Source organism: Castanea sativa, chromosome 7 (assembly GCF_040712315.1).
Source record: "Castanea sativa cultivar Marrone di Chiusa Pesio chromosome 7, ASM4071231v1".
NCBI classification, from domain to species: Eukaryota; Viridiplantae; Streptophyta; class Magnoliopsida; order Fagales; family Fagaceae; genus Castanea; species Castanea sativa.
In genome coordinates this window covers 26,024,747-26,090,434 of record NC_134019.1, presented here as the reverse complement: position 1 = coordinate 26,090,434, position 65,688 = coordinate 26,024,747, and the positions used below count along the sequence as shown (strand labels likewise).

Below are 65,688 nucleotides of genomic sequence, written 5' to 3'. Positions count from 1 at the left end.
AATTTATGGCTATTTATTTAATATGATAATTTATTAGGAGAATATATTTGGTATCAAATGATACCATGTTAGCGGTATCAAAATCAAATAGTGTGAGACATGTCAGTAAAAAATAACTAATCTACTAATAATTGAAAAACATGTATTAGTAGGTAGTTATTTTTACACATATGTCTCTCGTTTATTAGATTTTGATACAGATAACGTGGTATCATTTGATACAAAATACTTTTTCATTTCTTAAAACCTATTTACTAAAGATAGTATCTACTCACAACAAAATTCAATTAATTAAGAATGATAACAAATGTCGTCATCTTCTAACAATAAACAACTATGTTTTGGTAAAACATTGTCACAATATTTAAATTTTTGCAATAAATGATGACATATGCTACAATTGAAACTCTTTATCAAATTAAATACTTACAACCATTTGTAAAGAATATTTTGTTATTCATATTTCCTTCTTTATCATTTTATTTTATGAGCCTAACTACAATGCTTAGCTTAATTTTTAATGAGCACATTTTTAAGAAAGAAAACAAAAAAAAAAAAAACAAAATAACAAAAGACATATGTCATTGAAGTTTCTATTAGATAAAAGTATAAATCTAGAAGATTTAAACCACTAATATATTAGTGTTCTCTAGGTAAGAAATAGAATACAATATAATACTATTTTTACTTTTTAAATATGACTAACACATAAAACTCAAAATACACAAAGAAAATTTTTGGGACATTAAAATTTAGTGAGGTATTTTAGATATTGCGCAATAAAATATTATAGGAATTATAAGGTTTTATTAAGGTTTAACTAAGAGAGTAACAACAGAGACTATATACTTGTCTACAAAATATAAAAGTGGAAATTATTCAAGTTTATTGTTGGGGGATGGAACTACCCCAAACATAAATGGGAAAAGTACTTTTTTCCATAATTCTTTTTTGTTGGTAAAACTATGTGTTTTTTACTTTAAAAAATGTGTTAAAAAAAAGTCAGCTCAAAAAATCTGTATGCAAAACTATGAATTTTGACTTCACAAATTGGCTAAAAAAAAGAGTCAGGAACATAATAAATGTCACAATATTTTCTCAATACCTTTATTTTAGCTATGGTGGGCCCTGATATGATATTTTATAATTTTATTTTAGAGTAATACTGCATCCACAATATTTTTACAACAAATCCTAGATGGTAAATTTTTATTGTGTTTTAATTGGAACAAGCACTTTAAACTATGCATTAAAAAAATTAAACAAAAAACCAACGGGAGAAATTTGTGTGTGAAACAATGAATTTATGCTCACCAAATTTGACTAAACCAAAAAAGAAGTTTAGGAACACAACAAAATGTCACAATATTTTTACAGTACCTTTATTTTCAGTCGGGGTAAGTTTTGATTTGATATATTATTATTTATTTTATAGAAATGTTGTCTCTATTATATTTTCATAACAAATTCTAAATGGCAAGTTGTTACTGATATTAAAATGAACCCACGACTGATCACTTTTTATCCATCAATAATAGCCTACCTATGATTTGTTGTGAAATTAATGTTAAAATGTTGTGGACTTAACATTTTTTATTTGATCTATAAGAAACTGAGATCTCAACAATTGTGAAAATATTGTGATAGCAATAAGTGTTGTAACATTTTCTCAAAACATTTATTTTTAGTTGTGGTTGGTTATGGTCTCATATTTTATTATTTTATTTTAACTTATAAGAAATTGACACGTCAATAATTGTGAAAATATTATGAAATTTTTTGTGTCAGTATAACAATATATATGCCACCTTACATAAATATTTAAAAGAAACAAAAAACACAAATCGATTATTAAAAAAAAAAAACTTTAGGCATTGTAGAAATTAATGTTAAAATGTTGTGGACTTAGCATTTTTTTATTTGATCTATAAGAAACTAAGATCTCAACAATTGTGAAAATATTGTGATAACAATAAGTGTTGTAACATTTTTTTAAAATATTTATTTTCAGTTGTGGTTGGTCACAGTCTCATATTTTGTTATTTTATTTTAACTTGTAAGAAATTGACACGTCAATAATTGTGAAAATATTATGAAATTTGTTTTGTCAGTATAACAATATATATGCTAGCAATATTTAAAAGAAAAGAAAAACCGATTACAGAAAAAAAAAAAAAATTAGACATTGTAGATATAGTGCCACTAATGGACCGGATTTTACTCGGCCCGATAAAGAATAGGGTCGGGTATAGATTTAAAAAAAAAAACCCGAAGCGGGTCCGGGTCGAGTCCGGGTTTTATCAAAAAACCCAGAACCCGACCTGTAAAAAACCCGGTTATGTTATATTAATTAAAACCCCCTATATATATCATCTCATTTGCAAACCCTAACTCACTACAGCCCAGCCACAGCCGCCTCTCAAGTCTCATCTCATATTCTCATTCCCTTCCCTCATGCCTCACTGCCTCAACCCTCAATCAGTTCCCCTCATCACGCCTAAGTCCTCACTGCCTCATCAGTCATCACACAGCCAGCCACGCCTCACTGCCTCAATCAATTCCCCTCATCATGCCTCACTGCCTCATCAGTCCCCCTCATCACGCCTTACTGCCTCCTCAGTCATCATGCAACTAGCCACGCCTCACTCGGTCACTCCTCAGCCACGCTAGCACGCCTCATCAGTCATCACGCCCTCACGCCTCAGCACACAGCCAAGCCTCAGCCACGCTCCCTCACACCTCTGTGCCTCAGCAAGCAGCCACGCCCTCACGCCTCAGCCATCTTGAACTTGAAATTTATTTCTTGGACTTGTGATATTTTGTAGCTTTTATATTTTATTTTGTAGCTATGATTTTGTTGATTAATGATTATCTTAGTTTAGTGATTTATTGATTTAAAATTTTAGTTATGATTTATTGATGTATAGATGTATTATTAATAGGTGATTTATGATTAACCTATGATTTGGATTGATTTGGCTGCCATATAATGTGGTTTAAATGCCAAATTTTGGCATTTGGGCCACGTTATATGTCTGGAATAGGCTGGAGTCTAGGCAAAAAAATTTAATGGGTTTTAAAATTTTTTTTTTTTTGGTTCGCCCAAATTTGGGCCCAAGAAGATAAATGGAGCCCGCGGGGCCCGTGGGGCCCGGCGGGGCGGGTTTGGGCCCCGGGAAAAAAACCCGATTAATAATCGGGCCGGGTCCAGGTTTTAGGTCTTGGCCCGTGGGTCGGGTCCGAGTATGCAAAAACCTAGCCCGAACCCGACCCGTTGCCATTCCTAAGTGCCAGTTGTATAAACCGAAAGCACTGTAACTACAGTGCATTAGCGCATTTGCGCTTTTTATGTATAGAAAATTTTGTTGTCTATAGAATATGTCATATACATGTGTCGCTAAAGTTGTGGACAACAAGTCACAACACGTCTGGGCGAGCTCATAAGTAAAGGCCCAAATCTAATACTCCTACTACTCCTACATAATGGGCCTTCGTTCATTTCCTGTAACTAATGGTTTACACACAAATCTGTCAGCCCAACGCCCAACAAGCCCCCTTAAAATAATATAATAAACATAAGAAAAGAAAAGAAAAGATAGCCGCCCATCGTTATAAAGGGAAGAAAACAAGGAGCTTTCATGTTTCTTGGTTGCTAGCGCTCCCGCTCCCGCTCCCGCAGATCGAGTTGGTATTCAAATTTGCAAGGTTTGAAATCAACTCAGTGACTATCTTTTGATTAGACCGAATTGTATTGGTAGATAGATATAGTTTTCTTCAAATTTGTTTAGAAGGAGTCCCATTGATGATGATGAGAGATCGAGGGACCTTAATTTGGACTATGATTGTCATGGAATTGTGAGACTCATGATTTTGTGTGCTCTTAGTCTTAGATTAATTTTGGCCAAAGTAGTTCTTGTGCTTTTTTGATGGAGGATGTGATGCTGATAAATTTGTGAGATTTGCGTCGAGCTAGCTAAGCCTCTTGTCTCTTGGAACGTGCCGAGTTGGGTTTTGTTTTAAAACGAAGGTTCTTGTCCAGGTTGAATTTAAAACCTTTAGGACAATGAGTCTTCGATTTGTCCTTGTAGGTATAAGCTTTATAATATAATCGAGATTGATAATTGTATAAGGAAAAATGAGTTGTGGCATATTACAGAAACATAGGATTAGGGGGTAGTTACTTAAGGGTAAGAAATACTGATAAGAATTAAGCGGCCAATGCATTTAAATAGTTGACAAACTTGAGAATTTGTAAAGAGACTAGACTCCACAGTTGAGATGCAATATAATTATGGCTTACTTGTCCATATCTCTTATCTTTTGATGTATGTGTTTTCCAACAAACACATCACCTAAGGCCAAGGGGCGCGGTTTTCTCTCCTCTCCCAACAAAACCTCATCTCTTTGGACTTGACAATAACAAGTTAACCAGCTAACTAGACAACGCAATTTGGGCTCCTAGTGGTTGGGGATTCACAAAATTAAATACATTGCAGCAAACTCCCTCTTTTTATGTCTTCATATCTATGGCCTAGATTAGAGCTTTGTAGCCCAAAATCTTAACAGACCCATGATTTTGGGTCTCCTTTGGGTTTGGGCCTATTTTGGTCCGTGGAACGCCGACTATATTGCTCTTATATAAATCTTCTCTATCATAAGATTCTTATGGTGATATGAATAATCAAATAATATTGATGATGACACTAAATTATTTGGTATAGGATGAATCTATTGATCTTTTTGAAAAGAAAGCAGAAGACTAGAAGGATTTTCAATCAACTAAAATGAATCTAATCGAATTCAAAATTTCAAATACAGTAAATTTTAGTACCACTTGGCTGAAAGCTCTACTTTTAGCTGGTTAGTTACTTAACTTCAATTTAATTTGATTACATTTACTTAGGGCCATTGGAATAAATGTTTATGATATACTATGATCTTCAAAGGAGATCTTCATAAAATTCTTACTTCAAGGATACTTTGATCATGAAAGTTTAAAAATTCTAATCATTTATGGTTAAATGAATGGCTAAGACATTTTTCCTCTTATTATTCAATGATTTGCCGTCTTTATATAACCAAACAATAAATGTTTTTACATACTCAATAATGTATACTCCATATGCATTACGTCCACAATTTCACTTGTGACATCCAAAATTTTTAACGATGTTCACATTTAAAACATGAAAATGGTGGTGTGTACATATGATATTGATATAGAATTTAAAATAATCATTACCCATAATCAACACGTTGCTATGAAAAAATAACTTTTTATTTTTCTTTGATAGGTAAAAGTAAAACTTTCTATGATAATATAAAAGCAAGATGCAAATAGAATTATGTGCGTCGTGAAATATTGATGTTAGCATTTAATTCAATAACTCTTAAGAATCTTGCAAGTTGCAACATGATATTTCTTTTTTAGGTTTTAATTCTTTTACATACACAATTTTACGTTCACTTTTATGTATTAAAATGTAAATATTCTTACGTCAATTGTAAATATGTTTGTAAAATAATGAATGTAAATGAGTGTGAAAGAATATTTTTTTTTTCCAACTTTTCTTTTTTCTATAAGTCGTCTATTTGATAAGTTATGAAAGGTGAGGGAAACAAATATAGGGTTAGCACTTACCAGTGAATTCATGTGAAAAATATTTACCATTTTATGCGTCAACAAGTTATGAATATAAATGGGGTTCCTTGGAATTGTAAACTAGTCAATTGTACTTCTTTTTTGTTTTTGTTTTTGTTTTTTGTTTTTGTTTTGTTTTTTTTTTTTTTTTGTCCGCTGAATAAGCCAATTGTCCTTTACTCTTTCTATTTTGTTCTCATGATTTTATGTTTTCTGGGGTCCTCCACGTTAGGAAGCAACATCCAAGTCCAACAGATGTCGGTATCGTGCATGGATATACGGGAAAACAAAAACTGCAAAATAAAGCACGAGGAAATGACACCATTTGGTTGGCTTTTTAAAAATACAAACACGTTGTTTTTCTTTTTTTTTTTCCTCATTGTTAAATCCATCCAATACCAAATTGTATTTGTGAGTGTTATACATTATCTAGCTAATTATAAATTACGTGACTGAATTTGCATTCCAAGCGCAGAAGAAGAATCCAGTGATGTACACGATGAGATGTCCTTTTCTCGAGAAAAAGTATTTCCAAGAAAATGCAATCCTTAAACACATATGAAAAAAGATTGTACAGGGACTAAGGGCATCTCCAATAGGTTCGGTATCTCTTTTTTTTGGGGGGAAAAAACACTACTGTTCATGCTCCAGCCGGTTCTCTATTAACAAAATTTTTCCAATTTTTTTTAAGTTACTACAGTACTTCTCTTAATTTAGAGAACACTGTAGAGTTTCTATTCTCTTATTTTATCTTTAAAAATTGAACAGTGGTATTAATTTACTATTTTTTCTTTCTCATCCAAACGTTTTTCCTTCTTCTCTATTGTACTCTTGGTTTCTCTTCAAAAAGCTCTCTCTCTTCAAGAAGTCCTCTCTCACAAAATCAACCCTTGCTGTTGCTCTCTATCACAAAAAACTCGCATCGTGTCTTTCAATCGAAGTTCGCTCAACCATCTATGACGAAGAATGAAATTCTGAAAACATTGGCTCAACCTTGAATATCGGTACCTAAAATTTTGATTTAATAGGGTTTTTGTCATGTTTGAATTTATTAGTTTATCGTACGAGTTGATGATTTGGTGGTTTTGAATGATTTTCTATTGTTCTTCACCACTATTTGGGTTTAGATTTTGGGTTTTTGGTTCTTTTCTCTCTATCTGTCTTTCACTCTGTTCTTGATCTTTTCTCTATTTTTTCTATTTAATTAATCTTATTAGAGTCAATAAACTAATCTAATTCCCTTTTACACACCCAAACCAAGAAAAACAAAAAAAAAACCCAAACAAACAAAACAACAAAAAAGAAAATAGAACCGTTTTCCTCATTTGATTCCCACCAATCTCTGTTTTTTTTTTTTTTTTTTTTTTTTTTGGTGTGGAAATATTGAGAATCTGAATTCTAGGTTTTTTTTTGTAGCTGGAATTGTGATGGGTTTAAAGCTCTAATAAAAAAATTTTGATCCAGTGATTTTTTTTTTCCTAAGTTGGGGCCAACCTTGCTGATTGTGGTTGTGTTCTCTGCTGCGTTGACTTTAAAGAATTCTTGGTAACGGCAATGATGTTTGATCGCTGAATTCATATTGGGTTTTGCATGTTTGTCATTTTTGCTTGGTTGGTTTTTGATATCTATGTGGTTGGAATGGTTTTTGGAAAATGTTTTTCTGGGAATTTTTGTTTTTGTTCTTTTTAAAGAGCATTTTCATAATTTCCATATGATTCTCGAAATTTTTGCTTCTGAATGTGATTTTTATTGATAATGCGTGAATATGTCTGTTTCTATAGCTAAAAATTAAAAGATTTATTGACAAATGTATGAGTTCCTGTTGCATTGAATTTTGTGGACCATGAATTAAAAAGTAGTGAAAATCTTAGAGTTCTTGTTGCAATTGACTTGGGTAGCTGTGTGTGTGCAAATAATTCTATGAATGAAAATGTAAGTGACTAATCTAAGAGTTCATATTGCATTGAGTCGTGTAATTCTAGAATGTGGTAATTTCTGTTGCTTGGTTCCATGAGATTTTGTGAAAATTGTTTCTGAATGTACAATTTTAATTGTGAAATCTCTTGTGCTGTTAATAATTTGGGCTGAGAATGAAAAATTTATGGACAGCTTTGAGGTTGAGTTTTTTAGAATGTGGCGATCATTGTAGTTTTGTTCCTTATGGTTTTTGTGTAATTGAGATAAATTATTGTTAATTACTTGAAACTGTGATAGAACTGGGAGTTTGATGCCAATAAACTATGAACTGAATGAAATGGATTCCTTAATAATTATATAGTTCTTGTTGTTCTTAATTACGATTGTCTTGTTGGTATGAAAATAAAAGGCAGGGGATGTGTCAATGTAGCTTGTTTAATGAATTATTTGATTGAAATGGTGATAATTTATTATTTATTTGAGGACTATGTTTTTTTTTTTTTGTTACTAGGAATGGATTCGAGTATTCCAAGAGACACATCTTTCACTAATCTTTTAGAAGATAGTAATGATGAATATATGTCAAGATCTTCGCATATAAGTGGTGAAGATAGTGTTTAACAAGCTCAAGCATTTAGCCAAATGTCTCCACCCCAAGTTGAATCCACAACTAAGAAATTACAATGTGGCAGCAACTTCTCCAAACAAGAAGACGTGCTTCTTGTGTCTGCATTTCTCAATGTCAACTAAGATGTAGTGCAAAGCACTAACCAAAAAAGCACAACATATTGGTCAAGAATTTGGGAGTATTACCACCAATGGAAGACCTTCCCTTCTGAGCGTACGGTGAGTTCTCTAACAAACCAATGGTTAATGATTCAACTTTGCACCAATAAGTTTTGTGGGTGTTTGGCACAAATTGAATCAAAGAATGAAAGTGGTAAGACTAATGAAGACAAGGTACATCTTATAAAGAAATTTTTGTTGATTTGCTAATTTGTTCCAACTGTTTCAAGACAGTAACTACAAACTATTTGTTAATTTTTCAGCTTAATTCTGCAAAAGAGCTCTATCAAGTATTGCAGCATACCAAATTTCAATATGAACATTACTGGAATTTATTAAAGTACTCACTAATATGTTTGGCTATTAGTAACAATCAGCAACCAAAAAAAAGAGGGAGATCTGAGGCATTTTCACCTTCTAATCTAGAGTCAATAAGCTTAGAGGATGGTGATATTCCACAGGTTCCAATTGTAAACTTGGAGAGACCACCAAGGGTGAAGGCCGAAAAAGAAAGATTGAAGAAACAAAAGTCAAGAAAGCATGACTTCACATATAGAAGACATATTGAATGTCATGATGGAAGAAAGAAGAAAAATAAGTGAGATGAAATTGGCTTGTATTGACAAAGGACGTCTTGTAGACTAGGAGCATGAGATGGCACGAATTCAACTTAAGGATAAAAAACTTGAAATAGCAAAAATAAAAATGGAATCGGATATGAAAAGATCAAAAGAGGAATATGAAATGGAAAAATTGAGAATGGGAAAGCTAAAGGAGGTCAATGAAATGGAGAAATTGAGAATGGAAAAGATGAAGGAGGACAATGAAAATGGAGAAATTGAGAATGAATCAGATGAAGGAAGAAAAAGAGCTTATGATGATGGATGTAAGTATGTTGTCTCTAATGCAGCAAGAATATATTCAACAATGCCAAATGGAAATCCTTGAAAATCGAAGGTCTCGTTTTTAGACTATTATCATCATCAATGCTCTTATTTTGTATATGATTAAAAGAGCTTTTTAAACTTGTTTTGTATATTGGGTCACTCATTTTTGTTTTGCTGCAATATGATCTTGTTGCACCATTCATTTTGTTTTGCTACAATGTGATCCTATTGCACTATATATGTATATCCAAGGTGATGGTAATCTCTGCAGCACATGAAGCTGCATAATTTCATTATGTTCTGCAGCACATGAAGCTGCGAAATTTGCTTTAAACTCTATTTTCCCCTTTTGTTTTTCTAATGGTAATCTCCCCCCCCCCTCCCCTTGCTTAAGGCAGTTTGTAAGGGAGATGCCTCTGCTTGTAGTCCTTCTTAGTCTTTTAATGAAATTGCAGTTTATCAAAAAAAAAAAAAAAGTGATGTTCAACCTTATTGTATTAAAGCTTTTGTTCAAATTTCATGCTCCCCATATACAGGGCTTTCGTTCAGATTGTGTGTGTGTGTGTGTGTGTGCACGCGCGCGCTGTCCGTGTGTGTGCTGCCCATATACAGGGGCTCTCATTCAAATTGTGTGTGTGTGTGTGTGTGTGTGCTACCCATCTACAGGGGCTTTCTTTCAGATTGTGTGTGTGTGTGCTGCCCATATACAAGGGCTCTCATTCAGATTGTGTGTGTGTGCTGCCCATATACAGGGGATCTCTTTTAGATTGTGTGTAGCTTTGAAAATATTATTGTTGGGAGATTTAAAATATAGCTTTTAGGAATTTGAAAAATGCAGCTATTGGGAATGAATAGAGAAAGAGTAAAAAAATATTAAAAAAAAGAATAAAGAAAGGTTAAAGAAATAATGAAGAAATAATATTTAAATGAGATAAAGAATGGAATAGGGAATCTGTTGGAAAGTGTATTTGAAAAAGTGGGTAGCTAAAAAGTAAAAGTCACTGTTCATTCTCCAAACAGTATAAAAATTTGGAGAAGCTGCTGGAGACGCTCTAAGAGCCAGCACAACCAATATTTTATACATACCATAATTCATAAACCTGAATAAGTGCTGACCACATTGTTATATTCGAATTTTTTTTTTGATTGCATATTTCAAAAAAAGGTTAATTAAGTTTGTTAAGAAATATTTTGCTTCATGTGAAGAATAAGAACACTTAAAAAAAGGATAAAAGTTTAAAAATTAGTTCTCAAGGGTCCAATAACCTTTTTCCTTTTTTTAAAATAAAAAAATGCTTGTTTATTATTATTTTTCCCACAAATCAATGAAATAATTTTAAAATCTTGGTTTTATTTTAGTTTCTTGAGAACCATGTATAATATTTTAAATCTGATAGAGTTTAGTCAACTAGTGGTCCATCCATCGCATTTCCACGGATGATTCAAGTTACTATTCCACTATTCTTGAACAGGGTGTATGTTGTCAGGCTTTTCTTATTTTCTCACAAATGAGAAGTCAAGAGATGGAGGAAGAAAAAAAAAATTGTAGAGGCTTTATGGTTTTATTACCGTAAAAAGACAAGGTTTTTTTTTTTTTTTCCAAAAAAAAAAAATTTTGTGTAAACATAGGACTATCAATTTAAATGCACTTGAAACAAAAAAAAGAATAAAAAAATTACAAAATGATAAACACAAAAGTATCGTTATCTTTTGGGCTTTTTGCTAAGTAAGTGCTTTCGGGTATCAGGGTGGTTTTCTTCTAGAGGACTGCCTTTCGTTTTGTTTTTCTTCCGTGTCAAGAGGATCAAATCATTTCCTACTAAATAGGGTTATTACTTCCTAAATTCTAGCATATATGAGATTTTTTTAGGAGGAGTTAGGGGGTAGTTGCCCCCCTTTGCCCCTAGTTCCTTTCCTGATTTTCACTAAAATATTGTTTAAAAAAAATATGTATTTTATATATATATATATACATATTTTTTTTATTGAGAAAGTTAAGGAATGTCTTAAGAGTGTTAATTTATAAAAAAAAATTTAGTAAAATATATTTTTTGACAACTATTTATATTTCTCACAAAAGTTGTACTAACTAAAATTGTCCATTAACAAACACTCTAATAAGAGTAGATCGTTCATTTCTTCGGCCCAAATTTTTTTTACATCCAAACAAAAATTGCTGCCTTTCTCTCTCTATCTGCACGTAATATAATTAGACAAACAAAACACATCGTGAGAGCAACTTTGACTTTGGTATAGACTATATTATTATAAAGAGAAATAGTAAATTAATTTCATGCACATTTCAAAAACCAACGGTCACATTTATTATCACCGTTTAGATTTCTAGCTATACCGACCAACATCGCCAAATTCCAAAAAGCATCACCACCATTAAATTTCTCAGTTCTCTCTCTTAACCCCCAAAATTTCCCAAACTATTTTTAATTCTCACAAATATATAGGAGTGTATATATATATATATATATATTTTTTTTTTCACATATAAATAGTACTACTTGTTATTATTGTAAAAACAAAAATTATATTATATTATTTTGTTATAAGTGTATGAGATATGATCGCTGGTGCCATTGGAGGGAAACCAAAAACGCCTACGCCAGGGCTTGTTGCGTCGACGGGGTCTAAGTTCTTGTCGTCGCTGCCAAAGCTAGGGATCGTATCTGTGCCCAATGGCGCTTCCGTAATTTACTTGAAATCGAGGGGCAATTTGCGAATTCAGGCCGTCGAGGGGTCGAGGAAAACCGTCATTGTGAACGAAAAAGTCGACGATTTCGACGACAAGTTCAACAATGGCCACGCTGGTAATTATTTAATTTTCCCATTTCTCTGTTGGCTTTTTTTTTTGGGTGGCTTCCTGTTGGGTTGATGAGAAAGTTTGGGTTTTCATTTTTTTTTTAATTTTAAAAATTGAAATTAACATAATTTTGAACCATTACTTATTTTTGTTATAAATTTTTCATAGCGAAAAGCATGAAAAATTTAATTGTTTTCTGGGTGTGTGATGATTTTGATTGATTTTAATTTGGCTGTGAGTTTGCTTTTGAGGAATGTTTGGTTGTTGAGAAAGTAAGGGAGAGAGATTTTTTTTACTGTGAATTAAGCTCTAATGTGGCCATGTGTGTGTAGCAAGTAGTTTTGGATTGAAATGGTCAATGTGGGCAATTTGTTTCTCATTTTTATTTTTATTTTTGTTTTTGTCATTGAAATTAAAATAATTTTGAACCATTACTTATTTTTATTATCAAATTTTCATAGCAAAAATCATGAAAAATTGAAACTTGTTTTCTGGGTGTGTGATGATTTTGATTGATTTTAATTTGGCTATGAGTTTGCTTTTGTGGAATGTTTGGTTGTTGAGAAAGTAAGGGAGAAAGATTTTATTTTATTTTTTTGCTGTGAATTAAGCTCTAATGTGGGCACATGTGTAGCAAGTAGTTTTGGATTGAAATGGTCAATGTTTTTTGTGTTTTTCTTATTAGGGCAAAACCGAAGCCAGTTATCTACGGTCGGAAAATCGACCAACATTAAGTGGCAGGATTGTTCGGTTGGAAAAATTGATAGACAAAGATTACTCAAACAGAAAGGTTGTGTTATATGGATCACGGGTCTCAGCGGTTCAGGTTTGATGTTGTCATTTTTGTGTTGACAAATGTTGTTTATTTTGGCTATGATAAAAGTGCTTTGTGTGCATCTTAGGGTTTTTTATGAATTCATACGATGTTGTGTTGGTTTATTTGCCAAATTATAATGAAGGATAATGTCCTTGTAGGTGATGATGAATGATAATTTTTAACTATGTAATTGAACTTAGAAGAATATCTCTATGGTTTATTTGATCCATTGCGGAATGACTCTCGCTTCTCTTATTATGCGAAGTGGCTTAGTGTATAGTCAGCCTGGTAGAATAGGTGATTAAATGTAATTTATGTTGTTGTGTTCTAACCTTGTAAGTGTTAACATCTTCATCATTCTTATATATTTTTTTCCTTTTAACTTTACATGTTCTGACGATAAGATTAGTTTGTTGGTGAGCATTATGCTTGGTCTTGGGGATTTTCTTCTTTTAAATTTTAAATCTTCAACTTTTCATTTTTGACTTTTTAGAGCTCTCAGTAAGTTTAGTTCTGAGTCATGCTATTATAAGACATTTGGATTCTTATTGCCACTTTACCATGTTATGTTGAAGCTTGAAAGTATTCATTGTATGAGATTTATATATTTAGCTTTGTTCTTCCCTATTATCTTTTGGTATGTATCTTGTAGGGAAGAGCACTGTGGCGTGTGCTTTGAGTCAGTTCTTGCATCAGAGGGGTAAGATGTGTTATATTCTTGATGGGGACAATGTGAGGCATGGCCTGAATCGTGACCTTGGTTTTAAAGCAGAAGATCGTGCAGAGAACATACGGAGGATTGGTAACTCTTGCTCTAGTGGCTATTTCTTTCTTCCAGTTGTTGGATAATGAATTTTATATATTAATTTCAGGAGAGGTAGCAAAGCTGTTTGCAGATGCTGGAGTTATTTGCATTGCCAGTTTGATTTCTCCCTACAGAAGGGATCGGGATGCATGTCGTGCGCTATTACCAGAAGGGGATTTTATTGAGGTTGGTGCCTCTCATGTTTATGGCTGCTCTTGAACTTTGAGCCAGAAGTTTTATTCCAGTTATTTTCTGTAAATGAACTCTAGTAAAACTACAAAATCAAAATGAAAACTACACTCTTATTTTTTACTCAAACTAGAAAATGCTTAATATAACAGGTTTTTATGGATGTGCCCCTCCAAGTTTGTGAGGCAAGAGACTCAAAGGGCCTCTATAAGCTTGCACGTGCTGGAAAGATCAAAGGTAACTGTAAAAATCCTTTCTAATTTTAATTGATTAATGGCTATTGAATTTTGACTGCCTGCATAATACTGCTTTTTCATTTTTAAATTTTAATTTTAATCCTCTTGAGATTGAGCAACTTGTGCCTAATTATATCCTAAAGAAATTATTCTGATGTAATTATGGACTAGCTAAACATCTGTGATAAGGTAGTTGAGCAAAGGGAGGAGAAAATTAGGAAGCAAAGAGAGAGAAAAGAGATAGAGTCATGTGATGAAAGCCTGCAAAGACTGTAGGGCCTCACAATGACAAAATCCTCACAATTATGTTTATTTTAAAAAAAAAAAATTGGAACTTAAATCCTGAGAAAATTAAGGAGGTTTAGTTTTGGCGTCTGGAAGAGATGAAGGGAGACCAATTGAAAAGTCAAGATGTTTCTATATATATTAGTATTGACATGGTGCATCGTATATTGATACCAGATATCTGCACAAATGTTTATGAATCCTGGTATTATTCTTATTCTTATTATTTTTAGCCATCTTTGTCATTCACTTGAGGATAATATACTTGAACCCTGGAAAGTTTATGTAGTGAAGAGTTTTGGAATTTTTTATGTTACCAGGCCCCAACCATCTGGTGTTTTACAACCAATGAGGGAAAGTGAAATATTTTTGCCTCTCACTTGGTCTTGTTGCTATGGATCTTCTCACTTGAATGGTATATGCATGTGGGTAACAGAAAAGCTATTTGGTTAGTGGGATGAGTCCCCAAAGAATAAAACACATTATCAGTCATTTAGATCTAAGAGGAACTATAGTTGAGTGCATTCGATTTTATGAAAACTGTACTAAATCACCCTTTGAAGTTTTACAGTAATTTAATAGCTAATGAGCAGCTTTGAGTCTTTGACCGGGCCTAGTGGATTAAATAATGATTGTCTTAACTTATATTTTTAGAGGGGCTATATTGTGAAAATAATTTACTTGTGCAACTATGCATTTGATATTAGAACCCACAAGAAGTAGGGGACTCTTTCATTCTTCATTTTTACAAGAATCTGTGGTCAAAAGAGAATTTGTGGTCACTTATCAAAAAACATATAAAGAGATGTGGTCAATAACTGTACCATGCAGGCCATTTTTAGGCTTTTAGTCTGTTATTAATTGTTAAAATCTGATATTAGTTAAAAAAAATTGCAGGCTTTACTGGGATCGATGACCCATATGAGCAGCCATTAAACTGCGAGGTATGTATACTTTCTTGAGAAAGCAGAACACGTTTGATACGCTTCAACATGAAGAGATGTAAATACAAACACATATGCTTGAATGTGTCTCTAACAAGAGTTCTTACGGTGTACTCTCTTCTGATTTTTAAGGAAACTAGGAAGAATAATTCTTGGTGCTGTTTTTAAACTCAAATAAAATTGTGTGCTAGCAGGTCCTAGGAATTACTTTAGACTTTCTAAATGTAAACAATGAAACTGTAACAATATTCATGCTGTGTTAGTTTTATTCAGTTGTATGTGCAACTGCAGGCATTGATGCTTGTTTAACTATAATTATAAAAAGAAGATAATAACTTCAATAATAACAAGTATTTATAATACTTTGTGAAAGAAGTTTTGCTATTTCTTATGTTTTAAGTCTTATATCTATCAATTTTTGTTGTTTTAAGGGAAATTTTATATGGGAATGTTTTCTTCCACAGATAGTATTAGAACATAAAGGAGGAGATGGTGCTTCCCCATGTGTAATGGCTGAAAAAGTGGTTTCTTACCTGGAGGAGAAGGGGTACCTAGAGGCATAACAAGATGGTGGCTCTCCCCTCCTGGCTTTCTAAGTTTTTTTTTTTTTTTACCATACAACTGCAACAGAGGTTTGTTTGTAATAGTATCTGTTGCATTATTTCATTGATAAATTAATTAATGCTAAGCTGCCAACCAAATTCTTATTCTTCCTTTTCTTCTTTTTTCCTTTATTGAATCAATCTGGAAGTTTGTTTTCTTTTTTTGTACATGAATTTAAGCAATATGATGTAATTGCTTGTCTGAAACTTCTTATCGTCAATTATTTAAGTAATAGCTTTTCTACGTACATCCATATATGCGAAACTTACCATGCACCAATACCATACATCAGTCTAAAAGCATGGAAGTTAATGTTCTGGCTTCTGTCATGTTGACTCAGAAGGGAGATTTTAGTGTTAATCATACATCCATAAGGATACTTTGATCTTTTTTACACAAGTTCTAGCAATATCACTATACATAGAAGGGTTAACTCATAAACTGGCTTATGATTTTCGTTCTAAGGTAATGGTGCTTGCTGTTATGTTGTGTTCAGGGTTTTACTTATGCCATTTTAACTCTCTATCTTCTATACCAGAGAAGATTTGGTTTTTTTTATTGTTAACATCAGTACTCTCATAAGAACCTCTAAACACTGTTGGCTCAAGGGCTATGATATATCTGTGTTAATTTATCGGGCCGAATTTGTCAAACCATACCCTTGAAGTTGAAGAAAAGGGCAAATCTGACTCTCACAACCTTCAAGTCTGCAAAACTGATGTCACCAGTATACTATATAATAGCAATAGGATCCCAGTCCCAGGTCTGTATTTTCACATCCATTTAGTGATTTGAGGTAGATATGGAGGGACCATGTATTAAGAGGTATAAAATGTGAAACAGTATAATGATAACTGGGGATTGGTTTAATAGAATAGAATCTGATAAATGGATTTTTGAACTCTATAACATAAAAAGGAATTATTGCTAGTGAGGGATAAAAAATGGATTCCGGGAAAAGAGAGGTATTTTCATTTTGAGGAAAATCCATAGTTTCAGATTCATGTACCGGACCTTGAACCTGTGACTTTTTAGTTAGAATTCCACTCATGACACCAACAGGCCACAGGTATTTATTCTTTGCTTTTTTGGTTTTGAGAAGTGAGCTAACTAGTAACTCTCCAAACTCCAAATCTTTATATCTAGTCAGAAATTGATGAAAATATTATGTGATTTGAACTTCCATTTGATTTCAAATCCACGATAGCATTATTCACCGAGTCTTTTGGCTGAATATTGCGAAATCTTGAGTTTATTTGCATTATAGGTACTATTCCAAGTTATTTGGGGAATTGAGGAAAGAGAGTGAATTTCGGCAACAGTGTTGCCGAAATTCTAACAAAAGTATGAGAGAGAAATAGAAAAAGGTGGAGAAAAAAAATTTTGAATTTCGGTAATGAGATTACCGAAATTCTTGCTACCCAAATTGCTGCACCCGAAGTGTGAGTGCCTGAAGTAGGGAAACCAATTATGGCAATGCCATTGCTGAAATAGAGGGAAAATTTTTTTTTGTGCAATTGATTTGTGACAATGTCATTGCCGAAAATAAGGGGGGGGGGAGAAACCAATTGTGGCAATGGCATTGCCGAAATAGAGGGGAAAAAAATTGTGCAATTGATTTGTGGCAATGCCATTGCCGAAAATGGGGGGAAAAAAAAGAGAGAAAACCAATGGTGGCAATGGCATTGTCGAAATAAAAGGAAATTTTTTTTTTTTTGTAGGAATGGATTTGCGGCAATGGCATTGCCCAAATAGAAAGGAAAAAAAAGTACGTTCACAACATTTTTACAACAAATGGTTAGTTGTTGCTGGTTCAAATTTGAACCTAACGCTAAGATTACTTTTTTGCCCCAACAATAACAATCAGTAACAACCTATCACTTATAATTTGTTGTGAAAATGTTGTCCGAATAAAAAAAATAGTAAACATATTCTTATCTTTCAGTAGTTTTTTTTTACTTGGTTTGTGTGTATGTCATGTTCTTTTATTTCATATTGTAAAAGTATCTGTGAGGAGTCAATCAACTAATCAATTCACCTCTTCCTCCCATTTTTATTTTCTGCCTGGAATAGATTCCATTGATCATTCCTAATAAAACCATATCACGCCTAAAATCTATCTTCAGAGATTCTTTTTGACTTTTTATTCATCCTCTCTGTAACAAGAGATTCTTTTTTATCTTTTTATTTGTCCTTTTCCTAATAAAAGACAAGTGCCCTTCTTGAAGTCTCATCACAAAGTTACTCTTCTACTTTGCATCTCCTCTCAGTTACTATTTTGCTTTGCTTCAGTGTGCACAACTAAGGATTGTAAGTTTTGGGTTAATGTAAGTTTTTTTGCTTTGCTTATTAAAAAACTTACAGCTCTAGAAATTAACAGATTTATTATTATTGTATAAATATATGCTTTGTAAATATTAGAAGCTAATACATTGTAAAATATTATGTATTGTTGTGGTTAATATTGTTTGTATGCGATTATGATTATGATTATTGTTGTTTTTATTCAAATTTTAGATTAATGAATTTTTTATGGTTAGGACTACAAACATTTTTAGTATTGTTGTTATTTTGTGTTGATTTATTATTATCTAATTGTGTTTTTTTTTTTGTTGCAAGTATCACTCTATAATTCTCACTCTTTCTGTTGGTATCACAATTGTGGTATCTCAACTCTCTAATTAAATTTATGTATGTGTTTTGTTAATTTTGAAATTATTTAATATTATTTATTGTTATTATTAGTATATGACCACAACAATTTTATTATTGTGATCTTTTTATAATCAAATTTACTTTGTTATTATCAATTATTACATCTATTACTTGGAAAAAATATATTGCATAATATGTTTGTTGGTTTATAATAAAGATATGTATGTGTATTATTTTTATTTAGTACAATAAATCGTACATTTGTGTTTCTTTTTCTTTAAAGTTTTGTTGGTATAAAAATTAATTATATGCTTTATAAATATTATACGCTAATATATTGTAAATATTATATATGGTTATATTAATGTTATTATTTTTTATTATTGTTCTTTTGTTTTTAGAAGATATTTATGATTATCTGATTATGTTTTTTTTTTGTTCTTTCTTTCTTTTCTTGCAAGTATCACTCTATAATTCCCACATTCCTTCACTTCGTATCGCAATTGTAGTAAGCTTCTCGGCCCCCTAATTTAATTGGAAATTATTTTCTTAGTTTGTAATTTTTTATATAGATGGTTTGTAAAAAAATGTATCTTCAGATATTGTAATTTTTTAATATCAGTGTATATATATTAAAGATACTGTGAAAACGCATCTTCACTTACACTATACTTTATATTATGTGTGTATGAATTTAAAAATAAAATAATTAGGGTTGATTCCATTCCAATTATGAGTATGAGTATGAGTATGATTATGATTAATTTCTTATATTCTATTTAATTTAGGGTTGACCAAGATCTTAATAGTACTTTATTTTCAATTCATTAATGTCATAGAGGTTATCTCAGTCCAAAAAAATGGTTAATTTAGTTTATAGAAAATTTCCTACTAATATAGAGTTAATGGATGTTGCATGGTTTAACTCATTGTAGCATTTAATGTAGGATATATTTGAAATGGAGCCTAGATCATTCGATCATTCTCTGCTAACCCAACAACAATATCACATCTCTAATGATGCAATGGAAGGCAGTGTACGTTGCGAGATCAAAATTTATTAATATCCTAATAATATCTACAATTATTCAATTTACATGAAAATAATTTCTACATTAGCAATATAACATTGTACATTTAAAAAAAAATTCAGGTTTCCACCTTGCGAGTGCGACCCCAACCGTTTGCACCCCTCCCCCCCCCCCCTTCGGCGGCAGTTAGGCGAGCATATCACCCCATATTTGCATTAATGTAGACTACACCGTGTTACCCGCCTACCACATATAGATATTGACTGGAGTCTTATCACTTCACCTACCTAATTGTGAAATGTCGATCACTCCATACATTTCACCTACCTAATTGTGAAATATCGATCACTCTACAAGATATAGCAATCATTACAAGATTGCTTATTGATGGAAATGTAGTGTGCGAGTCCACTAATTTGGAATGGAGAACAGTTTGTCAGAATTTACTTAGAGTGACACCACCTAAAAATGCATTGGCATATGGTGGCTTTAAAATAACATGGGTAAGGAATACATTCTCAAACCTACCAGAGGGTGCCAATGTTGTAACAACCCAACAGTATGCTAGGGCATACATGTTCCAGGTTTTGGCTTTACTATTTGGAAATAAGAGCCAAAGTAGACTGCATTACTGCTTTCTCAAGCTGTTAGAAGACTTTGGTGTAGCTGGGGAATATAGCTCGGGTAGTGCCACACTTGCTTTCCTTTATAAAGAGCTGTGTACTGTTGCTATTAAAAAAAGCACGGAGGTTGTAGGTCCTGTTTTCATATTACAATTATTGGCGTGGGAGCATCTTCCATATTTGACCCAAATTCCAATAATTCCAGTAAATTTAAATGGTGACAACCCATACAGTTGCAGGTATAATATTTACTTTCTATTTCTATACAATATTGTATACTGTAGCGTTTATCCTTGATACTTACAAACCCTAAAATCAGTGGCAATCATTAATTATGTATAGGTGGGATACCAAGAGAACGTTTACTCACACACCAATGTATGTTCTACGTGCGTACCGTTCTAATCACGACACACATAATAATGAACATGTAATATATGTTGTCACAATGCATCAATGGTTAATTTACTAGTTATATTATTGTCTTGATCGATTATAACATAGTTATTGTAATTAAAATCGCAGGTTGTTTGGACACCATACAATGATTATTTGCATCTATGGTGTCTTGCTGAAAAACATATATGGCTTACAATAGGGTCATTGCTATGTTTCCAAATTATTGAGTATTACCATCCAGAAAGAGTCATGCAACAATTTGGGTTGTTGCAAAGATGTCTAAAGTGGCCTACTGACAATTTTGATAAATCCATGTATTGTGTAAAGTTGACAGGAAAGTCTGGTGTTGATTGGCTTAGACAGCATGCACAATACTACCGACTTTGGAACCAGCGAGCTCAAAATGTAGTTGGGGACGATAATTTTCATGTAGGTGTGGACTACACAACATGGTACCAACAACATGGTCACTTATTCACGACATCAGAGGCGGCTGCCCATATGTACCAGGTTATTATTTTAGCATTTTCAATACTGCACTAATATTGATAACAAATTATTTACATAAACAAAATATTGCACTAATATTGATAATAAATTATTATTTTAGCTTTTTCAATAATACTGCACTAATAATTTTTTTCTTTTTATGTGGCAGCAAACGGAAATTAATAATATGTTAACTTTGGCTGTTGCAAACTAAGAGAGGACTAACCTGATTGCACAACAAGTCCTTTCGGCAATAGTAGAGGGCTTTAATCGAGTGAAGTTATCAATGGAAGCATAATTTCCTCCATCCCTACTGAGAGGGTGACACACTTTGGGCGACGACAGAGGCACCAAGGAAGACAGCGTAGACAATGCAGAAATGAAGAAGCTGGACTATCCACCTCTACCTAAGTTGGGCCATCCACATCTGCCCGTAATGAGCCTACCACCTTTAATGAGTATAATCCAATTAATGTTAACGAGTATTGCATGTCTTTATATCAACAGATTGGATTATCCACTTCCATAGGATAAGGATTTGAGGGTTTGTTTAACTATAACCATTATCCCCAGCCTAGTTCAACACCTCCCTCTTATCATCCATCGCCACCTCCATCCTATTTTAGGCAATACAATTATGACCAAGATAGCCAGTTTAGCTATGAACAACCTTCCCAACCATCCCTTCATGTGGGTGATTTTTGCACACCACCAAATACATGGGCATGTGCTCCGAACTCTGAGGAAGAGGCCTCTGTAACAGACTCTGAAGAAGATGCCTCAAATGAGGACAGTAGGGAAGATGCAGAAGATACGGAGGTGTCATCAGATAATGAAAGTGATGAAAGTGGTAATTATCAAACATTTTGATATTGGAACACAGCCAAGGCACATGGGGAAAAGTCTTGTGCAAGCACGAAAGTACCCTCAACGAGTAAATATGCATCCTCCATGTTGTGGAACACAACAAAAACTTCATGTACCCCATCATGGAAATAACTATCAATATGGCATGGTTGTTTATTAAAAATATATTAAAGTATTATCATTATTTATGCATCATTGTAGCAAAATATACTATGCCTAGATAGTATACATATCACTTTATACTACTAACCGTAAGACCTTTGCAAAAATAAGAAATGTGTACACATATTTGGTATTTGAAGTGAGGTGATTGACTTCTTCCATAATTTTTTTTTATCCGGACATCTCTCTCTCTCTCCTCCCATTTTCGGCAACTTGGTTGCCACAATTGGTTTTTTTTTTTTTCCCTCCATTTTCAGCAACTTGGTTGCCACAATTCTCTTTTTTTCCCCCCATTTTCGGCAATGGCATTGCCACAAATCAATTGCACAAAAATTTCCCCCCCCCTCTATTTCGGCAATGGCATTGCCCCCATTGGTTTCCCTGCTTCAGGCACTCTCCTAGCATTTCGAGCACTCACTCGCTTGGGCAGCAATTTGTTTAGCAGGAATTTCAGTAATCTCATTACTGAAATTCAAAATTTTCTCTCCCCACCTTTTTCTATTTCTCTCTCATACTTTTGTTAGAATTTCGGCTACACCGTTGCCGAAATTCACTGTCTTTCCTTAATTTCTTAAATAACTTGGAACAATACCTATAACACAAATAAACTCGAGATTCTGCAATATTAAGCCAAAAGACTCTTATTCACCTATGGTAGGATTCTAAGAATTGGGGAAAAAATTCTGACATTAGCGAGGTCAGAACATCTCATAGCTTCAATCAAAATATTTAGTAAAAAGACCTGGCTAATGGAATAGGTTCGAATTTGTTGGCTTAATAAGCCGCAGTACCTATCACTATCACCTATGACATATTGACATTTGTTTTGAATTTGACAAGTTATATCACTTTAGTTTGGTATGACCCGTAGTATTTCACATGCAAAAAATTAAATAAGGAGAGAGAAAAAAAACTTGGGTTTATTCTTTTTCCTATAAAAAATCAGACAAATAGGACAATTAATAAAAGAATAAATATAAATAAAATTAATAAAAGAAGAAAGAAAGAAAAAAAAAAAGAAAAAGAAAGTCGAACCAAGTTGGGAAAAGCTTGTTTATGGTTAGCTTATTTAAAAAATAAGTTTAAGTTTAAGCTCACATTATAATGTGTTTGTGAGTATTCATGTGAGAAAAATGTTTAATTTAAATATATATATATATATATAATATTATATTTTTATATGTATACTTGTATTACAAGAATAAATTTATATAAACTTGATATTAAACAATACAAGTATATAAATAAGTTTATAAAATATCAAATTAATATTTATAATTTAGTGATAATTAATGTTGGGGTCTTTTTGTAAACATAATACACATTGCATTTTGACAAGTTAACGATTAGATTCTGGTCCTTTGAGGCAGTCAAATTTAATATTCACATCAATAGATCGCTCAATATTGGGCACTATTGTCGTGTTTTCTTTTAGGCAATAAAATAACATAACAAACAAGGAGATTAGATAAATAGTGAGAAAAATAAAGTTTCTAACGTGAAGGTACGGGTATGAACCATATATAGAAATAAAGTTTGAGTTTACCTAAAAAAATAAATAAATAAATAAAGTTTGGCAAGAGTATATAATATAATAAGAGAGATGCTACGTCTATAACATTTTTACAACAAATCGTAGGTGGTTAGTTGTTATTGGTTCAAATTTGAACCTAACACGAAAATTACTTTTTTGTTCCAATAATAACAACTAGTAACAATCTGCCACTTATGATTTGTTGTGAAAATATTATGGACATATCATTTTTCATATAATAAATATATTAGTGAAATAAGTTTCCGCAAAAGAAAACATATTTATTTCGCTTTTGGTGCTATATATGCCGTGCCCCATGGAACTTTTGCAAAAACATGATCAGCACGTTAACATCAGTACGTGAAAGAAGAAGAGGACGTTATTCCTCAAATAGAGATGGATACTTTTAGTGGAAACTGGAAAATGGGTATTAGTGAAAACTAGAAGATATCAATGGCAGCAAGATAGCATGAATTAATGAAGATGTGAAAATCCACTGAAATATATATAATATTCCTCCAATATATGGAGATGCCATGGTCACTTTAATTAGTGAAAACTATCGGTCAATGGAAAATGGGCGATAGTGAAAACTAGAAGTTGCCAATGGCAGCAAGCATGAATGAAGATGTTAAAAACCTCTGAAATAATATTCCTCTTCAGTCTCTTTCAAGTGTTCAACTATTTTTTCTTTGATGCAGTTGAAATTTTGCGTATTTTTTCTTAATTTACGTGACTAAAATGTTGGAAAAATAGCATGGAGTGAATAAGAAATTGATATTTTTATGTTCACTTGAAGATGCTATTAAAAGTAGTAAAAATCCCGAGTCCTACATAGGAAAGGAAATCGATAATATATGAGTTTATATGCTCATGAGTTGGGCTTTTGGCATATGTGGACTGGGTCTACTTGTCCAAATAATAATATTTTATTATTTTAAATTTTGAGTCAGTTAGTCTGTGTACAACAGTTATTACTGAAATAGAGTACTTGTTCAGTAACGTATAATTTTGCATAGTCCCTCATTCATAAAAACTGCTTTCAGAAAAAACTCTCCAGTAAGAATTTTTGTGCATTCATTCTATGTCAAAGGGAGAGGAAGAGATATTGAGTAATTCGCAGAGCACGACCTTGAGTGCTTCGTTTTTGTGTTGTAGATCATTTTATCCTTGGAAGCAGATGTCCGTGAGTCTCAAAGCATCACAGTGATTGTGTGAGGGGTGAAATCTGCTTGAAGGAGATTGTGTCAAACACAAGACTTGATCTGATTTATTCATTCTTTACGCATCTGGTCTGTGATTTTTTAATTATTTACAAATTTCTCTTTATATATAAATTCAGTATTTGTTTATTATTGTTGTATTGTACATCTATTTGTGTTATTATTTTTTCTTAGATCTGTGTATTGTCCTTTTGCATTATCACAAAAAATAAATTGTTGATATATACCCAACATAAAATACTTTTTTTTTCTTTAATTAATATCTTATTTGAAGCTAATGGAGAATTGGTGGAAGCCATGCCAACAAAATCAAGTAAAGTTTTTACTTTAGTCTGTTGACGGTGCTCATCTAAATTTAAATTTTCAATTTAATTATTACAATTAACTTATTATAGTTTTTACTTAATAGTCATTTTACAGGATGGGAAAGACCCTTCTAGATTGTATGTTCATGTAGTGATTATTGTACAAGAATATATGGTGTGTTTTTTTTTTTTGAGAGATAAGTACAACATGCAGCTAAGGGTCATCAAATAGCCCACGGCCTATAGCCCGACCCAAAAACCCGACGGCTCACTGGGCTAATGGGCAGCCCGACCCGTTGTTATTGAGGCTCATGGGTAGCCCACTAGCCCAGTGGGTACCCAGTGGGCTAGCCCAGTAGCCCAAGCCGTTGCTCAGCCCGTTGGCCTAACCGTTGGCCCAGCCCAATTACTCATAATTCATAACAAAAATATATAGGAAGTGTATGAAGGATTGATCTTGAGATATTATAGAGGAATTTCTTAAGAGAACTCCCTCAACCACTAAGATAATCAACGTAATTGTGCTAAACTTAGTTTACTAAATATATATTTTTCTAGTAGTCTAGCAAATTTGAATTAACCATTGGACATTTTTTTTATTAAAGATAAAAAAAAAAAAAATTTAAAGCCTTAATAAAAAAAAATTAAATAGGTTTCCATCAACAAAAAAATTAAATAGATTTGACTGTAAAAAAATTTGTAAATAAGTATTAAATTCTTTAATTCTTTCATTTAAAAAAATAGATTGATTATTCCCGTATAAAAAATTGATTTTTTCCTTATAAAAATAATAAAATAATATGCTAACACAAGCCCATGGGTAATCCATTAAGCCCAACTTGATATCCCAGCTCATTAAAGACAAAATGGGCATTACCTATGGGCAAGGTCATGGGCTGAGGTTTTCTCTTTCGGCCTAGTCCGACCCGGCCCGTTAACTAGTTAATAGCCCATTATGCCCAGCCCATTGTGCCCATGGGCCAAATAAAAATGGGCCGGGCCAGCCCGACCAGGCCCATTGACGACCCTTACATGCTGCTAACCCTGCAGCTTGAGCCATTTTCCCCCTAGACCTCTAAGCATTTTGTGCATAGGGAGGTACTAATTTAACAGATAATCGTGAACCTATGTGTAAATTAATGTTTCACTAACCATTAATAATATGAAAATATTGCCACAATTACAACTAAGACAAAACCAGTTTCAGTAAGTTGCTCTGTGTAACCCATATTACTACGGTTTTTAACAATTAACCTATGTTAGAGCACCAGCATTCATTATTTCAATTCTATCCTATTTTACCATCTAAAAAGCCACTTTATCAATTATACAATACCATTTTTCACTACACCCAACATCCAATCTTCTATTTTCCTATTCTACTCATTAAAATAATATATTTACGCATTAAAATATATAACCAAGTCCTCTCAGAGAAACCCTGTTGCAAAAAAGAAAAACCCAGAAATTCACCTTGCCACCACCACGCCACCGGCCAGCAACCACCACCACAACCAAACTCACCACCAACAACAACCACAAGAAACAACCACTAAGAGGGAAAGAAACACAAAAAATTGCCAAAAACCACCACCACCGATCGAGGAAATTGCCAAGAAATCCATTAAACATACCCAGCAAACCCAAATTAATCCACCAGCAAATCATAACAGTAAACCCATCAAACCCAAATCAATCCACCACCCACCGATACACCACCTCAGCACCAACCTGACCTGCCACATCTGCTTCCACATCAAACCCATGAGCGCCACCAACCCATGAGACCCACGATCCACGGCGAGCTCGGCACCACCCTGATCCACCACCATGGCACCAGCCTGAGACCCACGACGGCTTAGTCACGATGAGCACGGCACCACCCTGATCCATGGCGAGCACGGCACCACCCCAATCCACCACCACGGCACCACCCTAATCTGCCATATCAAACCATGAGCTCCACCAAATATGAGGCCCACAGAGGCTTGATTCAAGGGAAAATAGAGAAAAAAAAAAAAGAAAGGAAAGGGAAGACAGGGATGAGAGAGAGGGAAGAGTTGAATGAGAGAATGAACTGAAAAAGAAGAAAGAAAAAGAGAGAGAGAGAGAGAGAGAGAGAGAGAGGAGATGAGAGTATTGGTGAGAGAGTGAGGAGATAAAGCAAACAGTAAAAAGAATAAAATATTAATATTTGGTTTTACAATTGAGCTACAGTGCATTCTAAATGTAGAATGACACTGTAGCTCAATTGTAATTTTTTTTTTTTTTTTTTTTTTTTTTTTTACAATAGTTGCATTTTACCCCTTTCAATGGAGCTGACATTTTGGGCCTGGATTGTATAATAAGCTTACATTTGCAATTTGCCATCTTCGTTATTGATGCTCTTAGGAATGAATTGTTTCAATATCCAATCACTTTGCTTTATGCTACCTAAAAAAATTAGTATAACTTACATGACATTTAAATGTGCAAGCTAATTAAAATATATAATAATAATAATAAGCCTAACTCAGATACTAAAATCCCGTTAGGCCGTAACTTTCTCATTCTTGAGGAAGAAAAAAAATGCCCACCAGAAGCAAAATAACTATAAAGCCACTCAACAGTTTCATCTTTTTTTTTTTTTTTTTTTTGTTGAGAAAACTCAACAATTTTATCTTAATTAAATATTTCATGCATAAGATATATGTATCATATCTCCTACCCAATATTGTTACTAAAAGTTGCATCACATTGTGAATACTTAATATCAATTATTATTAAGTGTCAAAAGTCTTGTAACTCAATTGACACTTTTTAGTATTTTCAATAGAAACATTCAAGGCAGGGGCGGACCTAGGCTTTCAAGTTAAGGGGGTCGAAGTATAAGAAGAAAAAAAAATCCAAATAAGTATCCATGTAGTACTAAGAAACTATCAACCAAAATCAATACACAAAATCATTGTTTCTTAATATATTAAGATGCAATCATTTAACAACCAAAGAAAAAAAAAATTTTGTTTCTTAAGAGCATCAATCGTTGCAAATATATATATATATATATATATATATATATATATATATATATATATATATATATATATATATATATATATATATATATTTAGAAACCATAACTTACTTTGCTACTTTAATATAGCATTTGAAATGTCTCGTATAGTAGTGTTTTTGGTATTTGGTGTTCTAAATACTAAATATTTACCATTTAGAACACCTAATTCTAGTATTCTAATAATGTGATGCTTGGAATTTTTAATTTTAAAATTTTGTTTTTTTTAATAAGTTTTTGAGTTAGGTGGTTGCTAATTGGGTTAGGCTAATTAAAAGAGGAGTCTAAGTTTTTGGAAGAGTGAGACACAACTCTAAAAATAAATATATATAATCATTAAAAAAAATTCTTTTTTTTTTTGGGTAGGGGGGCCCAATTTTTTTTTTCCTTTTTTTTTTTTTTTTTTTTTTTTGGGCCAAGGGGGCTGGGTTCAAGGTTCAAATTATCCTCTCTCAACTAATAATTTATATATAAATAAAAATGTTAGAGAAAGTCTAAAATCATTGATTATTTAACCGATTTGACGCCATCTCTCTCAGTTTGTAATAAGAGTGAGTATGAAATTTTCAGTGTATTTATTCGGTGTCTGTAGTCCTACTCATACAACAATTTCAAAATTTACCGTAGATACATGCAGTCTGATCATTGGAAAGATGTGTTTAACTTCGTAAATGGCTGGGCACAATCCAAAGTTCAAAACAGTGTGTTTTGTCCCATTAGGAATAACAAGTATGTTTACCTATGCGATATACGGATAATATTGTAATATTTTATATAAGATGGTTTTAGAAAATATTATATATATATATATATATTATAGCATAATTGTTATAGAACTTTATTAGAAATGAGTTCATCATAGGGTTTGTCTTACCTCTAGTGCTTTTTTAAATGGAATCTCTTTTTGTTTTAATGAGAAACTGCTACATCACACACTAATTAAATAAAAAGTGGAGATTAAAACTTACTACCACTTGTCATTGTTATTTAAAACAAAAAGAAATGTTTAGTTAAAAAAGTGCTAGAGGTAAATCAAACTCTTGATCATAAAAAGCAACAATTAAAAATTGAATACATATATCTATTATAATTATTCAATTGAAATAATGAGAAATTAAATATATAAAAAAATTTGGAGGAATATTATAGAATAAAATTTGATATAAAATGTGTCTTTCTCTTTTTCCTTAATTTTAAAACAAAATACATATCCCAATTCCCAGACACCCACAAACAATCACATCATTTACAAAACCCACAAATACACAACGTTCGACCTTAACATCAAAATCGTAATTGTCGCTTTTATTTAATACAAAATGCAAACTCCCTTTCCTTGGTTGTAACCAACTCAAATGGATTAGGATTAAATGAAACAACAATGTTAGAGCTAGTTAGGTGTCATTGAAAGATTAAAGATAAATGACATCATTTTTTGTCTATGTATTTGATATGGGATGGCATGAAGGGTTATGGGTAGGTATATATAAATGGGTAGAAGTGTAAGAGGTGAAAATGATGAATTAAAATGCAAAAAGTTTTTTTCTCAAAAAAAAAAAAAATGCAAAAAGTTTTGTGTGTATATGTGAGGAATGAAAAGTCTTGAAACATTGAATTAAAGGATACAAAGAATATTTATTTGTTAATTAGAAAAGTCTTCAAACGTTAAACCAAATGAAACAAAATTCTGTATTTAAGTTGTTCTTATCTTTAATGTGACACTTGAGAATATTTCAATTATATTTGTATAGAATGTGCCATTTAGAAGAACTTCATGCTTTACAGCATGAGGTCTCTACTTATATATATATATATATTGATATTGTTGTGTGTAGCGTACAATCTAATCAGTTTCTTATCTCCCAGTCGAAAGAAACAAAAGAAGTGCGACAGTGCATTAAGGAAAGAAAAGGACTAAAATTTTTTGAATCACAACATTACAAAGTTCCAAACGGTATTAATGGTTAAATTGAAATCAATTATCTTAGTTTTCCACTTTATTATCTCATTGAAAACTCACTAAGTGTATAAAACATTTGTGAATGTTTAGACCTCAAATTACAGATTTTCCAATACAAGCTTATATTCAAACAATATATGTACGGAATATGAAATATAAGCAATATTCAAATTAGCAAACTACTCTAAGCCATTAATTAATCACAACCAGTAGAAATTAAAAGTTAAGAGTAAGGGAAAGAGAGATGCAAACAAAAGATAACACCGACACATGTTATTGAAGGGGAAACCGAAAAACTCGGTGAAAAACCTCTTCGCCGCCCTCCAAGCGGTAAATGATCCACTAGAAAATCAGTTGTGATACATAATAGCAATAGACCCTCCAAACCTAATTTACTCAATGCACTTAAGCCCTCCAAGCTTCTTGCTCCAACAAGGTTATGCCGAACCTTGTCTTCTCTAGCTTTCCGGATCCCGCAATTAATCTATTACATCAACTAATATGAATTGGTTCTCTCTTGAACTGCTTCCCAAACACCAAGTACCTTCTCACTACTCTGAATTTGGTGAGGTAAGGATTTGGTTTATAATCCTCTCATGAGTATGATAATGGAGAGAGTGAGAGTAGAAGAATTTGGAGAATCAAGTGTATAAAATTGTGGATGAATCAATCTTGTTTTTCTCTAGAGTTTCTCTCTCAAAATTCTATCTAGAAGCTCTCTACATTTCGTGGGTATAAGGGTATTTATAGTAGGGTATGAAATGGAATGTGAAAAGTCACTTTTCAGCAAAACAGGGTGCACTGGTGAGTCACTCGCGACTGGGATGAGTCGCGAGTTCCAGTCGCTAGTTACCAGACTAGGCCAGACTGTATTTTTTGTCCTACAGTGATCCAGCTGGCTTGACTTTTCATCTTTTTGCATGCTTCACATGTGTGCTTCATTTTGGCGAATCATCACTCGTGAGTCAGTCACGAGTGACCTTCTTATTGCACACTTTTGATCAAATCTTTACATTATCTCACACACAACCCTTACATTATTACCACCTAAATACAGGGTTTCTAAATGTTGAATTACAAGCAAATTTGGCACTAATAAAACAACACATAATTGAATAAATTCAAATTTACACTCATAAATGCATTAATTATGTGTCTAAATTTCTTTCATTTTAAGTTGTGTTTATATTTTATATTGAGAAAAAGAATGAGCCATACAATTGACTGAGCATAAAGTAGAACACTCATGTAAAAAGAATTGATACATAATATTTATTTTTCTAAAATTCATATGATAGATAGTACAATTGATTTGGAATTTAACATTCTTTTTCAAGTTTAGTTGCCTTTTGAATAAAAAAAAACAATAAAATATAAAAACAAATTTAATTACACACATAATCAAGTATATAAAAATTTATTATTTGCTTAAGTTATTTAAAATAATCAAATACTTGTGAATTTACTCAAAGAATCATTCTTTATTCTATGTTTAATAATTTATTACATTTCTCTCTTCTTAAAAACATGTGATTTATGTAAGCCACACACACATATGAACCTTTATGTGGGAATGGGCTTATTTGCAAGCTAGTTGAACAACTCTATATAAAGTAGCAGTGAAGATGATTCACGGGTCAACATGGAAATTCGCAATGTTACAGTGTGTATGTAATTAGTGTAAAGTAGGTTGTCAGTATGTGATAGTACAGAGTCTTTGGCTTTCTGGTTTGACATTGTTGTTTAGTGTTTACTACATCTACATCCTACCGACATTTCCTTGTTTCTTTGCTTTCACTTTCTTTATTAGTTTTACATGTAACGCTCGTACTTCTTTCAATATCAGGATTTGGTTTGTTATTTCTTACTGTGTTACAAATTGAGCAAAAGGTTGTTTCTGTATGGAAGAGATGAAGCTTTTCACAGAAACTTGCAACTTATGGCTCTCATGCATTTTACTGCTTTCAGGTCTCTCTCTCTCTCTCTCTCTCTCTGAGTGTTATCATTAAACATACTATACGCTTTCTTTCTACAAATTGTTTTTAGAGTAAGAATTGTTTTAGTGCAAAGATTTATATATATATAATAAATATGTCCATTTTTTTTCTCCACTATATTTTATTAGGATAATCTAGAAAAAGCTTATCGATAAATGATGGCTAACATTTTCATTTCAACTAATTAATGCAGGGATGAATATCAGTGCTTTCTCCTACGATTACTCCTCAACAACAAAGGCAAGAAAAAAGAAACCTTCCATTTTGTAAATTGGGGGGGGTGTCTATTTCACACTGCACAGTGCACACACATTTTTTATTATTATTTTAATTATAACTGAAAACATGATTTTAAGTTATAAAAACTCAAGTGTGTGTAACACACTGTGTACAAGAGCTTTTTTTCATTTGTAAAAAAATGTTTGAATTCCAGAAATTTGTGTCTGGGGATAGAGTTTCTTTTATATTTCATTTTATTTATGTGAGAATAGAGTTAGAGGCATGACTTTCATGCACTCTTTCGCTCGTATATATGCAAAAGCATTTGGTTAAATCCATATTCAATTAGAAAATGCATTTCATAATTGATGACCCTATTTTGATAAAGCAGTGCTTGGTAGAGCCCCAGAGAGCTCAATATGGAGGAGGGATGATAGTCAATCCAGAATTTAATCATAGCTTAGAGGGATGGACCATGTTCGGACAAGGAGAAATTGAAGAACGAATTTCAAAGGCAGGCAACAGCTTCATTGTAGTACACAATAGAACACACCCACTAGACAGTTTATCTCAGAAGGTTCTACTTGAGAAAGGAAAGCTCTATAGTTTTTCAGGTAATAATATCTTCGTTGTGTGAAGAAATTCACGACAGAGTAACATGGATTCTATTGTGGAAATTTTATAGTGAGTGCAATGAATTAAATAAATTTCATGGTCCATATTTAGTCTTCATGAATCAAACTGTGTGTACATGATATCATCTAGTCTTAAATTCTAAATCTAAATTTAATTATATAAAAACTATAATTGATTTTAAATAATGTGACACTATTTATCAACTATTAATGTGACACTATTTATTAACTATTAAATCCTGACCATGAAATGGCAATGTCCCCTAAGCAAACTGAAGCACATCAATAGTCAATTGCATTACTGTGTATGTAATTCGATCTTTTGCTCTTTTTAAGAGATTTTTATTAAAAAAATCAACTGAAGTTGAACATTTTTCAGCTTGGATTCAAATCAGTGAAGGAAGAGAGACAGTTTCTGTCCTCTTTAAAACAGCTGATGAACTGGTTCGAGGTGGTAAGGTGATTGCTGAGCATGGATGTTGGTCTCTGCTAAAAGGTGGCATAGTTGCAAATTTCTCAACCCATGTAGAGATCCTTTTCGAGGTGAAATATTTCTCCTGTGTTTGGTTTTTCCAATAAATTTTTTTCTTTTAAACTTTATTTTACTAATTTAGCTTTCTTTGGAACTGAATATATATGCTCATGCATCATTTTCATCAATGTAGAGCAAAAACACAAAAGTGGATATATGGGTGAATAATGTATCATTACAGCCATTCACTAAGGAGCAATGGAAATCCCACCAAGACATAAGCATCAGCAAGGTAATTATAGGTTCGCTGTCCATTCCTCACATCAAGTACAAATATGCTTCAACTTCCCTTTCTTTTGCCACACAATTGACCAAACATATAGCAAGTCCATGAGGAAAATTAGGCTCACATTCCATTCCTCACATTTATAATTTTTTGTTAAGTGAATAAAAAACATAATCAGAAACGCTACAAATATGAGCAATCTAAATAGTACTTTAGAACTCCACCATCGTGTTTAAAATTCTAGTTAAATTTGAATCATGCAGGTACGTAAGAGCAAGGTGAGGTTCAAGGTAATTCATGCAAATAAAACTGCAATGCAAGGTGCTATAGTCTCTATCAAGCAATTGAAATCAAACTTTCCTTTTGGGTGTGGTATGAACTACCGTATTCTTGAAAGCACTGATTATCAAAACTGGTTTGCATCGAGATTCAAATTTACCACTTTCACTAATGAGATGAAGTGGTATAGCACTGAGAAAATACAAAGCCAAGAGAACTATACTGTCCCAGATGCAATGGTAAAATTTTCTAAACAAAATGGCATTTCCATCAGAGGTCACAACATATTTTGGGACAATCCCAAGCAGCAGCCTAATTGGGTCAAATCCCTTTCTTCTGATGATTTACGGAAAGCTGTAGAAAAAAGAATCAATTCAGTGGTGTCAAGATACAGAGGGCAGCTAATTGCTTGGGATGTAGTTAATGAGAATCTTCATTTTAGATATTTTGAGGATAAGCTTGGTGAAAATGCTTCTGCAGTATTCTATTCCAAGGCTTACCAACTTGACCCTAACACAAATATGTTCATGAACGAGTATGGTACCATAAATGGTGGGGATGAGAAAGCAAGCCCGGCCAACTACAAGAAAAAAATAGAAGAGATTCTGCAATATCCAGGGAATGAGAAGATATTACTAGCTATTGGCCTGCAAGGAAATTTTGGTTCAGGCCAGCCAAACCTTGCTTACATGAGATCTTCTTTGGACATTCTAGGTGCCACAGGACTGCCCATATGGCTTACCGAAGTAAGTGTTGGTGTTGCCAAAGACACTGATCAGGTATTCCAGTTTAGAAAGAAAAAATATTAGACTCATGCAAAAATGTCTTGGTTCACCCAAGTAAAAATGGATTAAAATTACAACTACAATAATGTGTTAACTAATTAATGGTTTCAAACCAACTAATTTTATTCTTACTACTATTTAAGTAAGATTTTAGTTCGATGCTGACACTGGCTGTGGACAGGCCCAGCACTTGGAGGATATACTAAGAGAGGCTTATTCTCATCCTGCTGTCAAAGGGATTGTCATGTTTGCAGGCCCAATAGCAGCTAATTTCAAGGAAATGCCCCTTGCAGATACAAACTTCAAAAACACTCCAGCTGGAGATGTTGTGGATAAGCTGCTTCATGAGTGGAAACATTGTCAAGCTCAGGAATTCACAGCAGATGACAAAGGATTTGTAGATGTTTTACTATTTCATGGAGACTACAATGTAACTGTACAACACACACAGGCCAACTCTTCCACCACTCTAGGTTTTAGGGTGACTAAAGATACTCCACAAGCAACCATCGACATTCTAATACATACCTGAATTATAACTATTTTTATCTTTTGCGAGGTTTAGAGGAGGTGATTGGTAGGTAGGTAGTCTACCCCTATTTGTCTCTCTAATAGAAGAAATAAACAATAAAATTTCTCTAAGTACACAGAAAATGTTTTTAAGTATATGTGTTAACATGGCAAGATCCTTAACAAATGTCCTTGAAATAACTTCGATACTATACCGATCTCTATACCATATAAATTTCAATAATTTAGTATGTATTCAGATATCTATACTATACAAATCTAAGCTGATATAAGGTGTAGTTCAACCCCACATAAAGAGCAGACTATCATATCAAAGCATACATGCACACGCACATACCAGCACGCAGGCACACAGCACACAAACAAAGAAATGACATTCATGAAGTTCATCATGTGAATTTTAGATGCCCAGACCACTTGAGTCTGACCGCCCAAACAAACAAAGAATATTCATGAATTTTAGATACTTATGGGTAAAAGTAGTGGTTTCTATAGAATCATCAACAATAGTAGAGTTGTGAACTTGTGGGTCACTCGTAGACTGAGTTTTTCAATTTGCTTTTGTTTTCATTGGTGTTACTGCAACCAAATCAAGAACATCTTTTAAAAAAAAAAAAAAAATTTATCTCTCAAATTGATTTGTAAGTACATTCTTTAGTCAAGTGAAATTCAGCTTACAATATTCTGTCACGCGCATTTTATCAAACACCCCATACGCTCGGATACAAAGCCCGACTGCCCGAGCATTTGATAAGTGATTTCAATTTAAGACTTAATCGAACTCCATGAAGAAACAAAATCGAAATTCAAGATAATTTTGCACACTAAAAGTTTTACCGCTGAAACCAGATTGTAGTTGCTATGCTTGATTTCAAGATTCTAGCCATACTCAATTGTCACTTTACATATAAAAAAAAAAAAAAAAAATTGAGAAGACAAAAGCATAGGGACAAAGTATATATCCTGCAGGAATATACATCTAGGACTGTTTGGTTTCAAAAAGTGCTTTTGGACATCATGGTAACAACAAAGAGTGGGTTGCAGTTAAGAAGTTGCAGCCTTCCAAATAGGAACTCGCCAATTCATGTATACAGTATACACCATACCGGTTTGGTAATTGTTTTTTATTTTTATTTTTTAAAAGTAGCTTTTCTCTTTCACACATCACATTACTAAAATAAAAGTAACTTTTTGTTTTCACAATATTTATAAATATGCCACTGTATTCATATTCATAGAAAACAAAAATGCTAAAAAATTGTGTTTATTTTTTGTATTCAAATCCAGCTTTTGGGATTCTGAAATTAAAACTAAATACTAAACCAAACTAGGTTTTTTAGTGGTGAGACCTACTAAAAACTAGGCATGTTCAAGATTCTACTAGCACAGACGAAATCGGCCGGTGCCGAACCAATCCGACCGATACAAAGCTACACCGCAGGTGTTCGGAGAGGTGGTCAGCAGCGATCTGGGCATACCGAAGGCGGCCGGTGTGGCGATCGGCGGCCATTTTGCACTCCGACGAGAAACCGCACCGCACCGTATGTATTTATATTTATATGCTATGATTTATATGTATAGTTACTATAGGCTTCAATATACAGAATTTGTGAAGGTGAGAGTTTGGGAGACACAAGGAAGGAAGAAGGAAAAAGATGAAGAAGGAAAAACGGCTCTGGAGATTAGAGAGAAATAAGAGAGCGTAATAGGAAACGTTGTAGGGTTTGAAAATTTTAACTACAAAATAGCAAAACGACGTCGTTTGAACCTGTTATTAATTCTAATATGAGTCTCAAAATGACGTCGTTTTGGTATCAGATTTAAAAAAAAAAAAAAACTTGAAACGATGTTGTTTCAATTCAAACCCTAAATGTAATAGTCCCCATCCCCAGTTGAGTTCAGTTCCCCACCTCTCTCTCTCTCTCTCTCTCTCTCTTCTCGTTAGTTTTCCTCACCCAAGTGTCTCCGCCTCTCCTCTCTCTCTCCCCTCACTCCTTAGCCTGTAGCCCTCTGCCATTTGCTGTCACTGTACTCCGTCGCTTGATGCCATTGTTCTTGGAGTTTCGCCCTCTCCCCCTCCCTTTTTTGTCCTAGCTATTTAGAGAAGGTTTGGACTTTTAATGCTCCTTCTTGCAATGCTTTCTGCCTGTTTTGTTTATTTTGTTTTCAATAGTTTTTTTCTTCTTTTATGACTCAAGTTTAGTTTAGTTTAGTTTTTTTTTTTTTTTTTTGGTGATTTGAAGTGGGATAATTTTTAGAGAGATTGTGAATTTGTTTCTTTTCTTTCATGTTTGTTTTTTTCTTTGGAATATTTAGGTTCTTTCGTGTTTGTTTTCTTTTGTGATTATGTTGTATTTGGATCCTGAGAAAATTGAGGAATTCACCGAATGAACCGCACCAAACCGATATTGTGTACCACACCTCCTGTAGACTGGTTTTACCCCTCCACTGGTGAGTTGCGGTCAAGCACGAGAGAAAACCGCACCCTATAGGTGTGGTTAGGGATGGCCATGGGTAGGGTATGGGTATACCCGATCCATACCCGACCCGAATATCAATATCTAGGGATGGCCATACCCATTGGGTAATGGATATCCAACCCTACCCGATTCAATTATTCCGGGTAATACCCGGTCCTTGATGGGTAGAACTTAACGGATAGGGTATGGATATTACCCGAATTATTCGGGTAGGGTATGGATAATATCCATACCCGACCCGTATTTAAAAAAAAAAAAAACCCCTAAATCTCTCTCTCTCACAGTCTCTGCCGTCACTCTCTCTCTCTCTCTCTCTCTCTCTCTCTCTCTGTTCTGACTCTGTGTTTCTGAGCCAACGAGTCCCTGAGCCAACGATCTGCGACTCTGCGAGTGTTCAGCTTCTTGGAGCTGAAATCGGCAACCAAAAATAGTTGAACAATTTCTTCGTTTCTGATTCCAAAATCATAATTTCAGGCAAGCCCGATTTCTTCGTTTTATTTATTATTTTGCACAAATATTTTTTCAGTTGAACAAACAGTGATATACGTTTTTGGTTTTAGAAAATGGGTTCTGTTGGGATTATTGTATTGAAGTGAATGACACATTCTTTGTTTGTTTGGTTTCAAAAGAAAAATCTTTTCTGTGGGTATCTGGGTTTAGTTGATTATTAACTTTTGTTTACTTTTCTAGATTGAATTTGTCAACTAGTGTGTGTTAGATTTTGGTTTTAGAGTTTGAATTTAGCTGGGCATGTGTCAAATTTGGTTTTTGATTGAATGTTATCAACTGGGTATGTGTTAGATTTGGTTTTTGATTGCATTAAGGTGTTTGATTCTATTTGGGGATATGTCTATTTATAGAGAGAAGTGAATTTCTGTACAGAGGCAAGCCAAAATTCCCAGACCCCCAACTTGGTTAATTATTTCTATCTAGACTTGAAGTTCAAATTTTAAAAGAAAATGAAATGAATTAGGCTATTGGTGTACTTTTCATTTTGTATATAATATAATTGACAGACCAGCTCTAAACAAAATTTCCAAGTTATAGTCTCTTCTTGTGCTCTGTTTCTCAAATTCTGCTAGTCCACAAATTTGGCTTGCCTAAGGCCTAAGGCCTAAGGCCTAAGGGAGTAATCCTCGTATGATTAAATTATATTGTATTTAATCAAATTTGTTAGAATGCCGACTGAATTATATTACTGAGCTGATCTATATTGTATTTTTTGTAGATTGCTAAGATGTTCTCTGCTCTATATTAAGTTTAAAAGATCCAAGTAAACCTTTAGTTAACTTTGATCTTTACTAACATGAGTTGCAAAGAGTTCAAAGAAGGCAAGGTCTGTACGATTATTGCTCTAGGAAAATAGAGCTGTGGAGCTTTAGCATTAAAACTTTTGTGATATAGAGCTTTGACTAAGAATCTCTTTACCGTTCTGAGTGTTTGGAAAATTTATAGTGAATAGTGCTCTAAAGATCTGAATTTCTAAAGCATGTACAGTAGTTCAATTTTCCTAAAAGCTCTAACTTTCAGCTTTTCTGTGTAAAATTTTTAAGAGTATAAAGCTCTTTTTAGTGGGTTACCATACACTTCATTTTTAGCTCTTAAATTTCTGTAAGGCCCTACTCAACACAGAGCTGGTTAGTTTTTAAGTTAAAATGATTTGCATTAAAAAAAAAAAAAAAAAGTTTCGGGTTTCGGGTAGGGTATGGATATCCATGGATAATAATTCGGGTAAGATTTGGGTATGGATATTAATGGATATTGATATTCGGGTATCCATGGGTAAGCTTTTCGGGTCGGGTATGGATCGGGTATACCCATACCCTACCCATGGCCATCCCTAATCTGCATAACCCTTGCCAATGCCGGTGACTCGGTTCAAAAATTTTCCAAAAAGAAAAAAATGTAATAAGCTACTAACGGGCTCCAAAAAAAGAAAAAAGAAAAAACCCAGATTACAGTTAGTTACACCTTCTTGAATCTTGATCTTACATGTCGGGTCGGGTAAAAACCGAAACCACATAACAAAATTAGAAAATACCAAAAATACCCATCATTTACGAGCTTTCTTTCTCAGAAATCTCAGCCAAAACCCTCCTTGCAAAGAGAAGAGAGAGCAAACACTCGAGTCTCAAATCATACGAAAAGGTTAGTTCCATTCTCACATTTCATTTGATTCTCTTCAAATTTAATTTCATTTTCTCGGCAACCAAGCAGATTCGACAGTCTTCAATAAAAAAAAACCACAAGATTTGGTTTTGAAAATAATGTAAAAGAAGATTTATACTGAGTAAAATAATAATGAAAATCATTTTTAAAAAAAAATCAGGTTCAACTATAAGGTTTTGGTATGAAGTATAAAGCACTTAGATTCCTCAGTTTTGGGACAACCCAAAAAAAAAAATGCTTTTGTTTTTGAATGTTGAGATGATTTTATTATATGTATTGTTTATGTTGTTGTTGTTGTATTGGTTTTGAAGTGAGATGGCTTTGAGAGGTGTATGGCAACTTCAAAAGCTGGTTGTCAGCTATTCTGATTGGGGAGGAAGCAGTAGGGGCATCAGGTATGCTTTATATTTATATATAAATGCATGTATGAAATTGGGTGTTTGATAGTTTTTGCTTAGAACATAGTTTTAGCTTAGAACTTTCTGCTAGAAACAAAAAGTAATTTGAGTGAAGAAAGTTTCTTGGTTGATTTGAATTTTAGACTTTTTTTTTCTTTAGAAAGAAAATAAATTTTTGGTACATTTTGTGTGCTAAGATTATGTCCCTTATTGCATTAACTTTAATGAAACTTATTACTTATCAAAAAAGATTTCATCTTGATGGTAGTGATGTGTACCCTTAGGACATAATTATGCCAGACACTGTAGAACTACTGTGTCTTTGGTGGGGAAGACGCGATAATTATGTTATGATGTCCTTACTGTCAGTCTGTTTAACTTATACAAAGGATAGCGGTCTAAGGTGGTTTTACAATTTGGCAATGGGAATTGCCCTAGACTCTGTGACTCCAGGCCTTTCTGTATACTTTATAGCAGGTTAAATTCACATTTCTCAGGGTACTGGATTGAGTATTATGTGTTCTAGCAAATTAAGTTTGCATTTTACAGCTCACTCAGCTGCTAAATATGCTATTGCTCTTAAAGTAGGTTTCTTGTGTAATAACTGTGATTTGCCTTCCCCTATCTTGAAAGCATGTAGGCAAGATTGTTGTACCTCCTGTTGTTCTTCTTAATCTAATGAAATGGCAGATTATCAAAAAAAGTTTGCATTTTATGGGGTACTGGACTGAGTGTTATCTGTTGCCAATAGGAACTTCTTGGATAGTCCCGCTTTATGCTATTTCGGAACCCGTTGGGCTATGAGCATTGTTCACAGTTGCTATTTATCTTTTATCTAGACTCATGAGGGCTTCAGGGCTGTTAACTTTCTCATGAGAGTTTTTAGGTAGAATATGAAGTTGCTTTAGTTTCTCATATGGTATTTCCATGGAGTTTTAAAGTTGAGAGTACCAAAAAGAAGAAAAGGTGAGTGATACCTATCAAAGAACATTAAAGGTGAGTGAAGAAAGATACTTATTTATCCCATGTAACTTTGTTATAATGGGACCATAATGAAGTTATCTTGCAATTGCAAATGGATGGGATAGCAAATAACTTATGTGTTTTGAGGCTTTCTTTAGATTTTCTGGAAGTTATTAGCAGTATTTGGTATTCTGGGGGTAAATTCATTCGCTAGTTCTTCCAAATCACTCCTGGTGCTTTTTTCAAAATTGCTTTATAGTTTTTTATTGGTAAGTTTATACATGCATCGAATGGGTCTTGAACCCATACTCTCACCCTCAACTTAGCACTTATTAAGGGGAGGAGGTGCCAGCAAAGCTCATTAGCAAAATTGCATTACGGTTTTGTGATCAAGATATTGATAAATTGCCAATGGCATAATGGAGGCAATACTTATTGGACTGGTGCTATATGTGCAAGTGTAATGGTGAATCGGTTGATCATCTCTTTCTTCATTGTCCGGTTGCAATGGATATGTGGGCTATGGTGTTTGGGTTGTTTGGAGTGAGCTGGGTTATACCGCAATCTGTAGTGGAGCTTCTAGCATGTTGGCAAGACAGTTTTGGCTGCCATCGAAATGGGTATATATGGCTTATGGTTCCCCATTGCTTATTGTGGTGCCTTTGGAGGGAGAGAAATAGTCGGTTCTTTAAAGATAAGGAGAGATCCATATCAAACTTGAAGCTATTTTTCTTTAGAACTTTAATGGATTGGTTGGCTGGCTTACAGAACCAATCTTTTTCATCCTTTCTTGATTTCTTAGATTCTTGTAATTTTTGTTCTTGATTGTTTGACCCCTTGTACACTCCCTATGTACTAGGGTGTTTCACCGTTTTTGAGATCAATAAACTTTTACTTATCAAAAAAAAAAAAATCCCAACCATTTTCCTTGCTTCCATTACACTTTACTTTTTAGTGATATGGTGGCAAGAAATCACGTACTGTGAATAGAAAGAATCTAGCTTAGGTTTGGTGTCAAAAATGGTGTTAATTATGTATATTTCTTTCTTTCTTTCTTCTTTTTTTTTTTTTTTTTTTTTTTGGTTTGTTTTAGTTGGCTGGTTTGGTTATGCAAGTTTTGTAAACTATTGATGGAAGCACAAATTACCGTGTTGTATATTTCCTTTCTATTCTGCGTTCTTCCTAGTAGGATTATTTATATTTACTGACTGCTTTTTTGGTCAATGCGCTACAAGCACCACTGAGAATAATAGTAATATCTAGGATCTGAGATGAATAATTGGTTAAGATCTCTGAAGGTAATCATAAAACTGGACATCCAGCAGGGTTCGTTTTGTGAAAAGAAACTGGATGCTAAACATAGGCCATGGCTTTTTTTACTTGTTTTGGCATTTTACTCTCTACAATTTCTTTTTCATTGTTTCATATATATTATCTAGCTGACATGCTTGAGTAGATGTAGGTTTTAAACTCCCCCCCCCCCCACATACACCGTTAAATAAATAAATAAATTTTAAAAAAAAAAAAAAAAACCCTTTAGTGGGGTTCCAGTGGGGTTCCCCTTCCTCTTTACAGGGGCATCAATCTTCTGTGTATAATATATTTGGCCAAACTTCTCAAAACCTGTGTTCTTTCATAAAGTATTAAAAATCTAGTGTTTTCCTTCATTTGCTTATTTAATGATTAATAAGAATCAATATGGCAGGGCATTTATGGAGTCGCATCTGCCAGCATTTAAAGAGAAAAATCCTCAGTTAGAGGTTGCTACTGAACTCATTCGTGGTCAGCATCCACATTTGAAAGCCTTTTATCGTAAGACTCTCTCTCTCTCTCTCTCTCTCATGCATGTGAAGTGTAATTAAGGATTTCTTTTGCCAAATGCACAGGGAACAAAAATGAATGGGTGGTATGTGTGAAGAATATGGATCCAGAAGAGGTTCTTCTACATGCAACTAGGCTAAGGAATGCATTGGGAAGAAAGGTTGTGAAACTGAGGACAAGACATGTTACCAAACACCCTAGCGTTCAGGGTACATGGACAACGGATGTGAAATTTTGAGGCACAAGATACAGCTCCATATGAGTAGCTTCCTTGGGTGTGTTCTAATAGTTCTTTTTAGCCATGATTACAGGTCTAGTGGAACATTTACTTAGAGGAGCTTGAGGATTGTAATCAGTTGTGCAATCTGGCTAATGCTTTATATACTGCAGTATGATTCTAAGGGGATATTCATATTTCCCACATTTTGGAATTTTTATTGCATTTACCCCACTTTTTTTCTAATTGTAATAATGACTGGCATTTGGGTATTCATGTTTCTCCTAATCCTCTATACTTTGTCACAATTGTGGGATTAATCTGAGAAAGCAATGGTTTTTGTTTCCTATCAATAGGTCAACCTTGAACTCAAGCTCATGTGTCTATTCCCAGGCTCCCAGCCAATGTTAGCACTGTTGAGTGGACTTTTAGGCCCCCTATATATAGCCATGCAAGCTTGGCTGGTTTCCCCAGCTGGGTTGCATGTGTTTGACCTAAATCCAAATGAGGTTTACGTCTGAAAGAGGAAAAATAGATATATCATTTGACCAAGTGTGTTTGGGGCAAAAGGGAATCTGAGGACTGAGAGTACTGTGCAATTTTACTACTTTCCATTGACTGAACAGGATCAAGTATCGATAAGCTGAAGGATACAATTTTTTGTGACAATAGTTGATATGCCTTATTGTGATTGTTGAATAATAAAAATGATATCAGTAATAAATCTTAGTAAAGTGATGCTTCTATCAAATCAGACTATGTCAACAGTTATGGAAGATGTTTGTAACCCTAGTATTACTCATCAGTAAACAGAGAAATGCATCTAATCTGCCCTTCTTCAAGTTGTTTTATAGGGGTTCAGGTGTTCCTGGGCACAGTAGCCAATCCCCAAGTAAAAAGTGGGAATTTTTTGAAATCTTAATATATTTTTGCTTCTCTCCACTTGGAAATTAATCAATTATATAAATTTATAACGTAGGAAAGACAAGAAAAATCGTAGTAAAAGAATTGAAGTTGCTCTCCTTGCGAAGTAATCTCAGTGTTTTTTTTTTTTTCAGTTTGAGTTGAAACCCAACTATATCTTTCTAGTAACCACAAGCAGTCATTAAAATTTAAGCTAAATAATAATTAGCAAAAGCAGTCATTAAAATTTTTAGAGATCTAGATCACAACTTTTATGCCACAACTTTGATGTAACTGTAAGTGATTGTTTATCACTTTTACATGAATCTATCACTTTTTCTCTATCACTTATAATTGGTCATATCAAAGTATTGGCACAAGTTGTCCACAAATTTTCTCAAATTCAAAATTCAATAGAAACAATCATATCTTTGTAGGCTAACAAAAAACATTTTATTACAAAAAATGTCGGCATCCTTGAAAATTAACAAACCAAGAACCACAACTAGATACAAAAGAAGCAAATTTCATCTATAACCCAATTTTTTGCCTTGGAGCCAACAATTACTAAACAACCAGTCACAAACTTACGAATATATAACTATTTTGAGATGTGATATAACGTATAATGTATTTTCTAAATTATATTATAGATAATTTTTTCTCCCTAAAAAATAAAAATTAAGAATTTCTAAAATTAATTTATCTCTCTCTATTCTTACAAATATATAATTCTCTCATTTATGGTATTTTCGATTGATATTATTCTTTTTTTTAATGATCTATATTCTTCTAACTATTGTTATTATGCATTATATTTTCATAATTTCTTTTGGTACAATTAAATTTTTAAGTTTCAAAATTATTATTTTAATTTCTCATTCTCTTAAGGAGATTATCGTAATAATTAAAAGTTATCATAAAATAACAATTGATAGTACTCTTAACCCAAACTTGCATTTTCTCATTCTTTAGTAAGTACACTGAAATTGAATGAAGTTGATCAAATGGACTGAATGGATCAATTGGACCAATGTGAACCATATTAGACCAAATGGATCAAACTAGACTGAAGTAGAACAAAATGGACCAAAGTAGACCAAATTCTCAACCGTAATTATTAAACATAACTCAAAAAATTAATAATAATTATAATAATAAAGTGATGCAAAACCATAATCTATGATAAATAATGTATTCCAATGTGAAGGAAGTGGTTTGTTGTTGAAGTAATATCAATCAGATTTGTTATCACATTAATATTTTTAACTAAATTATTATGTATGTGTTTGTGATTCTATATCTATGTGCTTGTTGAAGGTTTTATTCAAGTTGAATTCAATACCATGTAGAGAAAGTTGTTACACCACAAAAAATTATAGGGAAAACCACTTGCATGAAATATTTTATAAAAAAAATATTTGTTAAGGGTTTTATTATCTCTCTCTTAAAGTTTATAAAAATGACATATGGTTCTCTAAGTAGCAGTAAAATCGAACCTTTCAACCTAACCTTGAATACTAAATTAGCATACGGATATAAATATAGTGGTGAAATAAGATTTTTTTTCCAGGTGAGTATAAACTAAAAATAACTAAATGGAGTCTCCACCTAATATGTTTGTATTACATGTATTTTCTATTACAAGTTACATTTAGGTTCAAGAATGTGTAAATCATGGTGGTGAAAAGTGATGGTTATATCATGATTGATAAGTTAAAATTAGTTTTGAAAATGAGTGAAGGCAAAATGAATTATTACATACATTAATATTTATACTTTTTTTTTAGAAAGGCACGGACTGAACACACACAGAGAGGAGTGGGAACCCGAGTTTAATATCACACAACTCACAACATACAAAAGCCGGTAACTCTTGAATACTGTGTGAAGGCTTTAAACCCATTGAGAGACACACACTTGGGCGATGTGGGATAAACCCACTTGATTGCTTTTTTTGATAAAGACACGGACCGAACACACACAATTGGTGATTGCTTTCCCACTCCCTTGTGTGTGTGTGTTCAATCCGTGTCTTTCTCAACAAAAAAAAAAACATTTTTTTTAGAGTAGTAATACATGTACTACAAATATTATTACATTGATCTTACAAATTAATGTATCACAAATTCGAAAGAGACAATTTAAAATTCAATTATGAGGTGGTTGAAAACCCACCAATCACATTCATTGTCACATCTGTTTGTAAGTTTCATGTTATAAAACTTGTAGTACCTTTAATATTTTCCATTATTTTAAGAAATGATAGAAAGAAAATAATAATATAATCACTAATGTAGTTCAACAGAAACTTATCAATAATAAATGCTTTGTTTCAACCTTTAGACATTATATAGATATAAATAAATTCAGGGGAAAACCTATCAGAACTGTGCTTGGTCACAATGGTGCAGCTCCTTTGAACAATAGCTTGTGTAATGGAAGGAAGAATTGGTTTTCGTGATGGCTATGCAACAATCAGTTCCGATGGTTCCAATTTGACTCTTCGAGTGAGAGACAAGCTCTATCACTTCAATCTTTTGTTGTTAATCTCTCTAAACGACATGACTCAACAGCAACTGTGCATGATTTTGTGTGCACTAACGTGTAACAGAAGGCCACTACAGGGCATTGTTTCAATTCCTAGGCCCTAACCTTCCTTAGGGAAGGAACCAGCTCGCCTTTCATTCTATCCAACACTTAAAAGACAACAAGAAGCAAGACAACCACAGACATAAGTAATTTATAACAGGAACCAGATGATGACAAGTGACAACACAATCTTAGCTGGCAAACCATCATTTATCAATGCAGCTCTAATTTGAAATCATTAAATACCGCTAAAAATCTTTCCTGATGTTTTTGTAAAGTTGTGATTTCTAATTATGTTATGTTGGTTTTAATTCCGTGCCAAATTTTATTGTAATTTTTTCAATCATTTTTCCCTATATGTATGTGGCTTTTTAATTGTAAACGATGAGTGTGAGAGATTGTGAAAACTCAAGCTTCAAAGGATGAACAAGTGGATTTCGCGAGTGTTTTGCGAGAAGTTTACCCGCGAAAAAAAACCACATGTAGAACACATGGAAGATGAAGAGTCGTGCCAAGCTATACGATTTCGCGAGTGTCTCGCGGGTAAGGCCAACCTGCGAAGGACTCGCAAAACTCTCTGTTTGGCAAAAAGTTATGTTTTGCTTTACCATATCTTTACCCACACTATATATACCCTCATTACCCACAAATTGTAAAGTGTGCTTTTCAGAGAGAAAACCCTAGAAAATACACTTGAGAATTAGATATTATTATACTCACAATCATCTACACATTTTCTTGTAGTTTTCTTCAATTCCTACCTCTCTATCTCTACATCCTTGCGAAGTTGCTAGCCCAAACACCTACCACACATATTCTGAGTGTAAAGTGAGATTTTGGTACTGTTAAGAAGCATTGGAAGGAGCCATTCATTGGCGGATACAATCAGACTGAATTGCGAGATCCGAAAAGTTAGAGAAGACAAGAATTCGAAAAGTCAGTTAGTAGTAGGAGTTTAGAAAGCTCAAGTACATAAGGTAGATGAAACTTAGAGGGTCTTTTGTTATTCGTGTACTCCAACTTTATTCTCTAGTGGATCGATTTCAACTTGGAGGGTCGCGGAGAGGTTTTTTACCAAGTTCTTCAATTTTCTCTCCAATAACACGTTTCAGTGTTATCTTGTATTTGCATCTTTCTTTCCTACTCTTAAGCTTTTCTTTTATTGTTGATAACGGATGAATATGACTTAAGGGTAGTAATAACAGTTATTTGCATTTATTTACCCTTTGTTCTGCACCTATTATAAGTTAGAGTAAAAGTTATCTAGACGTAATTTTAATTTGGGGGTTTAAATAAACTCATGTTTTTTGCACAAATCTTAGCTTTCAATTTTCAAATGAGACATTAAGAGGATGTTTGATTTGTATTTTCAAATAACAATTTTCAATTTTTAAACAACATTACACGTATTTCCACACACTTTTTTACCCACACGTACTTCCATAAATGTTTTCAAATAATAATTTTCAGGTTTTAAACACATGTACCAAACAGGCTTTAAAACATTCAAATTTCCCCTTTCTCCAATTATTAAATTATAAAAAAAAAAACATTAAATATCAACTTTGCTATTACCAAAAAGAACTACATCCATTATCTCTAGTCTAATGCTCCACATCTTCCAAAACGGGGGCATCCCCTTGTCGCCCGCGCCCCCCTCCCTTATCATTAAATTTCCAATTAAAACTTACAAAGCATGATAGTAGCATCATAAACAAAGTTACACTCTTAATGTTAAAATACTTTGACCGCCTCAAAATTGTTTGGGAAAATGCAAGCCAAAATCTCGCACAAGAACCAGTATACGCTGAGACCTGTTCAAGGATCAACTGCAGGGAGATTCACGCAGGAGCCTCAAAGTCCATGTTCAGGTGTATCAATCGTATATAATGGATTTAGGAGCCATTTAACAACACTCCCGGATTCAATCATGAACCCCCGGCATCCTCAGTAGCCTCCTTTTTCTCCTTTTGTTTCTCCCTTTTTTTCTTGTTTCGCAGTGCATTCTTGCTCATTGCTCTAAATTAATCAACGAATAAGCATTTTGATGACCGAATCAGTTTTATAAAATCCAAACCATGACCATAAAGAACAAACAAACAGATAAGTAGGGTACTTAATCTTTAGGAGCCTCTCCAAACAGCTGCATACAAAATAATTAAAATCATCAGAACCACATAAAGCAATTAACATAATCCAACTGAAATTCAGTGTAAGCAATTAAAGCTTGTTTTAATTGTTACCCTTTTTTTATTTACCAAAGAAACATGTTTTAATTTCATTAAATACAAAATAAAATTATCTCCAGTATTATAAACAAGAAAGAAGAACATTTTTTATCAAATCTGATACCAAATGCAGGGAAGAATTTGGTCCAAGCAAGAATGCCAAATGCAACTATATGAAGAGCCTGACCCTTGATGTCAGGAAACAAAACAATTAATGATTGAGAAACAAGACATGGATCATGTATACCTCTGCCTGAATGGCAGCAGAATTCTTAGCATGTGGTGGCCGATATGCAGCAGGCTTCTGTGCAGGAGGGTTAGCGGAGGTGGTTTTTGTGGAAGCCTGGGAAGATTTTGACCCTTGTCCTGAAAATAGTTGACTCTTCAATTAAAAAGAGAAAAAAATATACAAGTAAAAATCCAGGAAAAAAAAAAAAGATATTCAAAGCACTAAGTGTGAGACAGAACCTTGTGATTTTTTTTCTTCAACCTTTAGAGAGTCAATAGACTTGATGAGATCAACAATTTCAGCAAACCTTTCAGGTGACTCTGGTTTCCAATCAACCTGTACAGATAGTTCCCTTGAAAAATCAATTGAGTATAGCTAATGGATATAAGAACATCTAAAGGGTCGCAATCAACACTGACCTGATACAACTTGTCAAACATCTTCTTGAAGTATAGAGATCCATTGTGGTGGAAAATTTTAATCCTTCAATAAGAACAAGAAAATCACAAAATGATTCAATTGCAATAAGTGTCTGAGGACCAGATCATCATACTGAATCCCATCCACCTAGAGGATCGCATGTACATAAAAAACCCAGTTTGGAAAATAATATATATGCTAAGACATCCTTATGATGCTTTAAAAGTAGAAATAATCCAAGGTTTCCTTTCAAATAACAAAAGGACTACTTTCTACAGGCCATCACAAGGCTTAGAACAAATGCCTGAGTGCTGACCTTGTAGTTTAAGCATCATAAATTTCTGGAAATACAAACACCCCCCCCCCCCCCCCTCCAAAGAAAATAATATAAATTGAAACTGTAACCAATCAGCAAGGGTGTTTCAATAATTCCATTGGTGTGTCATTAATTTATGACCAACCAAATAGAACAATCAAATCCATATAAGGCCAGTTTCTCAACAAAAAAAAAAAAAAAAATTCAATATAAGGCCAGCCATCTGAATGGTCTTTACAAGCAAGAACAGAATTGTATGCCCATGCATGGACAAATGTTCTTTCACAGTGATAATCGGGAGAATCTAGAAAAGTACTCTCAAATAACTAAAATACAAGCTACGTCTTCACTAAATTTCCAGACTTTTAGTGCACCAAAAATTTGTGACACGTACCTACTACCCAATAACCCCCCTCTTTCCAATCAACAAAATGCCAAAATATTTAACATACCCATTGTCAACTTGTAGTCTTGGAGCTGTAGTTGCAGTCATGAAATAGCGTCCATCTGGGGACCATTCACTTGTCACAGACCATTCAGCCTTAGTTGTTCCAAGCTGCTTTTTCTCTTTATAGTCCCAAAATGCCTAGAGGGTAAACAAATACATAAATGAACTCCAGATCTGAGAACCATTATCTGATTATCCTCTCTCTCAGCCAAAAAGAAAAAGGAAAAATAACCTTTTGACATTATGGGTGCCTATGTATGGCGTGTTTTTGTAGAAACAACATTCTAGTTTTCAAGCTTTCTTTTGCTTTTAACTTATTGATGAGGAAAAACACAATTCGAAGAGGGGGACGGGGGAAGGGGAAAATCTGGAAAAGCACCAAATGGGGGAAACAAGCAAGAGAGACAACAGGAGAATAATTGGCTTCCCAAAGTCACAGTCCCGGATGAAGAACCTCCGAAATAACACTAGAAGCAGAATCCTGAGTCTCGGAAACCAGAAAACATAATATTCTTTCACCTCAACTCTGATATCTTCATTGAAGACTTGTAAAAAGATCTAGCCATCCTTTCAAAACAAAGGCTCCCAAAAAATAAACAAATAAATGTAACAGTTATTGACCAATCACATTTCCTGCCAATATAACTGATTACATTGGTCAATATTAAGAATTCTATTTTAGAATCTTTTTTAAGCCCAGGGAAGATTGTGAGAATTGTTTGAAAAATAAAAGAAGTACAAAGAAGAAGATATCATGGAACATTAGGTTAATTTGGAAGAAAAAGTGTCCCAAGTCGTGGGAAAGACAAAATCAAACTAATTTTTATCACAGCCGACAAAAGAGCAAGAAAAGAAAGCGAAAGCATCTAAGAATACATACCATGTCACTAGGTAAGTTACCAAAACCTGCCAAACATAGAACTGCAAACCAGAGAGTTAAGGCCACTTATGTAAAAAGTATTTTTCGATTTTTGACAAATACATATATTTAAAGGAAGAACAAGCTTTTTTGATATCTGAAAAAATATATAAATTTGATATTCTGAAGAAGTATATGAGAACTTTCTTTTCACTGGAGGATACATTTCCCTTTTGGGTTCCACCGGATAGTATTGTAAGGTCCTGTTCCGAGCTCAAGTAGAGGATTACACTTCTTGTCAAACACAGTTGCCTTAGCAGGCATAACTATAATAAGTTAAGGGGTACAATAATCATGCCAGCAATTGCAAAAGAAGATCATAAACAGCTGAAAGCAGAACATAAGGATCCAAACATATGCACAACAATAGGCATCCAAAATAAAGAAAAGGAAATCCTTCCAGAGAGTTCATAACCTTGGTCCATTGCATCGACTACAAATATTTATTAGCAGATGCAATGATGCATGGCATGTAACATGAGGATCCACTAGTGGAGGCACCTCACCCCAGAGATAATCTTTGCCCCACAAGAATTTAAATGAAAAAAAAAATCATAATAAAATATAATTAAAAAACAAAAATCCTGCATTTACTCAATCCAGAGATTTATGAATTTATTTCGTGCCACCAGGCCTAAGAAATTTTTTAGAAAATCTCAAACAAAAACCCCGAACAAGATCATAATTTAATCAAAAGCTAGACCATTGAAAGGCAGTGAAAATCTACTAATCATCAGCATGCCAGACATTGTTAATAAAAATATATAACAGAAACTCAAAGATATGGTTACTAGGTTCACCAATTCTGCTTATTGGACAGTTGACTCTCTAAAATATGTAATCTTACAGAGAAAAAGGATACATCCATAAACAACAGCAAATTCTGAACCAGAATAAGACCACTGAACATCATGAACAGGCCCCTCTTTACCTGCCAGTTTATTCAACAATCAGTTGCTTGCACTCACTTAGAATCAAAATTTGATTTACAATTAAATTTAGAACATACGAAGAGATACAACTCCTTCATAGGTGCCGTCTGTTGTCAAGTAGTTTAGCTTTGATTCTCCATAGTAACTTTGGTTGGTTTTATCGACATCAGATTGCACAACAGCAAGAAGCCCAGTCGAGCCACGGTTCCAATTCAATTGAACAGTTGAACATCGAAAAAAACTTCGACGAGCAATAGGTTGACTCTCTGAATCTTTTCCGCAAGAAAATATCTGGATACTACCCGGAACTAGGAATGGCCATACCCATTGGGTAATGGATATTCAACCCTACCCGATTCAATTATTCCGAGTAATACCCGGTCCTTGATGGGTAGAACTTAACGGGTAGGGTATGGATATTACCCGAATTATTCGGGTAGGGTATGGATAATATCCATACCCGACCCGTATTTAAAAAAAAAACCCCTAAATCTCTCTCTCTCACAGTCTCTGCCGTCACTCTCTCTCTCTCTCTCTCTCTCTCTCTGTTCTGACTCTGTGTTTCTGAGCCAACGAGTCCCTGAGCCAATGATCTGCGACTCTGCGAGTGTTCAGCTTCTTGGAGCTGAAATCGGCAACCAAAAATAGTTGAACAATTTCTTCGTTTCTGATTCCAAAATCATAATTTCAGGCAAGCCCGATTTCTTCGTTTTATTTATTATTTTGCACAAATATTTTTTCAGTTGAACAAACAGTGATATACGTTTTTGGTTTTAGAAAATGGGTTCTGTTGGGATTATTGTATAGAAGTGAATGACTCATTCTTTGTTTGTTTGGTTTCAAAAGAAAAATCTTTTCTGTGGGTATCTGGGTTTAGTTGATTATTAACTTTTGTTTACTTTTCTAGATTGAATTTGTCAACTAGTGTGTGTTAGATTTTGGTTTTAGAGTTTGAATTTAGCTGGGCATGTGTCGAATTTGGTTTTTGATTGAATTTTATCAACTGGGTATGTGTTAGATTTGGTTTTTGATTGCATTAAGGTGTTTGATTCTATTTTGGGATATGTCTATTTATAGAGAGAAGTGAATTTCTGTACAGAGGCAAGCCAAAATTCCCAGACCCCCAACTTGGTTAATTATTTCTATCTAGACTTGAAGTTCAAATTTTAAAAGAAAATGAAATGAATTAGGCTATTGGTGTACTTTTCATTTTGTATATAATATAATTGACAGACCAGCTCTAAACAAAATTTCCAAGTTATAGTCTCTTCTTGTGCTCTGTTTCTCAAATTCTGCAAGTCCACAAATTTGGCTTGCCTAAGGCCTAAGGCCTAAGGCCTAAGGGAGTAATCCTCGTATGATTAAATTATATTGTATTTAATCAAATTTGTTAGAATGCCGACTGAATTATATTACTGAGCTGATCTATATTGTATTTTTTGTAGATTGCTAAGATGTTCTCTGCTCTATATTAAGTTTAAAAGATCCAAGTAAACCTTTAGTTAACTTTGATCTTTACTAACATGAGTTGCAAAGAGTTCAAAGAAGGCAAGGTCTGTACGATTATTGCTCTAGGAAAATAGAGCTGTGGAGCTTTAGCATTAAAACTTTTGTGATATAGAGCTTTGACTAAGAATCTCTTTACCGTTTTGAGTGTTTGGAAAATTTATAGTGAATAGTGCTCTAAAGATCTGAATTTCTAAAGCATGTACAGTAGTTCAATTTTCCTAAAAGCTCTAACTTTCAGCTTTTCTGTGTAAAATTTTTAAGAGTATAAAGCTCTTTTTAGTGGGTTACCATACACTTCATTTTTAGCTCTTAAATTTCTGTAAGGCCCTACTCAACACAGAGCTGGTTAGTTTTTAAGTTAAAATGATTTGCATAAAAAATAAAAATAAAAAGTTTCGGGTTTCGGGTAGGGTATGGATATCCATGGATAATAATTCGGGTAAGATTCGGGTATGGATATTAATGAATATTGATATTCGGGTATCCATGGGTAAGCTTTTCGGGTCGGGTATGGATCGGGTATACCCATACCCTACCCATGGCCATCCCTAAACCCCATCACAGATTCACAGTTAACGCTTCGCAGCAAGTTCTCTCTTTTCACTGCAAGCTGCCACCATCTCTCTGTCGAAATCTGGTGCCACCAGTCCTTAAATCTTGGTCGCTATTGAGATTTGGATGCACTCAAATCAGTTCTATTTTCGTTTGATTAGATTGAGCCCTTTTTCTGATTCTTAAGGTATTATTAGCTCTTACTTTTCTTTCTTTGTGGTTTTGGGCTTGTGGTCCTCTCTGTGGGATTTGTGGATGTAGGTTTAGGTTGTGAATGTTTGAGCTTCCATCTGAGGGTATGGGTATGGGTTGGAAATGCCGATTGATTTTTTGTATTATAGTTCAAAATCTTTTTCTCTTTTTTGATTGAGATGATTTTATTAAATTTATTGTTTATGTTGTTGTTGTTGTAGTAGTATTGGCTTTGTGATAGAGTTGTTGTATTTCCTTTTGTGTTATGGAAGTTTTGTTTTAGCTTTAGCTGAACCAATATTACTTCATATTTATTTTAGAGCTCTGATTTGTCTCTAAACTTATTATTATTATTCAACCTTGCATGCCAATAATAAAAAGATGGTGAATTTTTTTGGAAAAAGAGCACTAAGAATGTATCTCCTTTTTCCAGAAGATGGGTCTGAAAAAACTGTTTGAAGGCAGTGACTCTGAAAATGACGATGTATCAAAGATATCAAATATTGAGGTTGACGAGCAGTATGCCAAGAGGTATGAGCACAACAAGAAGCGTGAGGCCCTTGAGCGCCTCCATGAGCTTGAGAAGAAAGGCCTCATCCAATCCTCCTCCGACTCGTCTGTCTCCGAATCTGACGACGATGATTTCATCAATTCCAGCAAGAGAGATAGAGAATTCTTTGATGCGCTGATCAAGGTCAAGAAGCAAGACCCTATGATCATGAATGAAGATGTCAAGTTCTTCGAATCTGAAGAATCAGAAGATGATGATGATGATGATGATAAGAATAATAATTATAAAAAAAAGAAGGCAATGTATTTGAAAGATGTGGTGGCGAAGCAATTGATAGAGGAGGGTCCGGAGTTTGAAGAAGAGGATGATGAGATGGAGAAAAAGAAGAGTTATGAGGAGGAGCAAGAGGAGATAAGGAGAGACTTTTTGAAAGCAGCAGAGGCAGCAGAGAAAGAGGAAGTTGGAGAAGAGCAGTTATTGAGAATGAAGGAGAATGGTGATCAGGATGAGGAGGAAGAGGAGAGTGGTGAGTCTGTGAGGAAATTGGATGAGTATTTTGGAGGTGATGAGGAAGTGGAGGATGAGGGGAACAAGTTCTTAAAGGAGTTTTTTCGGAATAGGATGTGGATGGATAAGGAAGGAAAGAGTAGGGAGGTCGGGGAGGAGGAGTTGGAGCACATTTCAGAGGACGAGAGGGAGATAGAGAGACAGGAGGAGTATGAGTATAGGTTTCAAGAGAATGCTGGGGATAGGGTGATGGGGCATTCAAGGAAGGTAGAGGGGTCAGTCAGGAAGAAGGCGAATGCAAGAAAGGACCAGAGGATGAGTAAGAAGGAGAGGATGGAGGCAGCAAGGGTAGAAAGGGAGGAAGAGTTGAAGCATTTGAAGAATTTAAAGAAGGAAGAGATGGATGAGAAGGTGAGGATGATAATGAGGACAGCAGGGATTAGGGAGGATGAGATTGTGGCCTTGAGTAGGAAGGAGTTGGAGGAGGAGTTTGATCCGGAGGAGTATGATAGGATCATGGAGAAGGCGTTTGGGGAGGAGTATTATGCAAATGAGGACATGGACCCGGAGTTTGGGAGTGGTGGGGATGAGGATGAAGATGAGGGTGAGATTGAAAAGCCAAATTTTGAGGAAGAGGATGATTTTCTTGGGCTTCCAAAAGGTTTGGATGTGTGTGGGTCTGGTGATGGGTTTTGGTCTGTGAGGGAAAAGGTTTTGAAGAGTAAGGCAGAGAATGCAAATGAAAATGTCCAAGAAGAAGAAGAAGAAGAAGAAGAAGAGGAGGAGGAGGAGGAGGAGGAGGAGAAAGAGAATGTTGAGGAAGGTAAGCGGAAGAGGAAGAGGATGCATAAAAGCATTGCTCTTTTGGAGAAAGCTAAAGAGGCAATGATGGATGAGTATTATAAGTTGGATTATGAGGATACAATTGGAGACTTAAAGACAAGGTTCAAGTATGCGAAAATAAAACCCAATAGATTTGGATTGAGTCCAGCAGAGTTGTTGTTGATGAATGAGAAGGAGTTAAATCAGTATGTTTCTTTGAAAAAGATTGTTCCTTATAGGGAGGAGTGGAAGTTAAATGAGCAAAAGAGATACCAACTAAAAATGAGGACTAAAGAACTTCTCCGAGGTGGGCAAGTGGATGACCAGAAGGTTGGGGAGAAGAAGAGGTCAAAGGGTATAGCAGAAAAATCAACTTCATCAACAGGTACCATGGAAACTGGGAAAGTAAAATCTGTGGGATCAAATGGTGATATGAGCAATTCATCCAAGAAAGCTAAGAGAAAACGACGGCAAGCTGAACTTAAACTATCGCACTCAAGGCTTGTTGCATATGGAAAGATACCTTCTAAATCTAAAATCAAAGCAAAGCACTGAAGCTCAGCTGTGATTCAGGCAGTAGACAGGTAATTCTTTTTGGGAGTATCTAGTTTTTCAACATTGAAATGAAGCATATATTATTTCTTGTTGCTTGTTCCTTTGCGACTAATTTGCTTTTAATTGTCACTGGAAACAATTAAAACAAATAAACACAGAAAAGAAAATCTTTATACTATGATATGTTGAAACTTTTGTTTTTTGGTTTTTTTTTTTATGTCTTTTTGGTACTTGTTAATTCCTCTGTATAATTTCACTAAGATTAATTTCTAAGATTCACAGCTTCTATGATCCATTTGATGTTATTAAAATTAAATAGTGACCTTATTATATAATTTTTTTTTTAATTTTAAAAATAGTGACCTTGAGCCTTGATTTTTTGCATAGAGTACATCTTTTGACTAGTAGCTGTTCAAGCTTGATGCCTCATTTGTTTTAGGCCATCTGTTTTTGGCCTTGGTATATTAAATAACTGTATTTATGTTGTATTTTGGTTTTTTTGATTAATAAACCATTCTGTTAATTATCTGCCATTCTGGGTATACATGAAAGAGTTATTGGGGTTTGTATGATGAACTTATGCATCATTTGGGTTTAAGTAGGAGTTTTTGGATACTAAATGTATTTGAGTGGCTTTACAGAGTTCAATTGGTTTGAAACAATATTTTATCCTTGCTTGTGGGTTATTCTTTTATCCCTTTTCTCTATCCTTTTTCCTCCCTTTGATTGCTGCAAACAAAAGTGTGAATCGGTTGTCTGTATAGAGAAGCTATTAGATTGGGTGTTATGAGATCTGGATCAGACTAACTATTTTCCTGGTTGGATTTAACTTGATTTATAAATCCCTTTCTTTGGACAAATTAAGCACCTTAGGAAGTACTTGATAAATTTTTGTATGCCGTGTAGGCTGGTGCTAAAATCCCTATAATATGCCAATGAGCTCTAGGTCAAATGGCAGTTCCTTCATCTATAAAAATTAGTGGAGGGTAAGGTTATGGGTTCAAAGACCACCTTGTGTATGTGTAGCTTACCAATTAAAAAGAAAAAGAATGTGGTAGGGTTGAGTGCATTGACAGAAGTTCTGTACTTTTGTTCCCTTTTTTGCTTGAACTGATGCAAATTATTAATTTTTCATGTGTTGTTAGAGCGTTGTGGTCTTTTTTATAATCTTGATATGGTTATTGCCATTTCTGTTGTTATACAATCAACCTGAGGTTCAAGGAATAAGGTACTGTATCCTTGTTTTGTGAAAGATTTCTGTTTAACGATTTCATGAATATGCATAAATTGTTGGTACCATGGGGACTGGAAAGACACATGAATGAAACCTATGTTTTAATACTGGTCATTCAAAGAGCCTCAAAAGTGACAGGTTTAGAGGTCATGGGTTCAACTGAGATTTGAATGTGATGTATGTTTTAAAAGAAAATCATATGTTAATCATAATCAACTTGTGTGTATCAGTGTCTATTGTAAAAGAAAAACTTACAAGGATCAAAGTTAGTAATAAATTTTTAAAAGTAAAGATAAATTATTTTTATTTTTATTTTATGATAATGTTGTTGTTGGGGAAGGAGGGATTTAAACCTTGGAACAGTGCTAGACTGACAGTTGAGTCACAAGGCTCTTGGTTAAAGTAAAGATAAATTTAGTTTTCCCTCCGTGTGTTTGGTTGAGGGAGTGGAAAAGTGGGAAAAAAAAAAATTATTTAGTTGAGTAGAAAAGTGGGAGGATAGAAAATGTAGTTTGTATAAATTTACTTTCATGCCCCTAGCACATAAAAACAATTTTTTCAATTATTAAAGAAAGAAAGAAAAAGAGCCAACCAATGTGTGCACATTACCTGGGAAAAGGCAAAACAAGAAAAAGAAAAAAAAAAAAAAAAAAAAAAAAAAAAGAAGAAGAAGAAGAAGAAGAAAGAGGCAGTGGCGGCAGTAAAATTTCCAAAAAAGAGCAGCAAAATTAATAAATAAAGGGGAGGCTAGATGGGTAATTTCACATCAAACCCACTCCCTCCCACTTTTCTCTCTAGTTTTCTCCCTAAATTGGGGAGAAAACTTTTTCCTCTTAAATGGTGGGTCCATGCGCCCCCCCCCCCCCCCCCCACCAAAAAAAAACAACCAAACACCTTCCTGTCCCCTTTTCTCTCCCCCTCTATCATTTAACCCCCAACCAAATGGACCCTTAGGGCATCTCATAGAGTGGAATTGCACTCACTTTATATTCCCTTCTTTTGGGTTTGAGAGTTAGTTGGCTTTTTGTAAGGGTGAAATTTCATGATGTTTGTAATTATAATCCAAGTGTTTATTTGGTAAGTTATACACACACTTGATGGGTTTTGAACCCACAACTTAATCATGCACCTAGTACTTATATAGGGAGGAGGTGCCAATTGTGTTAGAGCTCATTGGTATTATAATCCTAGGTTATATTACGGTCTTTTGTACAAAACTCAGGCACACTGTTTGAAAACTGATGCATACAACTTTAATAATATGGAGAAGATTTTCGTGCAAGTCCCAAACTAGGCTCTTTTTCAAATATGAGAAGACAAACTGATCCAACACAAGGAAAGTTGGAAATGTCTAAGAATGAAAAGCTGAAAGTTTCTCTATGGTTGTTGGATTTATGGGAGTAGCTTTGTTTTTGTTTTTGTTTTTTATTTTCACCTCTTCTCAAGTGCAAATTTTTTGCCTAATTTGAATGTATTATTGGCCTCTTCAAACTTATTATGCTGAAATATAGTCAAGAGTTGGCGTGGTATGTTAAATACTATGAAGAAACTAAATGCTCCTGACCTACTGTTCTACTCTGTCCAAATAACTTATGAGGTTGACCATTCTCCTGTCCCTTGCTATTCTCGTCACAATGGTTGATCTTATGCCATGTTTCCAAGGGAAAAAATTTCATCTGTAGAGAACAGTGCTGCTTTGGAAACATTTTCCAGTCTCTTACAGGCTTGCCCAAATAATTTCATTGTTCGGTCAATCCTCTTCCTCTCCCTCTCTAGTTTTTCATTGCTTATGAAAAGATAGGAAATTAGGAAGGTTCAACGTTTGCTGTAATATATTTATAACTACAAAATAAAGAGAACGTTAGTGATTGGTTTAACATGTTTATAGTGAAAAAGTCTAGGAAGGTAATCTATATGTAATGCCAGCTTACTTAGCTGAGAGTTGAGTACATGTCTTGATATAGGATTCTTCTTTAATGCCTTATCATTATTAGTTCAACTCACCCCTGTTTACCAGAAAACTAAAACAATAAAAGACCAATTTTTTTTGGTATGTGTTACCTTTACAGCGTACAATTATTTATATGAGCTAGTTTAAGGTTCTAAGTCATTCTTTCAAAAAGAATGTAGAATGTTCCTAGTCAAATTAGGCTTGAGGTCATGAGAAGCTTGAATATGTTTATTTACTAAATAAACAAGCTCAAGCTTGAAATTAATGTTTGTTTAAGCAACGAGCCAGCTTGAGCAAAGGCAAAGCTCAGCTTGATTGGTTTTGCAAACAAAGTTTGTGAACTAATTCATGAATAAAGCTAATGAATAAAGTGTAAACAAAAAAGCTACGAGAGCCTTGACTCAATGGTGATGCTTGCTCTCCTTTATGAGGAAAACCAAGGTTCAAATCCATTCTCCCCATTGTTGTAATTATTGAATTATAAAAAATATAATAAAAAAATTGTAAATAAGCTTGATTTTAGGAATTACATGTCTGCCTGGACGCTCATGCGCACACACATGCACAAAGGTCTATTTTCATGCCATTTTGAATTCTAGTTACATCAAGCATGGTATTGTTAGCTTGAATGTTGTGAAAATGAGGCCCAAGATTGGTTTACTTGTGTTGATGATTGGGCTTTAATTTGCAGAAGTTAGTGATTTAATTTTTGCCACATGGAGGACTACATGAACAAACAACGAGAAGACTAGGAGAGTATGAATGAAGACATTCATTATTCTACAAGGGTTTTGTTTTTGTGTGATTTGAAGAAGAGAAGAAAGATGGGGGGAATTTCATATGCGCCTGGCACCGCACGAGATACGGTCCCGAAAGAGGGAATGGATGGGGGGTGGAGGCGCATTATTTACAACTGCTGCAAGTTTCTTTATAGATAGACATGACATGAGTTGCTGCTATCTGATAAATTTTGGAATGGACAGCAGATTGGAAGAACTAAAGAGAAATGCTGGTGTATTTAAGCTGGTATTTTTTTTTTTTGTAAAACTGAACTTTTTAATTTAATCTTGGATTGGAAGAGACATGTCGACCATTTATTTACATATTAACAGATAGTATTTCTTTTTAATTTAATCATCATTATCATTGTCTTTCCAGTTTTCATTGGTTAAATTAGTAACTAAAATTTGTGGCATCATCATTATGAATGTGCCACTAGGCCCCCACTAAAACTAGTCACTTAGAAACATATAAGTCTAGTCCAGTTCAACCTATTTGGTACACTAGCATTTAGTTTACTCAAGTTAATCTCTTAATAAATTGGGCCTTTGGACATTTTGAAAACCAAATTAATAGAGGGGTTGTTGGCAATATAATTTAAAAACAATTTTCAGTCCTTAAAACCTGAAAATGGTGGGTCACTTTTAAATCATGTATTTGGTAACTGAATTGTGAATACAATTTTCAGAATAACGGTATTTTTTTTTTATTCCAATGTTAAAAACATGTGTTCTGAAAACAATCACACCTTCTAAAAACATATTTCAATGATATTATGATAAATATTTTGAAAAAAACGTGGATCTTACCTAAATCTGATATGATAGCACCTCCAAAAACATATTTCAATGACATTACGGTAAATAATTTGAAAAGCATAGATCTCACTAAAATCTGACATGACAGCACCTAATGGAAATAAATTTTCATTTACGAGTTCTCCCTCCCTCTCTCTTTAGCTTGTCTCTCAGCCTACTTAAACCCTACTTCTTTATCAAAAATTCATTACTCTCTTTATGTGTGTGTGTGTGTGTGTGTGTGTTTTTTTTTTTTTAAATGTTAAGTTTTCCTGTTTATTTTTAATCTTAGCTGAAGGTTGGGTTTGTGGGTAGGGATGTACGTTATCTGGTTGGTGCGGTTTTTTTTTTTCTAAATATGCCATCGAACCAATAGGGATCGCTTTCCCCACTGATTGATTAGGTCTAGATAACTTTGTATATTCTATTTCTTTTCTTGGGGGTGGGGGGCAATGAATTTAATCAAATTCAACCTCATAAAATTATTAAATTAGATTGAGTGTACTAGAAATTGCAAAACAATTAATTGTTTCTCCTTAGAAGAAGAATTCCACATTAAATTTTTTCCAAGACTTATTGTTGGGGGTTGGCGAGTTGTGTGATCAATTCATGGCAATGAATTTAATCAAATTCAACCCCATAAAATTATTAAATTAGATTAAGTGTACTAGAAACTACAAAATAATTAATTGTTTGAGAAAAATTCCATATTAAAATTTTTCCAAGACTTAATGTTGTGCCCTACTAGTTTGAGAAAATTGTCTTAACAACATACTTGACTAAGTAAGTTCCTTATAAGCAAATATGAAGTATTGTTACTGTAAGGACCAAAAATCAAGCACAGACCTAAAAGCTCAACATAGATCCAATAACTCAAGGCCCAAAACAAAGAATTTGTAGAGAGGAAATACAACAACAAAGGACAATGGCATCCTGAGGATTTCACTTGAACAATCAATACTTGTCCTCAGATTTTTCCATGTCAATATTTTTTCTATCTTCTTCCCACCCAAAAACCATCCGTCTCTCCTAGCCACCTTCACCCCTATTTATACTCATTGCCTTTGTTATCCTAACCCTTCATCTCTCACCTAACTATATTTTTTTGCTGACACTTGTACATTTGCTTGTAGAAGGTCATGGAAAGAAGTTTCTTAGCTGTGATTTGTATTGTTCAAGTCACCTCCACATCAATGCAACTGATAAAGCTGGTGTTCCTTATTTAATACAGCTAGAAAGCTTGGTGCAAAGCATTCAATGCGGCGCTCACAGCTACCTACCCTCCAACTTGATATTTTCACCTTCTTTGCCATGTATCACCAATTTACCCCTTGTACTCCAGGCAATCACAACTCTACATCCTCGAGTCCTCAGGTCCTTGATTTTCATCCTAATTACCATCTCCTTTGTTCTTTAAGCTTCATCTTTGGTCTTCGGGTCTTCAGCCTTGGTCCTCAGGTCTTCATATTTGGTCCTCAAGTCCCCACAGATACATTTATATTATATTTACATGATTTATAGTTTCTCTACTTCTTTATCACCTCTCTCTCAATGTATTAAATATTACTAAACTTATTTTCATTGCTAAATTAACTTGTGAATTAAGAATAATGCCTTTACATGGGAATTTGCTGTTTATGAATTTATTTTTAAAGTGATTTTTATTAATCAAACTGATTTCTACTTGTAAGATTATTATTAAAAAAAAAATCATGCTTATTTATGTTGTACTATTTTCTATTAACCTTATAATATCATGAAAATTTATTTGAAAGTTTGTTTCAATTTTTGTTTAGATATTTTTAGTTAATTTTGCTAATATTTACAAATTTAATACAATTATTTTTATTTTTATTAATTAGTAAATTAATTATAACATCATCACAATTCAATTTCGATCGAACCTTGGTCTAATCTTAAAACCTTGAACGTCTTTCTTTACTAGTTCTTTGAACAATTTGGGTTTGAAACCCATACTCAATAGTCAAAAAGATCTTTTAACACCCATCACTTCTTCATCAAGGATATCATTGACAGTAACAACTCAGAGAGAGAGAGAGAGAGAGAGTATTGTGCAAATAATTGTACACATGTAGTATATGTGAGAAAACATTTATTTTTTATAGAGCCGGGTGAATTTGGTTCAGCTTTTTGATACTGTATATTTTGAAAAGTAGTGGTTTCAAAAAGTGCGGTATGAAACTGGGTTTTTATAAAAAGCTAATTGTTTGGTAAAAGCTATTAAAGAAATATTTTTTGAAAAAACTGAATGTTTGACTAGCACTTATAAAAGTGCACAGTTTGAGTTGTAAATTACCAAAAGGACAATGTATATATAAGAGAGTTTATTTCATACTTAAATCAACTACTTATTAATAATAATAATAATAATAATAATAATAATAATAATAATAATAATAAATATATATTATTCGTATTATTTTTATAATGTTTGTGTTTAGTTTTTTTTAGTGTCATAATTATTTTTTATTACTATTAATGACTTCTTATCAATATTAATTAAACCTAAAAAATTATCATCATCATCATGGAGCACAAAATGATAATGTAAAAAAGATGATAAAATATGTGTTAAAGAGAGGATAACAGATGGTGTTATTTGTTGATTGATCAAAGGGTACAATTGAGTTTTTAAGAAAACATGTGAACTGTTTGGGAATTGATCCTACCTTTCCAACGGTAATCAATAATAATAATAATAATAAGTAAAGGAAAGAGAAAATTCAATTAAATTTCAAATTAGAATTCAATTAGAGTCTAATTTTGCGTTGTGTGTCTCATCTGATCTAAATTTTAGAATTTTGTACCAAGTGAGTTAATTTCGTGTAAAAATTGAATTTTAATTAGAGTTTAATTTTGCGCCATGTATCCCATCTAATTTTAAATTTTAAATTTTTGTGCCAATTTAATTAATTTAGTGTAAAAAACGAGGAGTCCAATATAGTAAACCATAAAAAACATAATCATATAACTAAAAAAAATTCAAATTTAATAATAATAATAATAATAATAATAATAATAATAATAATAATAAGTGAAACTGAGAGAAACTCATATTAGAATTTCAAATTAGAGTTCCAATTTTGTACCATGTGTCATAAATTATTTATTCTTAAAAAGTTTTTTTTCTTAATTTCAGAATCAAATGTGAGACCACATCATAAATATTTATCCAAGTGAGTTATTAAATACAAAAACCAAAGAGTCTAGAATAAATAAAACGTTAAAAAAAAGTGTTTCACAATAATAATAAAAAATGGACAATTTACATTTTATACCTAATGATATCCTTACAAAAAATTTTAAAGAGTTAACAAAATATAAAAATGACTATCAATAGTATTTAAATTATATATATAGGAATTATATTATGTGTCTTATTGTATATTTTTAAATGTATCCATACATATGCATGGGGTTACAAGCTAGTGTTTAATAAAGGGCTGTGACTTTTTGCAATTGTTGATACTGGCTGTCCACATGTTAAGAGGCAAGTCCTTTGTATTTGAAAATGTAACTTTCTTCCAAAGCATTTTTGCATTATGTTACCAAACACTCATTTTGAAATTTCGGCTTCAAAAAATATGTTTTTGACTCCTTAAAGTGGAATCAAACACGTATAGGTTGAAACTCTCTAAAAAAAAAAAAAAAAACGCATTTAGTGATTTCATTTTAATCCAAACTTTAAAATTTAAGTGTAATAATTGAATTTTTGTAGATTAAATTATAACATTATCAAATAGTAATTATAATTTACCCCCAAAAAAAAAAACATTACATTATCATATTAGTA

The 65,688-nt window shown here is 33.5% G+C and overlaps 5 protein-coding genes across 11 annotated transcripts; 4 read left to right on the top strand and 1 right to left on the bottom strand.

Moving 5' to 3' along the window:
• The first annotated feature begins 11,564 nt into the window (after positions 1-11,564).
• LOC142642499 (adenylyl-sulfate kinase 3-like) lies at positions 11,565-16,131 on the top strand. Its single transcript, XM_075816864.1, has 7 exons — positions 11,565-12,053; positions 12,732-12,872; positions 13,516-13,665; positions 13,736-13,854; positions 14,010-14,094; positions 15,276-15,322; positions 15,787-16,131. The coding sequence occupies exons 1-7, from the start codon at positions 11,807-11,809 to the stop codon at positions 15,883-15,885; spliced, it is 888 nt and encodes a 295-aa protein (XP_075672979.1). The 5' UTR covers positions 11,565-11,806; the 3' UTR covers positions 15,886-16,131.
• A 15,733-nt stretch (positions 16,132-31,864) lies between these two features.
• Positions 31,865-35,559, top strand: LOC142642717 (endo-1,4-beta-xylanase 5-like). Of its 2 annotated transcripts, none has more exons than XM_075817127.1 (7): positions 31,865-32,193; positions 32,416-32,462; positions 32,833-33,055; positions 33,456-33,619; positions 33,742-33,840; positions 34,098-34,859; positions 35,080-35,559. In XM_075817127.1, the coding sequence occupies exons 1-7, from the start codon at positions 32,127-32,129 to the stop codon at positions 35,428-35,430; spliced, it is 1,713 nt and encodes a 570-aa protein (XP_075673242.1). In that variant the 5' UTR covers positions 31,865-32,126; the 3' UTR covers positions 35,431-35,559. The 2 variants fall into 2 exon arrangements, with proteins under 2 accessions (XP_075673242.1, XP_075673241.1); XM_075817126.1 differs by having other exon boundaries at positions 34,098-34,892.
• Positions 35,560-37,319: 1,760 nt separating this feature from the next.
• On the top strand, positions 37,320-43,785 carry LOC142643365 (large ribosomal subunit protein mL43-like). Of its 4 annotated transcripts, none has more exons than XM_075817958.1 (5): positions 37,320-37,536; positions 39,987-40,057; positions 40,390-40,473; positions 43,145-43,251; positions 43,326-43,785. In XM_075817958.1, exons 3-5 carry the CDS (start codon positions 40,394-40,396, stop codon positions 43,496-43,498), a joined length of 360 nt encoding a protein of 119 aa, XP_075674073.1. In that variant the 5' UTR covers positions 37,320-37,536; positions 39,987-40,057; positions 40,390-40,393; the 3' UTR covers positions 43,499-43,785. The 4 variants fall into 4 exon arrangements, with proteins under 4 accessions (XP_075674073.1, XP_075674075.1, XP_075674074.1 ...); XM_075817959.1 differs by lacking the exon at positions 37,320-37,536 and adding an exon at positions 38,192-38,383; XM_075817960.1 differs by lacking the exon at positions 39,987-40,057 and having other exon boundaries at positions 37,333-37,536.
• Positions 43,786-48,632: 4,847 nt separating this feature from the next.
• Positions 48,633-52,767, bottom strand: LOC142643364 (uncharacterized). The gene is made up of 10 exons (XM_075817956.1): positions 52,542-52,767; positions 52,395-52,463; positions 51,697-51,798; positions 51,494-51,534; positions 50,618-50,751; positions 49,849-49,912; positions 49,669-49,765; positions 49,448-49,566; positions 49,093-49,115; positions 48,633-48,991 (listed from the first exon to the last, which is right to left on the bottom strand). Exons 3-10 carry the CDS (start codon positions 51,794-51,796, stop codon positions 48,901-48,903), a joined length of 669 nt encoding a protein of 222 aa, XP_075674071.1. The 5' UTR covers positions 51,797-51,798; positions 52,395-52,463; positions 52,542-52,767; the 3' UTR covers positions 48,633-48,900.
• A 45-nt stretch (positions 52,768-52,812) lies between these two features.
• On the top strand, positions 52,813-61,377 carry LOC142643363 (uncharacterized). 3 transcript variants are annotated; one of them, XM_075817954.1, is made up of 3 exons: positions 52,813-53,155; positions 55,151-57,141; positions 60,989-61,377. In XM_075817954.1, the coding sequence occupies exon 2, from the start codon at positions 55,154-55,156 to the stop codon at positions 57,110-57,112; it is 1,959 nt and encodes a 652-aa protein (XP_075674069.1). In that variant the 5' UTR covers positions 52,813-53,155; positions 55,151-55,153; the 3' UTR covers positions 57,113-57,141; positions 60,989-61,377. The 3 variants fall into 3 exon arrangements, with proteins under 3 accessions (XP_075674069.1, XP_075674070.1, XP_075674068.1); XM_075817955.1 differs by lacking the exons at positions 52,813-53,155; positions 60,989-61,377 and adding exons at positions 54,510-54,712; positions 58,366-58,432; XM_075817953.1 differs by lacking the exon at positions 52,813-53,155 and adding an exon at positions 54,512-54,712.
• Positions 61,378-65,688: the final 4,311 nt, after the last annotated feature.

Bases quoted from the DNA above. Each gene is read 5' to 3' on its own strand.
- LOC142642717 (XM_075817126.1), top strand. From the start codon at position 32,127: ATGGAAGAGATGAAGCTTTTCACAGAAACTTGCAACTTATGGCTCTCA. The intron at 33,620-33,741 runs GTGAAATATTTC...TCATCAATGTAG, and splicing joins ATGTAGAGATCCTTTTCGAG to AGCAAAAACACAAAAGTGGA. The intron at 34,893-35,079 runs GTATTCCAGTTT...GGCTGTGGACAG, and splicing joins TTGCCAAAGACACTGATCAG to GCCCAGCACTTGGAGGATAT.
- LOC142643363 (XM_075817954.1), top strand. From the start codon at position 55,154: ATGGGTCTGAAAAAACTGTTTGAAGGCAGTGACTCTGAAAATGACGAT.
- LOC142643365 (XM_075817958.1), top strand. From the start codon at position 40,394: ATGGCTTTGAGAGGTGTATGGCAACTTCAAAAGCTGGTTGTCAGCTAT. The intron at 40,474-43,144 runs GTATGCTTTATA...TCAATATGGCAG, and splicing joins GGAAGCAGTAGGGGCATCAG to GGCATTTATGGAGTCGCATC. The intron at 43,252-43,325 runs GTAAGACTCTCT...CCAAATGCACAG, and splicing joins ACATTTGAAAGCCTTTTATC to GGAACAAAAATGAATGGGTG.
- LOC142642499 (XM_075816864.1), top strand. From the start codon at position 11,807: ATGATCGCTGGTGCCATTGGAGGGAAACCAAAAACGCCTACGCCAGGG. The intron at 12,873-13,515 runs GTTTGATGTTGT...TGTATCTTGTAG, and splicing joins CACGGGTCTCAGCGGTTCAG to GGAAGAGCACTGTGGCGTGT. The intron at 13,666-13,735 runs GTAACTCTTGCT...TATTAATTTCAG, and splicing joins AGAGAACATACGGAGGATTG to GAGAGGTAGCAAAGCTGTTT.
- LOC142643364 (XM_075817956.1), bottom strand. From the start codon at position 51,796: ATGCCTGCTAAGGCAACTGTGTTTGACAAGAAGTGTAATCCTCTACTT. The intron at 50,752-51,493 runs GTATGTATTCTT...TTTACCCTCTAG, and splicing joins GTAACTTACCTAGTGACATG to GCATTTTGGGACTATAAAGA. The intron at 49,116-49,447 runs GTATACATGATC...TTTTGTATGCAG, and splicing joins CTGCTGCCATTCAGGCAGAG to CTGTTTGGAGAGGCTCCTAA.